This window comes from Plectrocnemia conspersa, unplaced genomic scaffold (genome assembly GCF_051122295.1).
Source record: "Plectrocnemia conspersa isolate PC_06_02 unplaced genomic scaffold, ASM5112229v1 ptg000001l, whole genome shotgun sequence".
Classification (NCBI taxonomy): domain Eukaryota; kingdom Metazoa; phylum Arthropoda; class Insecta; order Trichoptera; family Polycentropodidae; genus Plectrocnemia; species Plectrocnemia conspersa.
The window spans coordinates 2,095,648-2,147,041 of NW_028277165.1; the positions used below are offsets into that span (position 1 = coordinate 2,095,648).

The following is a 51,394-nucleotide window of genomic DNA, read 5'->3' on the forward strand; positions in this document are numbered from 1 at the left end:
CTCCCAGGCGGGGTGAATGTGAGTGTCTGCCGGAGTCTGCCAGGTGACTCTCATTGGAGTCCAGGCTTATGTATTCATGGCTGCAAAGCTTGCTGACCAATCACAATCATGCAGCGGTCATCCAGCCAATCGTTGCACTCGCTTCTTAGAACAATAAAATAAGTATACGTCTTTAGAAAGTGACATTTGCGTAACGGGAATATTGTGGCCTTATTGTACTATTTGATTTCTGGTGATATAAGGAACAAATAATTGCATTTTGGAATTCTAAAAAAAATATTATTTATGTTTATATCACTATTTCATATTTTAACGATAAATATTATATTTGTCTCACAAACTAATTACAAGTAAAATTATTGCTTTGTAATATCAGTCAATATCTTTATATTTATAAATAAATTATTATTTTAAAAATTAAAAAATGTAACAATTTCATGACACCAACGCTCACTGTACAATAGTTTATGCTGATTTAGCTAACAGAGTTTCAGTTGATATCTATATACTTTAAAATTTTAAAAATATAATTAAAAATGCAAATCGTGAAAATTTCATTGCACTAGATCTCACTGTTTTTGTTGCTTTAGATAAAAAAAATTCGAATTTCTAGTTCAATTTTAATTGTTTTTGAATATAAATTAATAAACACTAAAAAGGTTAAAAAAAATATTTTATATTTGCAAAAGTATACATAATCAATTGTGCGAATTTCATGACGCCAGAGCTTACTGTGCATGAGTTTTTGCTGCTTTAGAAAACATTTTTTCTTTTTATTGTATATATTACAACGGGGTTTTAAATCTTTACTTGTAGTTTAATGCACTGATGTAAATTTGTACTTTCGTTTGAACTTCTTTGCTATTTTTAGTTGTATGCAAATATTTCAACATTTATTTTTAAGAAGTGTTTTCTTGAACTAATCACAGTTTTATTACCTAATTATAAAAAAACTGCTGTTTTTTAACTTAAGTGTATTGATTATTATTGTGAATAAACGTATCCTGTTAAGTCTAGCTAGTCTCATATTATCGATATAACAATTTTTTATTCTTTTATATTTCCTGGTATTCTAAACTACTAAAATTGATGTAGATAATAAAGATGCTAATTTTGCATAACATTTTATCAATTATCTTTTTTCCTTAAAAGCGAGTGAGTCACGTATTAAGGTAGGTCGCTTATTTAAATATAATGACCACAAATAGTTGTTGACTATGTTACATAAAAAAAATATTTTAACAGTTAAACTAAGTTATTAAATATTATGCTAAATTGTATTAAAAAATATCTAAGACTTACTGTTAACACGCAATCTTATCTAGAGTAACATGAATTAGTGTTGTAATGATCGAGTTATTCATTGCATATTGATTTCTTTTCAATAATTTTAATATGTACGTTGAAAATTTAATCATTTTGTTAAAACATTATGCCAGTAAATTCATCTTATGTAGTGATAATATAAAATAGAATAGGAAATCTTTTTATTTAAATTATATGCCTTTAGTTAAAAATATTTTATTATTTTTGCAGTACGTTACGAAAAGTATTTATCAAATGATGTTTCTTGTTTTAGAATCAGAAGCAGAAGTTTTGTTTGTTAGATTTATTTTTAACAATAAAAAATCGGTTCATCAAAACAGGAAAATTTCCATGCAAGGCTCAGATTATGACGCAGATCTCTCAGATAATTAAAGCTGTTATATTTATTATACAGTGCTAAAACATTGCTTTAAAATATGTAGTTTTATTATTGTACAAAATAAATAAATAATATACTAAAGTAATTTAATACATTAATAATACCTTTTTAATACACGTTTTTATTTTATTAAACCTCGGTATATTTATTAAACTTTAAAACCATTCTATTCTTGCAGTCTTTTGCAGTCTGCCAAAATGTGACTTTCGCTTTAAAAATATTTTTTTTTGCACAATAAAGTATGTGAATATATTTCACATAATCATTTTAGTCACTCTACTTAACACGTTTTTAATTCAAACTAGCTTTAAAATATTTGCTATGCTTCTTTAATTTCACAATGACCATATTAAAATAAAATTTAATGATATTTTTATATGCTATGTGATTTTAAAATATTTTATTTAAGACGTAACTAAACGTTTTTCAATAAAAATAGAACCAGTGGTTATATGTAACTTGCAACCTGTTGATAATTGCCTAAATATTTATTCTGATATTAAACCAGAACGTGAATTTTTCCTTGTATGAAAATAATGTATATGGTTTTTACCATTTGATCATACAATATTGATTATGCTAATTTCTGAATGTATATTTTTGCGTATTTTTTACATATTTTTTGCTCTTTATATGGTTTTTATGTAAAATTTTATTAATTTTATTTTTTACATATTGTTATTGAATTAGAAATAATGAGATGTTTATATATTTTTTATTAAATGGTCAATATAAATAATAAATATCTTATTTTGATAAATTATTTTATTACATTTTTGTGACACTCTTATTCATACGAGTGTCACAAAAATCCCGTACTAAAAAGCACGCCAAGTTCGATTGAATCTCAAGGTTTTTGTTATATCAGAATAGTATAATACGCATTTTTATCATTAGTTTTTTTATGGTCAATAATATTTGCTTTCGATTGAGCTCATATTTTTTTCACGTTGCTTCTACTGTCTGTGATGTGCATGTCTATTATCTGTCATATTAGATGTGGTAGATTGTGCTTGATAGTATAATTGCAAACAACGCTTTTTGTCACGCCATGCGATTACTTTATTATAAGTATGACAGAACAAGGAATTTGCATTCAATTTGGCGTTAAAAATATAATCAAGTGTAGTGAAGTGTAAATGTCAAAAAATACTTTTGCCGATAATATGATGTCATAAATAATGGTACAAACATTTACAAGTAGACCGTAAATACATCGAATATGACAAGAGAAATAGAAGATTAATAACAGATGAAAAATTAAGATGTTGTGCTTATAAATTTCCGAATCATTGCCGAAACAAGAAGTTGATATCTTGTAAGGGTTATAACATTACAAAAAAAAATCAATCGTTTTAATGGAAATATTCATTAGAGCGAACACCAAAAAAAAGCACGTCAAGTTCGATTGAATATCAAGGTTCATAGTTTTCTTTAATTTTATTTATAAATTATTAACTATTTGTTTTTACGAAAGATTTTTTTAAATATGTCATCTCAGGTAAATCATATCGCAATACATTTGCACCAGTAGATATATATTTTTACCAGTGAAAATTTAAATTATAGTAAAATTATATGATTTCAACTTTTCTATATGTAGTAATATATATATATATATTTACATACTTATCATTATTTATCTACATCCTATGTATAAATGTTACAGTGAATGTGTATATCTTGTAAAGTTATATGTTCACTAGTTTAGAGCAAATACATTTTCACCGCTAGATAAATATATTTACTAGCGAAAATATAATTTAACCGATAAGCGCTAATATGCTTATGAAGCTACATTTGACAGTTGCGAAACGTCCATTTGCTGTTCAAACCCAAACCTAATGCAAGTTCTAAAACTGATTATTATGTTAAGTCCAAAATATAATACAAACTAAGCCAACTCATCTCTCAGGGAAAAATAAGCGGTAGAATAAGTACAATTAGCAATCGCATCTCACATATTGCTCCATAGTTTATCTGCATTTCGATATTACACTATGTTTTAAAAATATGATGGCTATCCTTACTGATATTATTATGTACTTATATTATAAGAGGACTGATCAAAGTATGTTCAAATCGAATTTTGGTCAATAGGAGGGCGCAAAAACAATTATCACTTCTCAGAAGTCAAAAATTCACGTCAAAAGTAATAAAATCGTGTCGGCGTCGGCGCAGTGGGAACGCTCGGTAACGAGCGTTCCCACTGCGACGGCGACGGCATGATTTTATTGCTTTTGACGTGGATTTTTGACTTCTGAGAAGTGATAATTGTTTTTTGCGCTCTCTTATTGAGCAAAATTTGGTTTAAGTGTGCATTATTCGATTCTCCCTCGTAATGTTGTTATAAAAAGTCTTAATATAAACGCTTGATGGCGCAATTTTATTGCTTTTGACTTGAATTGGATATTCACTACATGGCAACACTGAGCAGCAGCAAGGAAAACACGACTAATTATCAGGTAAATATTATGAGTAGATATTTTGTAATGCCTAATTAAAATATTTTGCATAAAATATGATTTCAGAAAATACGTCGCAACGGTGGCTATTTTTTATATTTATTTTTAGCATAGAAAGGGTTAACTCGTACCTATTATTATTTTATCAATTTTTGCCATGAGGCCCGGAATCATTGTTTTCCGGGCTTGCTCTCGGGACCCTGCTGACTTATGTGTATTATATCCAAAAATAACTAATTTGATGCTATTTCTTAATCACATCTCATTTACGCATGTATTTATTTATATCATATGTAATAGTTTTAACCTAATACCTGTTCATTCAATTGTTGTGATTCAGACATAGCTGTTTCAAAACGACCTTGAATGCTTTCCAAATATGCACATTCGATTGAATATAATCCATTTTTGGTGAATTAAACATACGATTCAGTTTCGCCATCACAAGTGCACCGCGGAACGATTGCGTTTTTATCAAATTGGGCGTAATACATCGCGAAAAATAAGAACATTTTCGCAAGAGCTGTCGTAAGTGTATCGAAAATTTTCGGCTATGATATGTATTTGTACACGTACGGTGGCTATTAACCGTGATTTTAATTAGCGTTTGAATGGAGGGGCTCGCGGTCGTTTGACGACACCTGGCGGACTAAACAAGTACAGGTATACAACAGACGTTACTCGTCGGACCACATTGCACATTGCCTACCTGCGCTCGTGTGTCCGCAGGCACTCAGTCAATCCTGTGCAGGGTATCGAATCGGTTGTGCCCTGACGTTTCCAAAATCGGTGTATCAGACCTCTAATTCGAACAGGTGAGTGACGGCTCTAATTGAGATAAATTTTCTATAAGTAGGTCGATCAAATTATGTTTACCTACATGTTTAAGAAATGTTGTTGTTGAAAATTCAGTGAATTGTAAAATATGCACAAGAGTACATACATTAATATGAGAGCCTTCTATGTCTAATATGTAAATTAATTATCAAACAATTATAATATATTTATTATTTTTTTATTCACAAAGATTTACTTCAATACATTTAAAGGTATTATTAAAAAAATATTTGATTGATTTATAGCTTAAAATTTTGCGTACCTTAAAAAAGCATCCAATATGAATTGTTGCACGAACAATAAAGATTGCTTTATAAACTAATGTTTAAAAATAGTTTGAAAAGTACTGCTTTAACAGTACTTTAAATATATTAAGATTATTTGCAATTTAATACAACTGCAAAGTTTTGTTGTAATTGATTGAATTGTTTAGGCATAATAATGGACATAATTTTTTATATACATACATTTAAAAAATCAGAAACTCATCTGTGCATGATTTATGATACGTGTTATCTAAGTTTGCCAATCAATCTATTAAAAAAAAACAACTTATACAATATAAAGTTAAAAATTGGATTCCTTACATTTATATCATTCACTGATGATGTTACGATAAACGATTTTATATATGACGTATATCATATTTTGTACAATTTTGTATTAACTTTTATTGTCGTTAAGTAAGTCTAAATATTTGTATACGCATTAAAATGACATTGAAGTTTTTTAAAGTTATGTGTAAGCTGTTTAAATTTTTAAAGATAACTTTATTTACATTTCAAGTTACATATTTCAACTGTATTATTATTTTATTTAAAAAACTATTAACTCTGATAATTTATTAAAAATCATATAAAATTTTATTATTATATATGATTATAATATATTTGTATTAATTTTAACTTCAGTCTAGGGCTCTTAATAAATTATAGTAATGACTTTTTTAAGTCGCTTCAAAAAATAAAATAGCGCAAATAATATGTTTTTTGTCCTAATCGATTTTATATTTTTTTACGATTAGGTACTGAAATTTATGTTAAAAATATTTTTTGCTAGAAAATAAATTAAAATATATTTTTTTTAGCTTGTATAGTTTTTTTTGTTATAGTCGATTTTATCATTTTCACATTTCAACTCACAGGTATATTATTTTTAATTATTTTGTTTTAAAATTTATATTGATTATAATTTTGCCAAAATGATTTATTAATTAAAATTATAAACTATTTTTTTTTATGGCCTAAGTCACACAACAATTAAGTGAAATAAATTTATGCATTATTTTGTTAAAAATAATAATATTTTTTTGCCACAAAACTTCAATAACTAAAATTATAGGTAAACTATATTATTTTTGTTATACATCTATATGCATAAATCATTTATTTTCAAATTAGTATTAATTATATTTTTTGCCACAATGATTAATTAATTAAAATTACAAATTAACTAATTTTAATTGTAACTATATAAAGTTTTTGTAATATTGGTTTTGAATATTTTTTAGGGCCACGTAAAATAAGTTTATGCATTATTTTGCTCAAAGTAATAATACTTTTTGGCACACATAGGTTCAATAACTAAATTTATATGTAATGTAAAAATATAAGCTTAATTCAAAAATTTTATCTATATTATCTTTTGTTATAGTCGATTTTATTATTTATTTATTTTTAGTCAAGCATACATCTTTAAGTATAAATTATTTTCGTTTTAAATCAGTATTGATTATTTTTTTTATCACAGTGAATCATTAATTAAAATTACAAGTTAACTTATTTTTAATTGTATATATATACAATAGTTTTTCTAATAGTTGTTCTGAATAGTTTTATGCATTATTTTGATAAAAATTATGTTAATTTTTTACCACAAAGAATAAATAACTGTATAAAAATATACTCTTAATTGAAAATAATCACTATCTATATTTGTTTTTGTTACACCCCATTTATAAGTCATAATTTGAAATTTAATCTTAACGTTAATTTTTATTATTTTCATTGTTATGGTCGATTTTATCATGTTTATGTGTTAATCACACATTGTCACAAAATTCAATATTTTAATTTAATTAGTTTTTATTGCCGATTTAGTAATTTATACAGCTTAATTATACGATAATATGTGCCTTATTATAGTCAAATTATTATAATTATATTTTTGGCCAAAGTTTTTTAATACAATTATATATAAATTTACACAATAATATCAAGATTTTAATTTTACTTACTCTTGAAACATATATTTTTTTTATTAAAGCCGATTTTATTTTTTATATAAATAAATCACACATTTATATGCATTATTTCGTTTTTAAATTCATTATAATTTTTGCCACAATAAAGAAAATACTCTATTAACCCTATAAGCTATTAAAAAAAATATTTTTCTTAGTGTGTTATTTTTGTTACTTCAGATTTAATTCATTTTTCTTTAGATTGATTTTTATTATATTTTTTGCCATAAAGATGCAATAAATTATTTCAAAGTATTAATAATTTTTTACTATCACGTATTACATATTTAAAATTGCTGACGTGCTATTTGGGTGCGTGTAGTTAGGGGACTAGAAAATACTCATACAATTTTTTGCAATACGTTCGTCCGAATCAGGCGCGTATGGTGAGATATCCTTTCTTTGGCTCGCTCACAATTTACCGTGTTATTGGGGGGTCTACTGTATATAGAATTTTGATTATAGCTGTTTTTTTATTTTTTCACAGCTTAAATACTAGTAACTCTAATTATTATCTGATGCAAATAAACAAAAGCTAAATATAACTTAACGTTTTTTTTAATTTTTCATATTTTTTTTAAAGATGCAATAATTTTTTTTTAATTTATTATTATTTTCCCTTAACACGTATAGTTTTTGTTGTTGTTATAGTAGTTTTTATTATTTATTTATCTAAAAAAACAGCCATAAATTGATTATTTTTCTGTAATTTGCATTAATGTGTAATTTATATTCCCCTATTTTTTTATTATTATTTTTGTTATCTGTATTTTTTTATGATATAGTCGATTTTATTTTTTTTACAAGTAATTCTCACATTGCAATTACTATTTTTTTACAAAGTTTTAATACCCAAATTAGTTTTTAACCTAAATTATTTATTATTATTACCAAACAAATTTAGTGCAATATTACAAATTTTAAATATACTTTAATAGTCGTTAGCAAATAAAAAAAAATGCACTTAAAAAAAACTATTGATAGTAAAGACTTAATAGTGATACATAAATATATCACTTAAATTATAAAAAATATCAAGCATTTATTATTTTTTTAATATAGAGCTAATAAATAAATAAAATATTTAATATGTATTATAATATATTATAGTTATAGAAATAATTTACCTGATATTTATAAAAAATAAAAAAGCAAGAAATCAGATGATCATTATTCAATAATATAATAATTCAATCAGTGTTTATTAAACTTTTCATTGGCATAATTGAATGCATTAAAAAAATACGATACAGTTGTATGTGTGATTTTTTAGGAATTTTATTTAAGCTGACAAGCAAACGTACTTTGCCTTATTTACTCTATCTATAAGCCATTAAAGCGGATGTGTCCAACACATACATATACTACACGTTCTAAGATTTTGTAACGTCTTGTCATATTTTTCTTTTCAGAAACATGGATCCGTCTATGGAAATGATACCGGACAGGGTCGCTGCAACTTTCAAGGGCAAGGATATCTTCATCACTGGAGGGACCGGATTCTTAGGGAAGGTCCTCATCGAGAAGTTGCTTAGGTACTTGAACTAACAAACTATTTTTAAATTTTGTATGACAACCATGCCAAGGTCGCATAAAATTGGACAAACCACAGGTCATGACTCTTTGTGTTAGACTGCCGAATTGAAAGTCATCAATGGTTGCAAAAAATCATGATCATTAGATAAGTTTCGATTGGATATGGTTCGTTACATCTTTATACACATATAAGTACAGAAAGATAATATATTAGATAAATTTTAATTAGTTATAAATCATAAGGACGTTGCAACATTGAAACCATGAATTAAAAATGTTTTTGCTTACTAATAGATTATTAAATATATAATATGTTTTAATTAGCAGTCAGATTTTAACGTTCTTAAGGTTATATTTTGTAGATGTTTTCAATTTAAATAAAAAAATATCGACTAACGATAGTTAATGTGTAGAAGGTAATATTTCCCAATTAATTTGTGATATTGAATTTTTTAGTTGCCCAATTAGCAATTATCATGATTCACCTTACACTTTTGCTTTTATTAAATATGTACAGTAAATTTTAACTATTTTTAAGAACGACTCTCGTAGATATATATTGTTAGTCATATATTTCAAATTGTGTTCTTTGCCAATGGTTTAAACCGATTTTTTCCTGTTACTTTCAAGAGTGACTAATTGGAAGTTTATATGATATCTTACAATTAAGCAATTTAAATTTAAAATAAAAGTGCAACAACGCATTTATTATTTTTGCAATGCACGTGTACAGAATTTTTACAACTTACCGTAACATATGACTTGTTTCTTATGTAACTGTAATATATGTGTATTCATATATAAAATAATATGTCTTACCTTAACTACGTTAATCTATGCTTTAAACTTGAGGCTTATAAAACAAAAAAATAGTATTTTAGTTTGGTGGTCAATTAAATTGATTTTTTAACTATTGTCTAAATATATTTGATTAGTTAATGTTAAATTTGAGCTTTTATTTATAAAAATGCATATTTCATTTTTATAAATTTCTGAAATAAAATGCTTGATATTTTTTTAAATATTTTTTTGTGGCAAAAAAGTGCAAAATAGTTTTATTTACATAGTAAATTCGTGATATATGGATACAAAGTAACATAAATTGTAAACATTACACATCTTACGCTTTCATAAGACTAAATTTATTCTTATCATATCGCTAATTTTATTTCAAGACGTGTGTGTAATATATAGTAAAAACGCTTGCTTATTGTTGTCGTTAAAAGCTTTCATTCAAGTGATCGGGTTTGCGACATAGCGCGTTTAAATCTCTCGCAGATAAACATTCATATTGCGTACAGTGCTCATACATATACAAAAGGTTGTATAAAAACTATCACCATGTCGAAAATTAGTAATTATCTGATATATACGAAATAACATACTTATTCACCTACGTATTTTCCCGAGTTTATTGAAGTGTGATAAATCGCATGTTTCGAAATCGCACACTTCTTCCTATCGATCGATTGACTTTTCCGACTTCCTAGATATTTTATTTTTTTGCAATGGTTTTCTATTTTGCGGATAAGTATTTTATTACGCAATCGCATAAGCGGATCCGTTGCTTAAGAATCTTCGAGTGGGATTAAGTGTTTTTTTTTTCATGTGCAAAGATACGATTTTTCTGGTAGTGAGATAAGCGGCCGTTATGTTTATGGTCACCTTGACTCGGTGCGGGCGAAATGATCACATCGAGATTTTCGTAACGAAATATATGAACAAAGTCGGTCACACAGCGAGCAATAACGAAAACGAAAGTGGTGCGAAACGTTGCAAAACGTTGAAAGTTTTCCTATCTAGACGCCGGTTGTAGGAAAATTGCATGTGCATTCCGCGACCGATGCGTTTCTTACTGTCCCCGATTCGCGAATTTAGCAGCAGATGAGGAAGAAACTGTCGATTTGCAAAGATAGATCTTATGTATTGCTTAAGGCAAACCCACTCGAATAAGTCTTAATCTAATAATTGATAAATACAAGTAGATTGCACATTGGAATGCGCACGTGTTAACAAAAAAGTATGTAATTTAAAATGTAGGTTAATACAATTTTGGATATAAAAACAACCAATGTAAATTTAGGTATAGATACTTAGTTTTTATCATTGTAAAGGCACTAATATTATTTTTGTAAATTTTACTAAAAATTAGAATTTAATACCGTAGTAAAAAATATCGATTACCCTTTGTATTAAATAAAATAAAAATAGTAATACAACTGAATTATTTTATTTCTACACAACGTCAAGCTGATTATTTACCATGACTATTAACTTGTGTTAATCCTTTGATTGCCAATTTTTTAGGATTATTATCTAAATATCAATGTATTACATTTTATGAAAAATATTATTAAGTCTGTTATTAAATGATTCTGATTTTTTCTTTATTGACCCAATAATCACTATTATTCTTTTTTTTTGTATTAAATGTTTGAAAAACTTTTATTAGTTATTTTTTAGTGTACTTATTTTTTTTAGTATATTGAATCTTATTTAGCTCTTTTGAGTAGTGAGTTCATTTTATATTGAATTTATAGTAAATTATTGCTTTAATTAATTTTTTGTACTAGTATTTTTTAATAATTTATTTTAACACTTTTTTATTACAAAATTTCGTTAATTTATTAAAAATATTTTTAATATTATATTCAGCATTTGTGATTTTTTTTATATCAATTCAGAAGCTCTCAATATTTTTTATAAAATTACCATAAAATAATTTTGTTGTGTTTAATGATTTTGTACTCTTTAATTTGTTTTTATTATTTTAATTAAATCAAATTTAAAAAAATATAGTTTAAATTTGATGTTTTTATGAATTAAATCTCCTTTATATTACTATTTAGAGTATCTAAAACAGTGAAAGATCGACCGCCGTATATGTACGGCGATACCGCTCAAAGACTAAAATGTCTATATTATCTCCACCTTTGTATTGCTAAATATGATATTTACCGAAGTAATTATTTTTATTTTAAAGTTCATAATAGTAAAACAATATTGTGAGAAAAATTGAAAATTGCATCAACATTTTTGCAGACCTTTAATTCGTGTGTAATCTCAACTTTTATATTGGTAAATTGCATACTTTCAAAGTTCATTTACAAAGTTTTTACTTTATTTAGATGTTCATAAACTAATAATATAACTTCTGCAATCAAAATGTTGAATTGTAACTTTAATTATTCATATTCTGTATTGCCTATAAAAAACCTTTTATTGCTTATTTTTTGTGCAATTGATTTTGACTGGTTGAATCTACTTTACTATTGATTTTTTTTATTTATATATTATCTCGAAAATACGGATTTGTGCAGTTTTTATTTGTGATTGCGAAATCTTCTTTACACTATTTTTTAATTTGGGTTACATCTCGGATATTTTATAGCTAAACATATTATTTATGGCAATAATGTGCTACATTTGGAAGTTCATAAAAGTTATTCTTGTACCTTGTTTTAAAGTTTATAAAAGTAAAAATGTGTTTGTGAATTTTTTATCTCTGATTTCTTATTAGTATATTATCTCAAATTATATATTGCAAATTTATAATATTTAAAGCAATTATATGCTTTGTTTTACGAGTTTTGAAAGTTATCCATGTACTTAATTTTAAAGAACATTTAAGTTGAAAAATATTGATAAAGGTACAATTTTTGCAGCCCTAAAATAATTATATTTTTTAAAAGGAATATAAACTCTACTCTGCCAATCTTATTTTGTATTATATGTTTTTTAATATATTAAAATTTTTTTAAAAAGTACTTTTTTTGTGCAATTTTATTAATGCTGGTTAAATATTTTTTTCTTTGACTCTTTAATTGGTATCTTATCTTAAATTTTTATTTGCTTAATATATTATTTACTGCAATAATATGCTTTATCTTAAAAGTTTTTAAAGTAATTTATGTACTTCATTTCAAGGTTCATAAAAATTGAAAAATCTGGTTTGAAGGATAGCAAATAGAATCAGAATTTCTGCAGATATAACATTGATAGATTTTTTGACAGAAGTTTTTGATATTTTTTGTAAAATTTGGTATAAGTTTTTTAAATTTTTTTAAATCTGGTTTCATCTCATTCAATATAAAATGGTGTAATTTTATTTTTATCCATAACTGAGGCAATTCAGTCTTTGGGCTTATTCGTTTTTTTTATAAAAAACATCATTAGCAAAAATGGTGTGTAGCATTTCTTTTTCATCACTTTTACTGAAGCTAAATATTTTATTTATAGCAAGAATATGCTTAATTAAAAAGTTAAATTGACAAAAAAAGAATGATAGGTGTTAAGTAATTAAGATACTGGTATAAAAATAAAAACGTTGAATACATATTTTATAATCGGCAGTAGACCGTATACTTAGCAATAGGAAAAGTATCAAAAACAGCAGGCTATAAAATATATTTAATTCAAGGTTTGTCATTGAAATGAAACAAAACCATTTATTCCAACAGTTTGTTCATATAAATATGAAGAACAAATGCGATTTAGTGACGTATATATAAAAAATATTGTAATTGCAATACAGATTAAATGCCACAGAAATAAAGTTGGTTTATAACATTTAAAGCAATGGATTTGTTAAGCAGAAAAAACAATAAATTACATATTTATTATACTGATATATTAGGATGAAAATATTAAACTTAATAAAAATATATTTTACGCGACTTGAGGTTTAAGATAGAAATATGTTAATGCTTTGACAACGAATCTTTGTAAATAAAATAGTGTAGTTTAAAGCTACAATAAGATTCATACATCTAAATATTTATTCATATTTGAAGAAAATGATTTTATTTTATAGATTAAATCTAAATTACAAATATTATCCTATTATATTTCTATCGTAAGTCTTCTTTTGCGTACTCCTCTCTACAGAGTGATTTAGATTATTTATAGAAATGGGCTATCATGTGCCATTTAGTGTTGAAAAATACCACACTGTAGCATTTGTAGCCATCAGTTTATTTCTGCGATTTAAGTGGGAATATTTTAGCTAGAGTATCTTCCACTAAAAAATTCGGAATCATTTTTGAGAGCAAGCGGCGATCCTTTCTACACATAAACGACGTCTGCGATAAATCTTCCAAAATGCTCGGTTTTGTCCTACGACCCTTATATCGCAGAAAGTCCTCATCCCCTTAGTATTTTTTAAGCTATTATTTTACTACCATCCCATAGGGATAGTCGTTGATGCTGTTTACAGTCAAACTATTCTCGAAAGATTTCAGTTTTGAGTTCGAGAATCACGATCGCGTCCTCTTTTGATGCCCGTTGGACCCATGACATCAACACTCGACTCCTTAATACGCTACTTCTAATTTAAACTCAATATTCAAGACTTATATTAATGTAATCTATGATTGATTTTTATTTAAATGGATATATTCTTCCAAATATATAAAAATTCTAAACGTGTTTTTTAATTAAAAAAAAAACATTAAATAAACGGTTTTTATATATACATATGATAATAATTATAGGTTTTTTTAATTAAAATAATATATAAAAATGGAGTAACCACTTTTTACTAATTTTTTTATTTCGGTCAGTACATTTGCACGTACATTTAAATTTACAAGGTAAATTATTATGTAAATATTAAGTTCAACATATACTTCATTGTCCTTTTAAAAGGTCCTTAATGTATATAATTAGCAGAAAATATAATGGTGTTTAAGTAATGTTGGTTTTGAGAGAAATTCTTATTTACAAAGTCTTTTTTAAAGTTTGTTATAAATATATAAAAAAAACACGTCAAAAATGAGTCGTTAACTTGCAACAATTTCTTTATTTTATTTATACTATGACAGCTGACTATTCCAAGTATGGCGTTAATTATTTATTTTCTCTGCAAAATTGCAACATTAAATAGACATAAACTAAATAAATTCAAGCCATACTTTACTGTAAAACTCTCGATCAGAATTTCGTAAATCTATCTTACAAAATTACAATGAAACTGCAGATCGATCGCAATGTGAATTTAGATAGTATCTATTGTCACTTCTAATTGCATTTGCGCCACATTTTTAAATAATTTTATATCAATTTTCAGATCATGCTACGACTTTCGCACCATATACCTTTTGATCAGACCCAAGAAGGGAAAGGACCCGAAACAACGATTAGAAGAAATGTTTTCCGGCGTGGTGAGTCTTTTACTTATTGTTTTGAAGGCATATTTTAAAGATTTCGTAAAGAGGATGCGAGAAGCAGTGCGATGGTTTCATCTAAACCACGTGTAAATTTCACAAGAACTGGTTATTTCGATTACCAAACATTTTGTCGATTGGTAAACCGAGTCTTGCGCCAACCGGGACCACCTCTTGGCTCTAAATTAGAGGTCGTTTGATGGTCAATGGCAGGAAGGCTGGATTCTTAGCCTTAACAACCGACCGCTGTTTTTATATACCTGCATAAATACATTTGAATCTAAAAGAGTTTGTAGTAGAAATCGCCTCAAAGGTCGCGCCACCGATAATTTCGAACTCTATGCAAATCAGTATGAAACATAGAATTTTTAGGCACATGTTTAATTTTATGTTCGCAAAAGAACCAAGGAAAAACGTGTCAAGAACTTAACTTTCCAAACGTTGCCCTCGATGAATAAAAGCCCTGCTGCAGTTGGGCAAGAGTGGCAGTTTCAAAAATTCCTAAATTAATTGCTAAATTGTCGATTTATTTGCACTCTGTCTTCGGTTTAGAAAGTTTAGGTTTCGGCTTAAAAGAGTTTTCCTTTTTACCATGTAATGCATTACCTTTCCATTGTTGCATAATTGTGAGAATGCAGGTGATGATCGACCGGCGTAACGTAATACGCGGCGAAGCAATGCACTTAAAATTGCATATGGTTTACGTCGTGTTTTATAATTTTTTTAAATATTTATTTTAATTAACATAGGTAAACATTCCGAACAACCCCTTTCATTCTAAGCATGTATTGTTTGTGGGACATTGTTGACCTACTTGTGCTTAAAGTTCATCTTGAGACGTAATGTCTGCACTTTATCTGCGCAATTATGAACATACAATGAATGACTTAATGCTTGTTATAATCCATCCTTATTTTATGATACAAAGACATGCTTTGCTCTTTATTTACGAATAAATTCTAGAAACTAATATTACTCGTCTGTAAATAAAGAGTTTTTAGATCACAAAAACATTGCTTCGTATTATTGGACATTTTTTATTGTAACAACATTTAATCATTGCTGTAAATCAAAGAATATTTTTTCTATAACAAAAAGTAGTTATTAATATATTTTCAGAAAAGATATTGTAAACTTGTGTCATGATACATACTCTTTGAACGCAATTATCATTTTAAATGAATTGGACTCTGTCTCTATTATAAGATACACACAATTTTCACATGTGCCACCAAACGATGCTAATTATATCACTGCACAATTAGCAGTAGTAAATGTATTGCAGTTAGCCCAAGGTTTTGACATCACCATCAACTTTTCCAAAGGTTAATTGCGATAATTATTTTGTGAAAAAAATCAGTGACCTTTCTAAATAGGAAGTTGGTCTTCAACATCCAAGCGATAAAAATAAGTGACTCATGCCTGAAATACCTGAATGGAATTTGAAATTATTATTTTATTATAGTTCCGATAGATCATTTAAAATAAGAGTTTTATAGATTATCACAATCTTACGGATGAATATAGTAATAAATAATTAAAATATTTTTATTAATTGTTAGCTGTAAAAAAAGTTAATATTTAATAAAATCAATGTCGCTGATTTACAGACTGATAGCTATTTGTTAGCTATTTTTTTGATCCATTGTAACGTATTAGGCTCACGTTTATAATGATAGAACGAAGAATTTATAACAAATAAATAAATAAAGGTGCCTAAATACGATATATTGTTAACAAAAATCACATTACTGATTTTTCACAAAATAATAAAAAAGTTCTAAATAAACTATTTTTTATGGTAAAATTGTCGCTTACTAATAACTAAGAAATTTGGGTTCAAATCCCATATAAACATTTCAATTTCTATCGCGTCTAAGTAAACGAAATTAGTGATTAATATAAAATTTTAATTTTAATTGAGCATTACAAATTTAGTTTTCATAGATTTTTTAAGCTCGCGGATGAATATCGTAATAAGCATTAAAAAAATATTTATTGATTGTTTGTAATTAATAAAATAAGCAACGCTTATGACAGATTTTGATTTCAGTTTGGTGTCTCATTATTTACTTAGTGGTTTTATCCTGCTGTCTTATGTTACAATGTGCGATAAATGAATAAATTATTTATAAGCAGAAATAGGATATATTATTTTATGCTACTATCGAAAATTGCGAGATTTGACTTCATTGTTGTATTACATAAATTTACGTGGAAAACAGATAGGTATAGTAGTTTCCCGTTGCCTTCTACACCAGACTGTATGTATGTGATATGTCAATAATATATTTCTTAAATAAAGACAATTGTAGTTAATGCAAATGTTTTTTGATTAGTAAATTAAGGACCTAGTGCTTAATAACAAGGTTATTTAATAAATGTGCTATTTTAAATCTTTGCAATTATCTGATCTCCTTATGATTAAATCATGATTGCTATTAAGTAGGCAGCGAAATCGACTGTGACTTGTCTTTAATATATTATTCACTGGTGCACACTACTTCTCAAACTGCACACAATGTTTATTGTGTAAAACGTCTTTCTGTTAGCCATCTTTAATTTTTAATAAATGCTACTCTTTAAAATGAAAGGTTTTCTTACTGTTTAGTTTAATAAACTACAACATTTTATTAAAATTAAATAATAAACTTCACAGAAATTGTAAAATGTATCGTTGTTTTAAATCTTTTTCTTCACATAAAAATAAACTTGTGGAATGAAAATCCTTAAATTTCTTACTGCGCGATTCGCGACAGTATGTATCTATTTTCTTGTGTTATTTTTATTATTTATTTAGCTTAATATAGCTAATTTTTACATTGTTGCTCAAGCTTTTTTTAAAGTATGCCGCAGATGCCTTATTTAAAAAATAAACAGCGTACTACTGAAGTATTATGTGGAATTACTGAAATACCTTTGCTGTTAAACACAAAACATGGCTTAAACAGCACGTTAACATCAAGGCAGTAATCTTCTTAATATGAATAATTTAAAAATACTTTGCTCTCCAAATTAATATAATTATTATTACTAATGTTAGCGATTATGTAGTGTAAATATTTTTTTTTTGGTAACCAGTCGGTGAATATATCTAAAGAGAAGATACATTATTAATATAAATATTATAAATATTATTTATTAAGCCCACTTTTAGTGTATATAAGAAAAAGTTAACGACGATATATTATACTTTATTATTAACATAAATAGGTGCGATTCTTAACTTTTAAAAGTAAGTTATGGTAGCAGGTAGATGTTTCATCATTTAATTTATTTTCTGAATGTAGCTTTTATTTTTAATTAGTTTAGTGACCACTTAATTATTTTATTGTGAATCTCTATCGTTATCCCAATGCGTTACAACGGGGTAAAAACAACCAACAATTACTATTTAGAAACATAATATTGCAATCAGAGTCTGTAAATTAGTGACATTAAATTTATTTATTATAAGCTGCATAATCTTGCTCAAATTTATTTTTATCAATAATTATGATATTTATCCGCAAGATTATTAAAATCTAGAAAACCATAATCTATGACGAACGATCTGAATTAAAAGTATACTTCGACATGATAGAAATTAATAATACTTTTAGAACTATGACAAGTATTTGTAAAATATAAATATTCTATATTTTTTGACATGTCAAAAATTTTTGTTTCGTAATTTAGTTTATACTATTTACTTTGACTCTCTGTTGGGATAAGATTTCAGAAAGTTTAAAAACAGTAGCTCCCTGTCTTTTTCGTATCAATTTGCTTGTTGCGAAAAACGATACGCCTAGTCATCGAGACGTTTCTCAATTCCAGCATAACTTGTTTGAGTTTCTTTAAAAAAATGATGGTTTAGCTAAACTTAATAAAAAATATAATTCTATTGATCATAAATATACATCATAATTACATTTGTTCGGTGGTGGTAAAATACAATAAGTTTGACGATTTAACCCAACCACAAAACATCTATTTTAGCCATTAACGTACTACGTTATTGTGTAACGCTCGTTCATGCGTACGAAATATAAAAATCTATTTTTTTATCGAGTGATGAAAAAACAATTTGATGTGTATGGCCTATTTTGGATTAGAAACATAACGCAACGATGTTCATACACCAAGTAATACCGTCAATAATTCAATGCCTCCGAATGTAAATAAAGCTTAATTGACCCAAATTGTGATAATTATGTTATAAAAAATCGGTTGCGCATCGTAATGCGTTATGTCACGGCTTATGGTTAAGTGTGACTTTCACTCAAGGTCAATCCGGTCTTATATCTGGGTTGCCGGACGAAATCGAAATAACGATTTACAAATTGAGTGTCGATTGAAATTTAATCGCAAAAAATGGAAACAAAGCATCGTTTGTTGTTTGATCCATTTACCTGGTTTCGATAAAAAAAAATAAAAAAACGGATTCAATTGTGACTTTTGACAATGAGTTCACTAACGTTTTTTTAAGCTCTTGCAAAGTTGGTTAATTATTATGATTTAACATTCGCGCACGTCATTCAAGGTCGCATATTCACGCGGAAAACGAGATCATTCTGCAACGCATTCCCTGTTCTTCTCGGACACTTTCACTTTTTGCGCAAGTCGTCGCGTATTTTCTCGCTTGCGAAATTATTTTTATGTTTTTGGTAATAAAGTACTATCTTTGGATGGTTGCTTCTTCTTCTACATAAGCCTCACGAGTCTATCCTAATTAAATACAATAAATAATATTATCAACATTTTAAAAAATAATGATTTAATGCCTTGAACTCCGATGTGGATGTTCAAGTGTAGATTCCAGTATTGTCAGAAAAAAATCTAAGCGTCTGAAAGGAAGTGATTCTTGGTTGCTCAAATTTCAGTATTTATATCCATGATAGATTTTTCGTCCGCCCCTTTTTCTATGAAACGACCAATTACATAAGGGTAAGTTTATTGAATCAAAATTATGTTGGCCGCTAAGGCAGGTCAGAAACGGTCTTTTTAATGATAAACCTAAATGCATAAAATATATTTTCTTAAAGCGGCAAATATTTAATCTTTTCAGATTACCACTGTGGTCCACTGTTTTTTATTTTAATGAATAATTCTATGTGTATTTTATTTATTACTTATACTGCTGTTATTTCCTTTATTAATATATCGACAATGGTCTTTATATTTTTATAAAATACAATGTAAAATATAATAAACTAGTGCAAACATTTCGTCTCTCTGTTTTGATGTCAAGATTTAAAAACTCAATTATCACGAAATTTGTACTTATTTAAGTGAGTGTTTTTAATGAATAGATATTTTTTTTGGAAAGCTTATCTAATAATAATATGGCTATTTTAATTACAATTTTTTGTATAAAATATTGACTTGTGTATTGGAATATTTTATTTATATTAAAGAAAATAATATATTAAACTGATATTTAAATTATTGAAAAGACAAATCTTTTATGATGAGAAAATAGCAATTTAATGCAAATATTTTGGATTTTATAAATAATACTGATATACTAATGGTATATTATTAAACTTTTCTTTAAAATAAATGGCGTATTAATTGTTAGCGAAGTTTTTCATGAATTACTATGTTTAATAAAGTGCAAAAATATTTTTTTTATATCAGCACAATTTCTTTTGACAATTCTGAAATTAAATACCATATTTATTTTAGTTTAAAGTATGGTATTTTAAACAGTGATTTATTATAAAATGTAGTATTAGAATATTTTTTCTACTGCTATTCATATTTTTTAACGTAAACAAATATTGATTTTTATCAGTTGTATTTTTTTTATAATATGCTAATAATTAAAAAAAATTTTAAAAACTACATTTGAAACTAATAAAAATGCGATATTTTACTGTTAAATAAGAAGTTTATTATTTGCAAGGATTTTTAATAGATCTAAGTAAAAAAAAATAGTTAGCTATTTGTTTTAGTATTGCAGCAAAAAAATTAACTAACTATTAAAATTAAATGAGATTTTTATTTCAAACTGAAAGAAATATTTTCTTCAAATAAAATTTTATATTTTCGATTCGAATCTCATACGAAATCTAGTGTTTTTGCAATTTATATCATGTTTGGAAGATCGGTAGTGGTGATTAATATATAATTAAAATTCTAATTAATTAAGTATCACATAATAGGTTTTCCTAGATTTTCCTAATCTCACGGATAATCTACGTCGTACATTGCGACAGCTACGTGTATTGATTTTAAGCTGTAAAATAGTTTACAATTGTTGTAACAGAAGACTTACTCACTCAAGTGTGATTTATTAATTCTTTTTTATCTTTTTAATATGCATATTACCTAATGTACCATTACGATTGCAATTAATAAATAACAATCCAACCAGCAAAACTTGACCTTTGTCAAGACTCGACCGCAGAGATCCCACCACTCTCGCAATTACAGCATAAAAAATATTTTTTTTCGATTAAATTATTATAAAATTGTGCAATACTCGCGCTCCAAATAATTCCATCGATATTATTATATTGCGCCATACACACGCGCACAACACAATTGTTGAGAAAAATCCGCTATTAAATAGCTTAATTGCTTAAATTACTCATGCGATTGATTGCTTGATGACCTTGTTATATTGCTTATTCTAGGATATTCTTAATTTTTTCTTAATATAAAAAATGTGTTTATGTTTTTCAGCTTTTCGATAAGGTGCGAGCGCTGAGGGGCGGTACAGCGGGTTTGACTAGCAAAATAAAATTTATAGCCGGAGATGTGACGTCACCGGGTCTTGGAATTGGAGAACAAGACAGGGCTATGCTTCGAGATAACATCAATTTTATCTATCACTCAGCAGCTACCATCAGGTACTTATAATTCCTAGTAAGTCTGAAAAAATAGTTTAATTATATTATACCTACAAATATTTCGTTCTTATGATACTGAATTGCTGCTAATTTAGGAACTTTTAAATAAAAATCATCTGCTGCTCATATATATAGTATATAGTAGCAGATGATTATATAGTTATGATAAAGCTGATAGCATAATTTATAATTTTATATAAGAACGGAATAGCGTAGTCCGTAACGTCTCAGATTAGTTACTCTGAAGTTGCGGGTTCGAGCTCCAGCAGCGGCACTCGAATTTTTATTTATAAAAAATGCGCTATTATTAAAATAAAAATTCAGTCTGGTGGTTAATTCTTACTTGTAGGTATTCTGATTGACTTACTCAGTTTGTACAGATTTGCCCGTTGTAACGCATTGGGCTTACGTCTGTCAGGTTACAATGCAAGATTTAATAATATAAAATAAGCAATGAATATTGAGCCTAAACTATTTTATTATTATATAATAACATTTTTTTATTTAATTAAGAGTAAAATTGTTGACGAGTAAATAAATAATATTTGTAGATAAATAGAGAAAATTGAATCACTCACATATTTTTATATTTTTTTTTTGTTTGCCTTGTATGTATATTAAATTTTAATTTTATTATTAAACAAAAAAAATCTTTCGTCTGCCGACGACGAGCAACGGTACAAAAAACATTTACTGGTATAATTATTTATCAAATAAATCTTATCTAGTTTATGAACTTGTCCTGGCGTTCAATGTCATCTATACCATTATTGCACCACGTAGTTTGATAATGCTTCTCAAGTAGATAGAGACAGATTTTATGTTCATATGGGGCGAATCTATTTAGCATACTTAAGTCCATAAGTGTTTTGTTAGCTATTATGCTGGTATGTCAAACTTTTCTTAGCTAATGAGCCACTATTTCTATTGTAAGCATATTGTATAAGAATAGATAATTAAGAAGTGGGTTATTGCTACTTCAAAATTAGTTTAAAAATAGTTTTTACAAAAAAAAATTAAGTCAAAAGTTAAATATAATAGTTATTTTTTAACAAAAATTATTTAAAAAATATTTCAGTTTTTTAAAAAATATATTCTATAGTTATATAATAATATTCTTTATTGTAGAGAAATAATGATAACGACGATAGACGGCACACACATTTTTTTATCTTAATACCATTTATTTTAACTTTCAAAATGAGATGTTTTTTTTTATAAATGATTTTATCCGTTTAATTTTTTTTAAAGTAAGGTCCTTTTTAATCTCATAGTAAATTATACGGTTGTTTTTACATCTTTAAATAGCATCTCATTTTTGTATCATATTTTATCTAAAAATTAATTATCTCGATATAAGTAACAACAGATATTTAAAAATCAATAAAGAAGATCTTTTAATATTATTTTAATAATTTATTAAATCTTACGTCATAACCTGACAGGCGTAAGCCCAATGCGTTACAACGGGGTAAATTTGTACCAACTGAGTAAGTCAATTAGATATACTGAAGTATTAACCACCAGACTGAAAGTCTGAAAATCGGTGACATCTATATTAATAATTATAAATTTGTGTAATATAATTTATAATCTGTAGCTGGAGCCGGATTTTTTTAATAATAGCGCATTTTTTATAAATAAAAATTTGAGTGCCCTGCCGGGGCTCGAACCCGTAATCTCAGAGTTACTAGTCTGAGACGTTACTGACTATGCTATTCCGACCTTAAATCTATATTAAATATCTAATCTTATAGTAAATTATACGGTTGTTTAAAAATCTTATATCTTTAAAATAGCATTTCAATTATTTTTAAATTTTATTATTACTGAAAACATCGCATTGTATCTAAAATAAATATTTTTTACCAAAGTAACAGAGATATTTTAAAATAATTAAAGAAGATCTAACCATACAATTTTCAAATCTTCAAAATAGCAAATAATTTTTAAGAATCTTAAGAAAAAAAATATTTCATTGAAACAAAGCTTAAAAAAATATAAAAACTAAAGCATTTTATTTGTAAAAAATAACAGGTCATACTATTAAATAAATATAAAAAATCATTTTTATGGTAACCATACATTTATTTAAGAATATTATAGTATCTCTCAAATTGAAAGTAATCATTAAAACAATTTCATTGAAACTAAAAAAACGCTAAAATATCTTAAGATAAATACCATTTTATTTGTAATTATTAAAACATATTTTATCTTTTGTATAAAAAATACAATTTTATTATCACTGAAAACAACGGTGTAAAAAATCTCAAAATAAATAACATATCTATAAAATTTACAAAAGATATTATCAAATTATTCAATCCTTCAGTAAGCAATATAGTTAAATAATAATCTTTAAAGTGGTAAATAAAACAGTAGATATTACTAATACATATAGAAGGTTTATTATTTGATTAAATGATATAGTAATTTGAGAATCTTATATTTCTAAAATATCCAAATCTCCATTGTCACTGAAAACAAATACTTAAATTTCTAAAAACATATTTAATCTTTGAAATAACCAGAATATAACACTATATATACAATGATATATAAAATCTTACAAAGCAAATAGTTTCTTTCGTGTAAAGTTGGCATTTATAGTGAGGCAATTTATACCTGAGGCTATCTAAAATAATATATTATGTATAGATATATCATTTCTGGGTGATTGAACTAAGTGGAGTGTAGTTTATAATATAAACCCACTATTTTCTTTCAATTGTGTCATTCTTTGTTTAGTGGTAGTATTTATAAACATTTTATATTTTTCATTGGCTTGACATCGTTTTGCAAGTCTGTCTTGCAATAATAATCACAGTTCTTAAAAACCAGTATTTTATTCATTTCTCTTTTTAGTAATGATCGTTAAAAATTGTATTCTATGAAATCATATTATTAAGAATAATAAATCAACATTGTTTGTTATATTCTTCCGTATTATGATCTCGTATTAAATAGCGTGAATAATATACAACATCTACCCAATTGACTGCATAAAAAGTAATTATAATGTTTTTCCTTGAGCAAACTTATCGCAAGATCACATACTTCTGACATACACACGAGTAAATGTATTAAAAATATGGAAAACTACTTTTATATAAGTGCATAATAGATTTACATGCCTCACAAATCAAACCGGTCGTTACGTCTCAAATTATAACCAAGGTGAAGGTTGATAATAATAGTTATACATAGTTACAGCCACAGATCCGTCATGAATCGATTTGTTCGAAGCGTAAAGTTCGATGACTTTTTCTGACACAGATCTTTCATATTTATGAGAATATGCTAATTTTATCAACACAATAAAAAAAAATGGATGTTAAATTTTACCTGCTCGGACGATCAACGGCTATAAATTTATAAACTGCGTCCTTGTTTATTTTTTTATCGGTTTTCATCTTGGGTACCTTGACTTGTAGTAAACTACGTGGTTATTTTTTCATTGTTTACTTAAAAATGCTTTAATTTAAATTATTAAATTCAGGTTCGATGAGGAACTGAAGAAGGCCGTTCTATTAAACACTAGAGGCACTAAGTTTGTTTTGGAGCTGGCCAGAGAATGCAAAGATCTTATGGTATGATATTTATTTTGATTTATAATACTTATTTTTGATAACACATGCTTTTTATAATTTTCAGCTCTTTTGTCACATATCTACTGCTTATTGCCATCTTCATGAGAAGCTCTTGGAAGAGAAGCCTTATCCTCCACCAGTGAATCCTCACAATCTGATCAAATGCGTAGAATGGTTGGACGACGATGTCGTCAATTCAATGACCGAGAAGTAATCATTCAATAATGAGACTTTAATAATATGAATCAAGGATAATAAGACATGCGTTGTTTTTTTTTTTAGGATTTTGGATACGCTGCCAAACACTTATGCCTTTACAAAATGCTTGTCAGAGGCTCTAGTAGTTGAAGCCATGCAAGATATTCCTGCCATGATTGTCAGACCTTCGATTGGTAAGTTATTGATGTAAATATTTTAAAGAGTGGCACTTAATTTGTATATTTTAGTTATACCAATTTGGAAAGAGCCTGTTCCTGGATGGACCGATAACATAAATGGACCAGTTGGATTATTGATTGGTAAATATGTTCAAGTACGATCATTACATTACATTATTTTTGAGCACAAAAGGTTAAGTGTTACTTATGCTATGTTTTAGGCGCTGGAAAGGGAGTCATAAGAAGCATGTACTGCAATTCCAACGAATATGCCGATTATTTACCAGTAGATATTACAGTGAACTGTCTATTGGTATGTGCTTGGAACTATGTCTCTAATAAGTAAGTATTGTATCTATTTTTTGCACCTAAGTCTGAGATTGATGCTTATGTATTTTTACAGACAAACTTCAAAATCTATATACAATATCACAAGCTCAGCAGAAATCAAAGTGACATGGCAAGAGATGATCGACGTCGGCAGAAGTATAATTGTCAATAAAGTACCTTTGAATGGCGTTGCTTGGTGAGCTTTAATTAAAATTAGTTGTATATGTTTTAAATCGAATTTTTTGGTCAAATTGCTTTTTTTAGGTATCCTGGTGGTTCTATGAAGTCAATCAGATGGATACACAACTTGTGCGTCTTCTTCTTTCATTTGCTCCCAGCACTTTTAGTAGATTCGCTATTATTCATGACAGGACATAAGCCAGTGTAAGTATATTGCCATAATAATACTGTTGTAGTTTATTTAGATTTTATTTGCTCTAAATGATTATAGATTGATGAGAGTTCAACGTCGTATAAACAAAGGTTTTGAAGTGTTCGAGTACTACGCCAATAATCAATGGGATTTTAAATCGGATAACATACAACACGTGAGGACCCTCATGAATAAAAAAGAAGCTCAAGTTTATAAAATTGACGGTAATGAATTGGATATATCGAAATATTTTGAAGACTGCATCAAAGCTACTAGATTGTATATTCTGAAAGAACCTGAAGATACTCTTCCAGCCGCTAGAAGACATATGAAAGTGTTAGTATATATTATTTTGGTTATATTATATTATTATGGAATAGATAATTACTTTTTGTGTTTTAGGATGTATTGCGTCGATAAATTGACTAAATTCGCGTTCTTCGTATTGATCATTTGGCTGATGAGCGATTATATAGAAATGTTCTACAGATATATGTTTAATACTGAAACTACCACTACCACGACTTTTGCACAAGCGAAAACTCCAATGTCAACCATAGAGATCTGATTTATATATCGTATTTTTATTATTATATGTTACGTGTCGTTATATGAACCAAATTTATATAAGCAAATATATACAGCCGTAAAAAATTAATATGTTTTGATATATCAAATGACAATTTAGAATACATTTGTGAAATGCTCAATTATTTTATATGTCGCAATTTTAAAGTACCAATGATATAAAATGACTTTAGATTTAAATTATTATATCAACATTTATTTTATAATTTTTATATATAAATTTACATATTTTTTCTATAAATATTATGGATTTTAGATGCATGGTTATTTTGTGTCATCAATGTGTTAATTTAATGTTTTTTTATGAAATAAAATTATTTTATCTTAGTATTTTTTTATTTTAGATTATTTTTAATACAATTCAGGTACCTTATTAATATTAAATAAATAAAATATTTACAAATGTACAGTGCTTTTTAACGCATTTTTGAATATCTGCGTTATTTTTTGTATATGTCATATAAAAATATTAAATAATAAATATAAAAAAACATATAGGAACATTTGATCTAGTAAAAATCAATTTGATTTATTGATTGTCACCCATTTGTTGGATGCTGTTTTGTATCCAGTCCACGTAAGACAAGACTTTAGTATAAACTCCAGGTCTATTTTTCTTACCACATCCATCTCCCCATGACACCAGCCCAGTCAATTCGAATTTTCCGTTTCTCTCGCAAGCCAAAGGACCTCCTGAATCTCCACCGCAAGCATCAACTCCACCTTGTAGTACTCCTAAAAATTAAATGATTCGATTATCAGAATCGAATCAAAAGTTTATATATATATATATATATAGATCGTACATACCAGCACATAGCATAGTGTCTAAAATGGGTTGCTGTCTACCGCCATATATCCCTAATTTTCTGCAGGTATCCAAGTCTACTAATGGAACAGCTGCTGCTCTCAAAACCGGCGATAATGTGTCAGTGTCTTCTGTTTTAGTAACAAGTGAAAGTATCGATTATTTGTTCAGGGTTAAGGACGTTAAAAAATAATCAAAACTAACCGTTAAGTGATCCCCAACCGGTGACCGAGCACGATCCGGAGGGAGGAGGACCTTTTGGAAAGCAGATTGGGCGCACGTGGGAAGAGAATGGAATTCCACCGGGTCCTACTCCGACACTGACCACAGCTATGTCATTGCTGTGAGGTCCAGCTGTCAATTAACCCAATTAATAAAAAACATAAGTTTTAATTAGTGCATGATACTAAAAATACATATAATATTACATACATTGTCTGAATTCAGGATGGATCATTATCTTCCTAACTCTGAAACTGTGTTCATGTGGATCTCTAACGCTCAATCTGTGCTCACCAGTAACAACTCTAAAGTCCTCTAGCCTCAAAGGATTCTTTAAATATAAAGTGTACAATGCGTTAGTATTCATTATGCAGTAATTAAGTATTATAATTTGTTATGAAATCATACTAAATCGAAGCAGTGAGCCGCTGTAACAACTGTCTTTGGTCCGACAACTGCTCCTCCGCAATGGTGTTCAAATCTTCTGTTTTCATGATCCATTTGTTTTATTTCAACCTAGCGGAAGTATATTGCTTATTTAATCACACTGTATGATGCAAGAGTATTTTTTTTTAAATAATACCTGCCAAGGAAAAGCGCCGTAAGGGCTTTCAGCACCGCCGACGATCTTCCCAGTTCTTCTAGGCTCGAATGCGATGGTTCTCGTGCCACATTCCACAAAACCCACCCCTGCATCGTCGTAAACCGGATGCAGAGGAAACTCTTGCTTGCCTCTGAACAAATGATCGAATTGCCGATAGGCATCGTTGTAGTAATTTGACACAGATTTGGCACTGATCCTGTCTATCGACAGGACTATGAATGAAAACATTAACAGGGACATGTTTGAAGTGTGTTTTGGCGAACGTTGAGGTAGAACTTGGCGACCGGGGGTTGGAGGTGGAGCGAGATGGAAAGAAACCCTTCCGGTCCGAGGGTCTCGACCTAACAGTCCATATCGGTGGTTGGGATGGAACTGGTTGAGATGGTTGAGAGGACACGCTTAAATCACTCTGCAGTGTCCTACAGCCCGCTTTGTTCAACAAATTCGAGGTTATGCACTCGCGGGCGGACAAATTGCACAATCGAATTTTTTCAACGCTTCTGAAAGTGCATGTGTGTTTATTTTTTTTATTTCAATAAAAAAATACAACTGACAGTTTATAGTATTGAACATATAATAGTTATTTTGAGGCGTACTGGCTCTAAAAAATAATTTACATCAACCTATTACTCTAAGAAGCGAAAGTGAGAATATTTCCATTTCGTTACAATTTACAGTACATAAAAAAATATTGCATCCTAAATAATTACCGCAGCCGACTCTGTTTCTTCAAGATAAAAGTAATTACTTTGTCAAAAAATCAGAGTATTCAAAATGCTATTTTTTTAATAAATTAAAGAAATGAATCTCGATTTAAGAAATTGCTTTTGAATAAAAATATAACTATTGTTAAAATCTAATAAACATATTTAAATCATTTTTTATTTAAAAAAAATTGAAGTAATCTATTTATATTTTATATCACTAACACAAAAAAGTCTCCAAAGTAAGGCAATGCACAGTATACTCACAAAAATGAAAGAAAGATGTCGTGAAAAATTATTAATATTTTACGCAACATCCGTTCCGAAACGTTTATCGCTTAAAAGTACAGATATAATCTTTGTTTGGAAAGGACGCTAGCTAAAAAATATATTCTATCCTGCGTATAATTATAATATTCTTCTACTCTTTTATAATTGCCCGCTGGAGTGGACATCTGGTCCGTTTCTCATTTAGGGCGTTAACACATTTCGTGGATATATCCATAAATCGATGCAAACATCCTCATCTGCGATTCGCCAAAGTTATCTCAAACGAGTTGCTTATAAAAAATGTAAAACTTAGTCACAAAATGAAAGACAGCGGCAGAGACAGCCAGAACAATACGTTGACACGAGACACACATCATGGTAACACGTAAGAACAGATCCTAGCTGCTTCGTGAAATCACAGCCAACAATAATACGATTCGGGCCGCCAGCTCCGCCAAACAACTCTCTCGCACAATAGTAGTAGTTATTTATACATGTTTATAAAATTAATTAACTGTTTAAATAAATTGCCTCAAAACCAAAATATTAAATATTTTTTCAGTATTTCTGAGTAAATTACTTAATTAAGTTCTGTCGAGATTTTAATCTTCTGATAGATTTAAAGCTATATTTAATATAAAAACAGTAATAAAACGTATCATTACGTGCCATTTATATATTATTTTGTGGTAAATAATAATTTTTATGGTTGGCATTATTCTATTGTAATCTTATAAACAAAAAATTATAAATATTTTATATATACATATATGTACATATAATGCCCAATTTATTTCGTTAATATACATAAAATTTCAAACGCATAATACACACAAAATATAGATGAGAGACAAATAGTAATGGATTCTTATTCAAATTTAACGGTTTATTAATTTATTTTCGGTATATACACATATAAAATATTATTGAAAATATCTACAAAAATGCCTTTTTATGAAAAAAAATTTCAAGCCTTTAATTTTATTTTATTTATTGCTTCGAATGTTATCGCTACTAAAATATTTTTTAATATATAATTTTATTATGATCAAAAATTTAAAAACACTTAATTTATTTAAAGAAAACTAGTTAAAATAATATGTTTTGGGGCCTTAAAATGTAAAATGCCGAATATGATTTAATTTTAGCTTTTTAAATGTATAAATATAATTAAACGTACTCATTGAAGTGCTATGGGTATCTTAATGCGCTCTGGATGGCGTAGTTGGCGTGCGCATGCTCTCTGTGTATATGCAGGCTCTCTGGGGCTTAGTTTTTGAGTCATAGTTGAAGCGATTGGAGTGTGTCTTCTGTGAAGGCTTGCCAAATAAAAGGCATAAAAGCCCCGGTGACGGGCCTAATAATTTGCGAGTCATACTTCTGACTCGGATGGATCGAAATTTGCATCTATAAGTCATCCCTTATATCTTAGATTTCCATTTTTATACAAGATTATAATTACACCTAAAAATAATAATATAGTAATGAATTTCTTTATTTATAGAAGAAGTCAAAAGGTAATTTAAATAGTCATATAAATAATATAAGGATTATTTTTAATTAAATATATTTTATTAATGTAATAAAAATTATAACTGCCTTCTTATGAAAACAATATTTACTATTCATAAAACCGTACAATGTTTTTTATTTAAGTTGCCATATTAAATCGTTTTAATTATTTAGAGGATGTTCTTACTTTCTAAACTCCTAATAAATAAACGAAAGTCAACTTTTTCGGTCAATTGTGAATTTTAATTGTATAACTAATACGTTGGTTTAAGATAATAATTCATCATGAAAATAAGCTGTCCTGTAAGTACCTTAACAATGTAAAAAAAATTGGGAAGCTTGGAATGTTCTTAATAATATTATGCAATTAAGAAGATTGCTTAATATATGTGATGGTTTTAATAAAACTTGTCTAAAGAGTTAAGATAGCTGCAATTTTATGAATGATGTTGGTGTAGTTGTTGCGAGAGGTGCGCGTCCCACAGTCGCAAAATCCCTGGCCCGTATCACTCAGGTGCCGTTCGGTTATCTTGGGCAATGTGCATCATCAGAAGGTCAAATCCCGCATCTTGTCAACACCAGTAGTCGGTGGCAAGGCAACTCTTTCAGGGTCCTGAAACGGCTTATGTAACGAAAGTAACAGTTAACCGGAAAGTGACAAAAGTGTAACCAGGGTCGATAGGATGTTGGCCCTACTATTATAAAATAAGGTATTGCCCTTTCATGCAAATGGATTGAGAAAACAATCGAAGCTGTTGACATCCCGAGGTCTTACAGAGACAATGCACTTACAACGAACTACATTGTATTGTGTAAGAATAACGTAATACATTATTGATGAAAATTGTTCTTTAAACTTTTTGCGATCACACGAACGTTTTATTGATGCAATTTGATTTATTCTTTATAAGCACAGACGTAAAAGTCTAAACTTTCACTGTACGTCGCCGTTGCGGCCCAAATACCAGACGAAGGGATTGTTATTTTTTTATTAACATTCGTGTCAGATTAATCTTTTAAATCATCTTCAAAATGGCGCCACATTCCAACGAAAGCGACGCTTGACATATGTCTTGATAGCAACCATGTCCAATTATGTTAAGCTCATATTTTGATTCATCCGCCTAATAAATTTATTTTTATGTTTTTTTATGCAATTGAACCGTTGGCTTTTAAATCCTTAAAGCGCTGGAAAGAGTGTCGAAACTTTTTTTATTGCGAAATATCATGAGCTGCTGGAACATCATATGATAAGGTCAAAAAATGCATTGTTCCTTGCTCGTTGGCACTTTCATCTCGTTAAGTGCATGCTTGAGTAATGTATGGGCATGTGCATACTAAAAAAGAGTTGTGTGTGAATTCGAATTTCGTTAATTATACAGGGCGTCGCGAAAACGATGCGCGTAACGTTAACCGGAATCGTAGTGCATAGGGTGGGCAGCGGTAACCAACATTTAAAATTTTTAATAATATCATACAGTATTGAACGGTGACAAGATGTAACAAGCAGAGGAATACTAAATGTTTTTAACAACTAAAGAAGAACTTAATGGTCGAAAAAACGCAGATAGGGAATAAAATCTTTTTAAAATTAAATGTCACACATACAATATGTATTTGATTTCCTTAATACTTGTTAAAGAACGCATTACAAGTAAGTAGAAAACCATATTAAAAGCATTATTATTAGTGTTCGCTTACCTGCGGATGTCTTGTAAATAAAATCAGGTAACAGTTGAATAAAAAACACTGATATGGTCCAATAGGATTACATGTAATAATACAAATCAAACAAACATCAATCGATACTCATCACTTAACAAACGATATATGCTTCTATGACTAGATTGTTAAGCGAATAGCCTTATTTTTTATTTATTCTGACTTAATATAAAAAAAGTTTAATTATATAGCTCTTTAGAAATCGCGACATATAAATATTATCTTTTTATATTTTAAGATTCAAATATTTAATATTTTTTTTTGTTTTTTTATATTATCTTCGTTACCATAGTTATTGCTTATTTTGTTACTATTTACTGCAAAGACTGTTTTATATTAATATTGTGTGACATTGGATTGCAATAATAACGGCATATTCAAGAGAAAAGACAGGCAATACAGGTATTACCATTATTGTTCTCATTTTATTTAATTAGTAATAAGAAAGACCGAAAAAAATAATTCTAGTACCGCTCGAAAATAAAATATGTATATATACTACATATTATTTTCGATAGAATTCAGGATAATTATATGTTTTATTAAATAAGGTATCATCCACACCTTTCAGGTGACTTATTATAGAAGGTAAAGTTTAGTTGATATTTTTCGATATCATTCCAGAACCCGCATTTTTTTGTTACACAGCTAAACGTTTCTTTTTAAAAAGTTTATGTTGTGTATAGTTCTTAAATGCATATAAAATCTAGTTGTTTTAATAATTTTGCCACAAATATTGATTTGACATATTTCAACGTCTTTATTACGTTTAAAATATATCCACAGCGTCTCCTTTTTTTTAATATTTTCATTAGTAAAGCTAAAAAAATATATTTTTATGTTGTAACTGTCGTAAAGAAATGTTTTTAATACGTGTTTGAATTTAATACAAGTATTTGGTCATTTATTTTTGTCTTCAAAAACCACTGGGATTATGTCGGCTAATCTGTTGATGTCCATTTATTCAAAGACGAAAAAATTTTCTTTGACGATATTTAATGAAGATGTAGTAAATATTATCGTATTTTGGGAAATATATTAAACAAGTAGAGCAATATTCAAAATAAAATCTATTATGTATTTCAAACATTATGAAGCGTTTAAGCAATCTTCCTTACATTCAGGTACTTTTAAAAATACTTTATACGCTGATCCTTTATTGTGTCCAAAACATTTTTGTTCTAGTTATTTACATGCTATTGTTAAAAAAAAGTCTTTAAAAATTCAGGCAGCAAATATTTTTTCTTTTCTAACCATTAGTCTATTAGTCAATTCATCGACCGTTTCTGGATGCCTCCTAAAATGTTATACCAGTGGCCAGATTTACTCCAATTAAATATATTTCTATATTACACGTTTTTTTGTGCCAATTACGATTATCCAAAAAATTGTAATAAATCTGTTTGTTCAAAATGCATTATATTTTTTTCTAGAAACAGATTTATATGATTGAAATGTGAATTATTTATGTAATTTTACTATAAATATTGCACATTTTATATTTATTTTATATTATCTCAACTATATTTATTTTCGAAAGATTCATCTCTCGTATATTTATTATTTCTACTTATTTTAAAAGTAACGTTATAAATATTTATATGAATATTAAAAAATAAAAAAATGTAAATACTACATAATTTTATTTGATTAACACTACTTAAGTTAATCCTCTATATTGAGCATTATTTTATTATCAAGCAATATAAGCATTGTAGTTCTAAGCCATGAAAATATCGTTTTCAGCAAACACAATGTATTGATTTTTAAAAAACAAGTTTATTCGGTTCCAAAGATCGATTTTTGCCACAATACCGGTATTACAATCCCTAGTCTACATCGCTACCTTATCTATGTTGTTATAAATAAATATTATATTTAGATTTATAGACCTGTCAGGGGGCTATTTTTTCAATTAAGCGCTTATAGTTTCGACACCCTCTATAAATCGTGTTCCTAATACAATAGTTTGCAAATTTTTCGCATTTTTTTGGTCAATAATAATATGCTAATATTATAGTAGACATCGTCGTTTTTCGTATAATGGGAAATATTATTATTAAAAAAATAAATATACTAAAAAATAATAACATTAGTACGACTAATATTTTTAAAGGGGAATAATAAAATATCTTTGGGCTAGTAATTAATTCGACTAATATACGCATATATGTAAATTTATCATTTTAATAATTATATTGTATATTAAAGTACTTATTATATAATATATGTTTTAATCTAAATAGGTTTCGTCAACTTTTGTCGCAAATTAAAAAATCTGATGTATACACAGTCCTTACAAAACTGTTGTTTCATTGATGTCTTCCGCGAGCAATTTTTTCACGGGTAAACGACTTTCGGCGCCTCCTGTATTGCGTAGTAATTACGGATATGCAAATAAGCTGTTCCAAAATATTGTAACCTCGCGATTCTGTATTAATATCGGCAATTATCGACAGATGGTCGTCGATTTCTTATTGTAGAATTTCACATAATGCAAACCGATAATTTTGATGCAATTCCAACTCAAATATGTATACAATTATTTCGGTTGCTTACTTCCGAGTTTCGCTTTTTTCTGATTTTTTTACCATACACAAGTTTTTCTCCGATACTCGATTATTACTTAAGACAATATTAACCTTTGTGAAATTCATTAGTAGTCAATATTATATGATGTGTAGCTTCAATATCAATTTCTAAAACTTTCAACTAGGCTAAGGTGTTGCATCAGATCGTCTAAGTTTGGAAAGTGAAGGTTGCCATTTAAAATTTGGAACAATACCGATTAACCCTGGAGTGATTACTGATTAGAAATTGTTTCATCATTTATTATGTTTTTAATATTTTATATTAAGATCCTCGAGGTTAAATCTTTATCATTGAATCAATGAAAAATATACTATAAATGAAAAACATTATATATAATCTAATCAAATCTAGTTGAATAAAAATAAAAATTAATAAATTTTGATCGCAAATAAACTATTATAGATAAATATTTTTTTTTAAATAAATAAATAACTTAATACATGGTTAGATTAGGGTTAAATTTATAAATAAAATACTGACACTAAATTGTAATGAAAGTCTATGTATCGTTATCGTGTTCACAATACTGCAATCGATCACATTGATTCGTATGATTAATGTCTTCTTCTACGCATCCTGACATTCACATATGTGACTGTACATTTCGCAGTATCTAATATTGACATTGATTTGTCAACAAGAGTGTGAGGATTTTGGCAGACGAACAACGGCTAACCTTGACACAACGGCACAGTTTCTGGTCGTGGGTGTCATGCCTTCTCTCAGGGTCTGGCCGGTAAAGAGTCGGAGTCGTTGTGCTCTCGCTTCCTAACACAAAAGACGACACTGGAGTTGTCCTGTCACGGTGAAAAGCTGAAAAAGATTTCAAAATAGCCACTCGGTGGTGTTGAACTCTCGCTTCCGCACAAAAGAAGACGTTAAGGTGTCCTGTCACGGTGCGGAACTGTAACGAAGCATACGGCTTCTTCAGCATAATCAACTGGAAATGTTTTGTGACAACATTGGAGTCATTGTGCTTGGATAAAAGAAAACATTGGAGCTCTCTGGTAACAGTGGAAAACTGTCACAAAACTATTTCAATGCAAAATAAAGTGTTACGGTATAAAAAATCGTTTTATTCATTGGAAAAAACCGTCCGGAAAAATGTGTATCTAACTCTAACTCAGTTTGATATTTTTAATACCATCTCCTATCATTTAGTTGGCTCAAATATGGCTTCATTGTCTGGAATCCAAGAGAAGCAAATTTATTGCTCAATGCTTTCTCTGCGTAGCTTCTAGAGAGTCGCGATCGCTTCCCTTATTATTTCCCGTCGTGGCCAGGACGTCATCATGCGCTATTGAAGGCTCAGGTCACAATTTGATAGTAGAGGATTCATTCTGAAAAATTCAGTTCTTGAAATGTCTATTCAAGCTTTAATTCTTGAGATAAGTCTAATTTATCATTCACTAATATACTGTATGTCTCTTTTAATAAGTTCATGATTGGTGGTTTTATTGCCATCATTAATTTAAGAGAACATTTTTTAAATTAAGAAATATATACAATAATTGTGCATTACTGTTGAACAGATTAGGTGTGGGCGAGCATTGGTCAGAATAGTGAACACCCCATGAATAAATTTCTGCAACGAATCTTTTTCCTGAAAAAATTGTTTTATTACCAGTTAAATCGCATCCTTAATTTAGTATTTTGAATGTTCATCGTCAAACCGTGCTTGCTACTTTCCTCATTTACCTTTTTAACAGAGTTTTAAGGTCACTGGCATTATTTGTAATTATTAGTGTATCATCTTCAAATCTAATTTTTAAGCGTTGAATCACGTCGATGTTCACCATTTCGAGTTTTGAGGCCGAAAAGGTGTGACTTTGCAAGCAAAATTTGTGGCAAAAATTTCGTTGTATAAATTTATAAATTACAATTAGTTAAAACGGTAGGTTTTGTTTGTCAATGAGGTTTCACTGGCATTTAAAGTTGTATTGTTATCTGCTGTGATTTCGATAGAGGGGCTAAAATTGTTTTAATATGCTCTCGCGATATTCATTGCACTGCCCTCATTGCCTATCTTCTGCGTCTTCCATTGCATCTCTGCCTATTTTATAATTCTGGATGAAAACAGCTTTGGCGAACCGCAGATGAGAATAATTGCGAGGCATTTTCATCGCTTCTTGCACAAACCAACGAAATATGTTTATGTATTATAAAAGAAGCGTTCCGTAACCAAAGGGTGGAAAAATAATAGTATTATGTGCAGAGTAGAATGTATTGTCTAGGGCGCGTCCTTTCCTAACAAAGAGAAGCATTTTGCCGGTATGTGTGATTAACGTTCCTGGATGGATGTGCTATTAAATGCTTCGTGAAATATTTCTAACCGTTGTTTGTTAGTCACAAAATATTTATTGTGTGGAGTCTCGCTTTGATTTATTTATTTGCGTGTTCAAAATGGTTGCTAGAATGACTTCTAATTTATTGTACAAATTGTGCAGGTGGTTGAACCCCTCACATAGGTTACTATTCATCAGTACCCCCAGATTTATCTCATCTAAAGATTCTTGAAATATTGGTTTGAAGTACAGTAGACTCCCCAATAACACGAACGTGCTATTTGGGTGCCCGTTACTTTATGTGTGAGCGAGCTAAAGGGAGGATATCTCACCACACGCACCTGATTCATACGCACGTATTGCAAAAAATTGTATGAGTATTTTCTAGACCCCTAACTAGACGCACCTAAATTACTGTGTTATTAGAGGGGGTCCACTGTACATGTTAAATACCAAAGGTGATCCTTGTCGTATCTTTAAATAAAATATATGTTTAAATACTTAAAAAATCTATTGAAAACATATAAATATATTAAATTAAACATATATTTGCGTTTAATTATTACATTTTATAAAATGTGATATATTGTAAATATTGCAAAAACTCTTTATAATAGAAAAAATAAAACAAGTAGTTTTAACCGCTAGTCACCGATTCTTAGAATAAAATATATTTAATTACTAATTAATTTTTATGTGTAATATAATTTAAAAATAATATATATCCCTTTGCAGAAATAGCATATTTTTATGAATATAGATTCGAGTCTGCTACCGTGGCTCGAACTCGTGTACACTTAATTATTAGAATGAGATCCTATATAATGAGATATATATTTCAACCTGATTTTCTGTACTATTTAAATATTGAGAAACATAATTTCAAATAAGAGTAATAAAAAAGATAATATAAATATATTCATAATAATAAAAATAACCGCACTTTTTGGATTATTAAAAATATAATAAAAAAACTAGATAGCATTTAATATGAAAATCATATAAAAATGATAAATAGTATTGTATTATAAATAATTATATTTTTTTATAGAAAGCGCCTGGTTTCCAGAGGGGTGCTGTTGTTAGCGGAAGCCAGGAAACGGTGAGGTGCAAATTAGATTTTCGTGTCCAAATCACGTCGGTGGGTCATCAATTTAGCGCCCGCCTTCTAGAAAGGCGCTGTACGAGTGAAAGCCAGGAAACGAGGTGGTCGATGCTCCAGCAATAATACGACAGTAAGCAATTACTTAATATTTATACGGAATTTTTAATTTGATACACGTGTAAATAACGATAATGACATATTAATGCGCATCACGTGTAAATAATTAATTATATACAATTGGGTTAATTTGTAACATGTGTCTATTATAGTTTATCTATACGAATTTATTTTTAATAAGATAATATGTAGTTAATTTGTTGGTTCCAATAACTATTTTACTAATATAAAATATTTTTTCACAAAAATTAAAGAGTAGTATATAATAATTTAATATAATTCGATTCCCAGGCTAATTTATACATTTAAGCCAAAGAGCTGAAAAATTATCTTAGACATATATATAATTTTTGTTAAATAATTAGCGCAATTTTTACTTAGCTATAATATAATTTAATTGAGAATTAAAATTAATAATGCGCTATTATTAAAAAAAACGACCCCAGATGCAGTAACATCTATTAATTATAAATTTTATAGTACATAATAATTTATAATCAATAATATAGATGTCATCGATTCCAAAACTTTCAGTCTGGTGGTTTATACTTACTTAGGTATTCATTATATCTGATTGACTTACTCAGTTGATACAGATATGCCCGTTGTAACTTATTGGGCTTACGCCTGTCAGGTTACAACGGAAGTTTTTAAAAATAATAAGTAAATATAAATTTATGATTGATTATAATTTGCCATCTAAAAATTGACCTTAAAATTTTGCTAAAATATATATTTTATTAACGATTAGTAATGAGATCATATATGCAATTTAAAGTTTTTTCACTACAATACTATTTTCTAGCGTAAAAATTACTATTTAAAGTATTTTTGGATTCCTAATTTATGAAGTTATTAGTATCATAAAAAAAACACTACTACTGTCAGTGTCAAAAGAGTACAAAATATAGACAAGAAGTAATTGTGGGTCAAGATTCTCATCAATGAGGAAACGATAAAAACGATGGAGCCTCTATGGTAATTTATGATATGTAAAACAAAGACAAGGACAAGGTTTTGCAAAAAATTGTCACCCCTTTTGTTTTACTGATTAGCATATTACCGAGGTTTTACCGAAAATTTAATGTCCTTGTCATTGAATCAAAAATAAATACGTTAGTTTTATCTTTATTTAACAATAGATTGTTCAAGTGCAGTCTTAGTTACTGGGTTTTTTTAGATACTGTTAAAATGTAAAACTCTTTATCATTTTCCATACTAAATTTAAGAAAACGAAATCATAAATAGTATAACCTAAGTGATTTTTAACCTTCTTTGTCGCGAAAAAATAAAATAGGTTTTAATTGAAAAGGGATTAGTTTTTCTAATAGACTTTAATTAAACTACTGTATTTAAAATAAATATGTATTAGCAGATAGTTACAAAACAAATATCGAATTTTATATTAGTATTTTTTTTTTCAATAAAATATAAAATCAATTTTTTATTATTATTAATTCTAATACTTTTTATGTATAAAACCATGAAAACTAAATGAAAATGTTTATTACATATAAAAAATGCAATTTATTCATTACAAATAAGTTACTTTATAAACTGCCTAAATATTATATTATTATATAATAAATTCTTAATTAGATTAAAATGCGGGAAAATAATGTTGTTTGTCTCCATACGAGCGAATAGTTTTTCGACATCACCTCGGTGAAGATGACATCATTTTTGAGTTACATATTTTTTTCAGTGGCATGTCAAACTATATTGACGCGAAAATATGCATAAGTATTGCATGGTTATCTATGCTAAACCCTCACTAGTTGTGTGAAGCTCTGGCGATAAATTACTAGAACATTAGGTCACCTAAATATTATAGTATTAATAATTTATCTCATAGTCACGTATGCGTCTGTGATTTATATGATTTGCTATCTATTATTATTAAATATTGTAATATTATAGTAGATACGTATGGATGTTTCAAAGCGTTTATTTATCTTGTAATACTAAGTGTTACGTTAGTTCGCGCAATTGAGATGAAAAAAATATCTTATAACAAATCATGTTCGGTATTGAGGTCGAACGCAGTGTTTTTACTTTCTTTTTAAAAATAAATATAAACAAACTAGATGTTTATAAATAGAAGTTGGAGTTGATATGTAGCTATTATTTATAACACGTGTCATTTAGGACTAGCTATCATTCTAATTGAGTATCCATCATTTTAACTATATTTCAGCTAATGGTAAATGTTGAGAGAAATGTATGTGTTTTTGTTACTAACAGCATCTGATTTACAAGACATTTCTAACAGAGAGTAATAACATTTTTATCTAAGCACATTTCCTAAACTGAAATTTTAAAAATATTTTGATTATTATTTTATTCTTACTGACTTAATATTTTACATCAAAAATATGAATCTATTAAAAATGATTTACACTAAATATTTATGTTTTTACTTTAGTTATATATTTATTAGCAAACAGTATGTAGCTTTAACCCTATGGTTGCCAAAATTTTCCACTTTAGCAAAATTTTCCGGATTTTAAGTAAAACATATTTTTTATGAACTAATATTTTTTACACCTGATTTTTCAAGATATTTTGATTAATTTATTTTCTTATTAGGCTTATATTTTACGTTTAAATTAAATATATTATTCACCCGGCATACTTGTTATGTTTTTATTTAATTTTATATGCAATTAATTTTAGATTTAACCGTTTAGTTTTTCAACGGCTTTTTCTATTTTATCAAAAAATGCCAAATCCGACGGTATTAATAAATAATAAAATGAGATACATTTTTAGTGGGTTGAAGAGTATTTCTTTTCAGGAGTAATAAACCTTTTTTTAAAACTGTAAAGTTTACATTTTTCATAATCAATTTATCGTTATAAAAAATAATAAATTAAATAAAACAGTCGATTATAAAGGCAGTGTTTTGTAAATATCAGTTTTAGTTGTAAAATAATTTGTTTAATTAATTGATTACAAGAAACATATTTTTATATGAAAAAAATTTTTTTTTTGTTTATGTGAAAATGTGTAACGGTATTAAAAGGGTTAACTGAATCGATTTTCTTTAATACGCGTAGATTTTTTATCGCTAGATGAAGCTATAATTTTGTTTGTTTTATTAATAAAATAATAATTATCATTATTTAAAAATTTTGTATTTATTATAAAAAAAATACAAATAGATTAACATATATTTATATATTTTATTTAAGTCAGTATATTATAGCGTTGATTTTTAGCTAAGTAATAAACCATTAAAATATAAAGCTTAGCTTATAGATCAACAGGTGTCACTAATATTTAAATATTACAATTCAATAATTCAGATTTGGTTTATAAAAAAATATAGCAATAATAAGGTTAATCCGATTATACGATTCAGTGCAATAAAACGCAATTGTTACTCGTTTGTAAATTAATGTAGCACTATACATTTACTATAAAATGCTTCATGTACTCGTGCCACTGCTGATCGCGTTAATTAATTACGAATAATTTGCATGGAATAGCTAATAATATGTCAATACACACATTATATAAATTTTTACATAACTCGCAGACACGTGGAAGTTAATTAAGACATATTTTACAATATAACGCACTGTTACTGTTTTAAACTGTGTAGAAATAAAGTCAAATTTTTAACTATTTTCCATGGTTGATGGATTTCTCGATCGAGTTTCAGGCATTTCTCGGGTCAGAGAATTTCATCCCGACTCGGGATTGCCTAAGAACTCGGCCTGAAGTAGGTTACGACAGTGCTGATACGAAATAGCAGACGAAATACCCGTTTTACCATGCGGAGAGAGAGAGAGAGGGAGAAACATTTATTTTGTGCAATTTCGACCGAATCAGGTTTTCAGCCGAAGGAGAAATGCCTGGCAATGCAATACAATAAAATTATATTATGGCAGTGGTGCTCGTGAAAATTTCGAGTTCTATTGCGAATATTTTTTATGTTAGATTCGAAAGTTAGGGAGTGGTAAACATCTGTAAACATATATGACTTGTCACCACTGTCTTTGTGAGCTATAAAAGTTTATTCATAGTAAAAATTGATATATGTATTATATTTTCTACAGTTTCTTTGTACATTTTTTTGAGAATAATCATATCTAGAATCTTTTTTTATATACTAAATGTTATATCGATATATGTATATTATTTGTTTGGCTATAAGCCTATGATGCTATAATCCTTACACTGTAAGTACTTACCATAGGACTTGCTTTAACAAGCACTACTTTAAAATACTCACCAATTTCTCCTCAAACAAATTTTGGTGATGGCATTCGAAGAAAAATTTTCTTAATTACCTTTTTTATGTCCTGTTGCAATTTGTCCTTCTTTCTGCGCCTCGAACAAAAATTTCTGAGATGACCTTTTTATATGTGGTGTCCTCCTTTGATATTTTATAAATTTGATCACCTCGCCTTAGCACATCTTAATAGACGTACAGCCCGTAAAGTGTAATAATTCCACCTAGGTACTTACTTCTGTAATAACTGAAAGAACCTAAGTGGTATAATTTGATTTAATACATCAACGTTTGTATATTCATAAACGTGTTTGATCTCGCCGTAGTTTCAAAGTCGTATCGAAGATCGGGTTGAACTCTTAAAAATTATTGAGTTTTAGCTTAACTTTTTGTAGTGAAAAGTCTTTTATTTTTTTAAGACGATCTGGACCCTCTTAATAAACGATTTAAAACTATGTAAAATATTGCTTTAACTTAAACTTCAATAACCTTGAAAAGACCAAGAAACTTTAAAAAATCACTAAAATTACGGTTTAACATTTAATATTTAATTAAGAATTTGATCTATGTTTAACATTGATTATCAAACTTTTTTCTGGTTAAAAATAATTTAATATGTCAACAAAAGGCAAAGTAACTCATTTTTTAGACATTCAAAAGCAAAGCAAAGCTAATGTAAATAGTGATTTATAATAAAAACTAACATGAAAATTACAGGACATTAGTGTTGGTAATCGAGACAATATCATTCCAGTCGCTTTATAAATGTTTTTTTAAGAGTCTGATTTATTTACTTTTTGTGTCTGTATATATCAATACAATTTTAAGAATTTTATATAAAACAATTATCTTATTAAATATTTGTATTATTGTAATTGGAATCGTATTAAAGATAAAGATTTGGTATTTTTTAAATATTTTATGATTAGCAACAACACAACTAGCTATAATTTAGTTTCTATTAGCAATAATAAATTTGCATAAGCTCTTAACATATAGACACAAAATATGACTTTCACTAATTGTATATTAAAAGTTTATACATTTTTTTTTATAAATTAAAAGCATTCATTATGATATGACTTTCAATTTATTAAATTCAACGGCGCTGTTTTATTTTTGTGATACAACTAAAAAAAATCTAAAAATATATGTATTCAATGAAAAAAACTATATCATAAATTATTGTACTCATTGTATTTAGAAGTAACTTAAAATATATAATAAAAAACCTTCAAATACTGCTAGATTATATTTTAGATTTATATAGTGCAAACTTACTATAGGTTGTATTTCTATATACATGGCAATCGAATCATTTATTTTGGGAATTAAGCATAACAGAACTTTATAAACATATTGCATCGCCAAATGATAATCTGCATTGCAAAATTCGATTGAGACGCAAAAAACGTGTATTTATTACAATAAAGAGTCTCGTCTTAAATTCTTTGAAAGTGTGTCAAAATGTGAAAGAACTTTTATAAATAAATAACACATACAGCAGCCATATAAGGAAAATTTATAATTTTACAACCCTCGCGACCCAGTTAAATGTAATGGATAGAATTTCACTTAGATAGTTTTCTTTTTTAACCATAGCATTCTAAATTTTAGACGCTTTTTCAGCAATTATGTCAGAAATTTCTAATTGTTTTTATTAATTATATGTGGCTTTAATTTATTCTTTTAAGTAATTTTGACTGAAAGTTTTAAATGAGATTTGCACATTGCACACATTTACCAATGCAATCTGGTGACCATAAAGCCCATAAACACAATACACGCATTAGTTTTCACAAATTCGGCACGCGAATCGACTTCGGAACTGGTCTTTGATGCAAAAATTGAAAAATGTATATTACTTGACTTCACAACAATCAGGTTTCATTATTGCGTGTACAAAAATATAATCAACCAGTCTAAATAAGTGCTTAAGTTGAATGTACTAGTTTTTCTAAGCCGAAAAGTACACATGGTTGATGCAAAAAAAACATATTATGTACCATCTGCATGCTTTTATGATATATGTCTGCTCTTGCTTAATAATATTGTCCTCAATATGAACGAAAAATTCACACCTGTAAACCAAGATGAGAGTCAACGACTTTCGCGTGACTTATCTGCCTTAGTTAGGTGTTTGTGCAATATAATTTGGAATAAAAATACATATAAGACAATGTGGTAATTTAAATTAAAATATATTGATATACTATAATATTAATAATAATAACTGGTCTTAGATCCTCCTTAAATAATGTTGTTACCTTATTTTTTTTTAATATATCTCAAAGGAGATTAAAAATGTATTATTTAATTATATTTTTAAGTTAAAAATGCACTAAGATTTTAACAACAGCTAAAATTATAAAAAAATTGTGGCAACTTTTGACCTAAAAGATTTTTTAAATTTATATATTTCTTATAAATTTAGTATGTGGGTGCTGGCGAAAACGAAATTTAAGCCATTTTTATGATTAAATATAAACTTAATTATTTACCATTTTAGAATTAAATTATAATACACACAGCAGAAAAAATAAGCTTTAGTTAAATTCCGCTAAAAATACGATTTACGGAGCATATTATCTAAGGGCGCATACCCTCTATTGTTCAGCGGGGCGCGCATATCTCGTGACCACAACTCATACATTTCCACATATAATATATAACAAAATAATATATTAATTTTATACAATCATATTTAAAAAGCAACTCTTGAAAATGATTTTTTTATAATTATATATTATTTAAAAATACATATTTTGTATTGTGGATGGGTGCTTTTGAAAATTAAATTCAACTATTTAACATTTTAAAAATACATTATAATATACATAGCACGCAAAAATAAAGCATTGGTTAAACGCCACTAAAGACACATTACGGAGCACGTTATCCGGGGGCACAGGTCCGTTGCAACGCATTGTCTATGCATACTGTTGTTCAGCGGAGCCCGCGTGTCCCGTCACTGTGACTCACCCTAATCCTCACTAGTCATTTCTTCCATCTCCAAATTATGCTGGGAGATGCAGATTTATATTGAACTGCCTCTAGGCGAGATTGTATGTACAACAATTCGCCAGTGCCAAGCTAACTACGTAAAGACTAAAGAGTGTCGATGACACGAGTCACAAATTAGTTTAATGCTTGACCTTAAGACGCAGTGGTATCTCTAGTCCAAGTAAGATACACGATCAACTGTACGGCGTGACTTAAAATTGTTGTTACCTTTCACGCTTGGATAAGGGATAGGGTTTCTCAGAAGCACTTGATAATATATCATTAATTCAATTCTGTTCAGATAACAATGCTTTATATATTTCTTAAAAAATCTTAATCAAGCTTTCTAATATTTATTGAAAAACAGTTTTATAGTAGTACTAAGAAACGTCGTTATCTTGCTTGGCGAATGGTCGCCATAGATAATTTATTGTATCATATCTAATTTGTTTTTTACAAAATATAATATATTGTGAAACTTTAGTATTTTTTACTAAAAGATTTTATTTAAATGTCATTGATGTTTAGCACTTTGACCTAGAAAATCTATTGAAAATATTTTTTATCAAAAAATAAAGATATAGCAATAAATTTTCTATATAAATTAAATAAAATTGTAAATAAATAATAACATATCATACTCAATAAGTTGTAGTAAAAAAGTGTAATCTTAGATATATTGTAAACATTATAAACTCAAATAACTAACAAGTTATGCCATCTTATTTTTGTGACAGTAAATTGAATTGCAACATAAAGAAAAGTTTATTACTATTGATTAACATCCCAAATTAGGCATTATTCATAATTAATGATATTCAAAAATTAGATAAAAAGTTGAATAAAAATAAAAGACAGATAGAGATTTATAAAAACAAAGTTATGTATTTTAGTATATGATAGTTTAATTTAATTACACTAAAAAATGAGAGCAATGTAGTTATATTTAATGACGTAATATAAAAGTCGTTTTTACTACCAAAATTACGTTATTTCCAACAATAGCAAAAAATGCAGTTTTGATTCACCATATCAAAGTGGAGTCATAGAGAATAGTTTTATATATACATACTTCTTTTTATATCGTATACATGATATAATTGAACTATTAATAATATTATCATGCATAAATATAGTATTAAATCATGTGTTAATCACTTTTATTGAATACTACTTTTATATGTCAATTCATATTTATTATTCAACCTTATTTTTACCATATTCATGTACTTGCTTGTTGAATTTAATAGTTATTATACTACATATTCATAAATTTGGCCTTGATAGTTTTATGTTTTTATTATTGTATAACTAAATCTGACTATAATTGAGCTCCAATAAATTCATTATATCCTGCATATTTATGTAAAGATTCCTTGAAAATATAGGAAAACAACTTCTCTCGCATTTGAAAAGTAATACGTAAGTACTTTACGTTTTAGATGTAAAGAATCTACGTTACAGCGTCATTAATTGTTATTACTTGGTGTTATATAAAAGTGCGGTATTAACCTTTGTCTGATGCTTATTTTATTACTTTTTCGTATAATATTGCTTGGAATGCAGCTTCGTATTATTTTGCATTTTTCCCAGGAGTTCAGTACTCTGGACTTCTTTGTTATGTCAATCACGTGGATGGTTCCATGCTATTCTTCGAATTGTTTATTTTGACTTTGACATATTAATGTATTTGTGCTGTAAATACTTTCGGACATTCTTTGATAATCCCGATTTGCATTTTTAAGCTTTTAAGCTTATTTGCATAAAGATGCTTTGTAAATACACAAAAGAAATTTGCAATAATTGATTTAGAAAACATAATAATTACGTTTTTTTATATTTGCATCGTGACATATTATTAATTAATTAATATTTATTTGTAGGGTGAAAAATATATATTGTGAGGACAAAGCAAAATATATTCCCATATTAAATTGATCCTTAGTCTACACGCATGACTTCTAAATTATGTGTGATTAAAAGTTGCAATTTTGCGATAACAGTGTAATTAAGAATAAACCTATTCCTAAACTTATATGAACTGAAATTCTCACGCGAAAATGAAAATAAAATTCCATCACCACCATGTCACGAATTATTTTAATATGAAATTCTAAACTAAAAATAATTTTATTACAATTTTTTTTTAATGTAATTACAATATTCCTTAAAATTTAATTTTGTATCTAAAATTACTCCTAAATATTTTACTATCAATTATTTATATAATATAGTTATCCATGCATTTTTTTACATTATTATCTAAAATATATTTATAATTAATAAACATACATACATTTAGTTTAAGTACATTATTTTTAACCATATTTCTATTATACTTTATTTCTTCTTAAAGTTATCTTTAACCTATCTAAAATTATTATCTATGCTAAAATACAATGTATTTTCCGAAAACAGAAGTATTATTGTATGAAAAAGTTGAAATCATATATTTTTACTAGCACCTGCTAGATAAATTATATTTTCACTGAAATGATATGTATTTTAACAAATATTTTCGAAATATATTCGAGACTATATTTTTTAGATTTTCTTTGAGGCATACGTATTTAAGGTTTAGAATCAAAGATGGCAATTGAACTTTTTATAGAGGGGGTAGGAGGAGGGCAAAAATGACCTTGTCAGTGGACGTTTTTTATTATTTAGATTTGATGAAAATTCATAGTATTTCATGCATTTTTAAGGCCAAATTTAAGGTGGGGGGTAAATACCTGCCCCCCTCCTTCAAGTGACGTCCCTGTCCCTGACATTTACAAAAAAATCAAATTGAGTTAAAATCAAATTCACTACGTCTCATTATTTTATGTAAACTATTAAACACACATTAAAAATACAATAATTTTTCTTGAAAAAATTGAATCATAGAAAAAATCTAATGATCAATTGAAATATATTTAGTTTTATAGAACCTAAGCAATAATGAAGCATGGATGATTTTTAAGGGGAGGGGGAGGGGTAGTAATTTTATATATAAATTTACAAAGTTTTGCTCCACCTCAAAAAAGCTGAAGTGGCGTCCCTGATCAAAAAATATCAAAAAGAATAAATTAAACATTTTTCATTTAATGAATATAGAATTAATTGCTGATTAATTAAAATATATATTATTTACCAATATTTTTTTAATAAAATAATATTTAATATGAAATTATTTGATTTTTTGCACTAATTGTTAATTAAATTAATATCGGTAAAACCCATAAAAATATTATGAATATATTTGAATATTTGAATACTTCGTTCATTTATTAATCAATATTTAAATAGTTGAAAATTATGAATGATTGAGAACCCTAGTTTGGATCCCAGCAGCAAACTCGAGTTTTTATTAGTTATATGAGTTACTAATTATCAGTATTTTACTCTGGTGGTTAATACTCACTTGTAGGCATCGTTTATATCTAATTGATTTACCCCGTTGTAATGCATTAGGCGTACGCCTGTTAGGTTACAACAAAATATTTTAAAAACAGGTGTGTTAATAATTAAATAAACATCGTTGGCAATATTAGTTATTTTCTAATAATGTACGTCTAACGAATTTGTTAGAAGACACTAAACGAGTAGTCTGTTTCCGCCCTGAATTGTCGCATTAGTTAGATTATCGAGGACTAGAAGAGACGATGTTGTTGAGTTTCCCCAAATTATCAGAAGCATATCTTTCACTAGGAATACTATCAAAAATATATTTTCGTGCTATCAAGAATATACTTTCAGAATGGTTAAATCAATAAACGTCAAATTATAAAATATGTTTAGCATCAGCAAATTTACATATTTTAAAAATAAAAACGATACAGATTATGATAAAATGATGATGAAATACTTTAACTTATTTTTAAGACAACAAATATCAAACTTTGTAACCTCCACAATAATTGATTTATTTTTAACACTTTACGATCGGTTTACGCGGCGATATTCGCATGACTGATCTTGATGCTGTTGACAGCGAAAAAATGTCGATTCACCATCATATGTTTTGATCACAGTTTCTGCTCCATAATATCAAAAACAATGACCTACTTCAGTGATTCATAACCGGTGGTATGCGTAGGTCAAAGTATTAGCGGAAAATCTCATATTTGGGAGTAATATATACGTTTAAAGGCCATAAGTAATAAAAAAAAGCAAGGAAGGCCGTAAGTCATAAAAAAATGGAGGAATTCACCCCCCCCCCTCCTTGAGTTTGGCCAGAAAAATGCATATCATTCAATTTAATACTATGAATCTTAATTAAATAGAAATTAAAAATAAACTGAAATTCTTGGGTTAATCCTCAAAGAAAATCTAAAAAACAGATAAAATATGTCATTTCGTGAAATCATATCAGAATACATTATCACCAGTAGATGTATATTTTTACTAGTAAAAATATAATTTATTTAGCAGGTGTAGTAAAAATGATATGATTTCAACTTTTACATATGTAGTAATATATAGTATATTTACATACCTATTATTATTTATTTAAATGCGATGTATAAATGTTACAGTGAATGTGTATATTTTAGTAAAGTTATATTTTTACTAGTGAAATCAAAATCCAGTAAATATATATTACTACTAGCGAAAATATCATTTAACTAATAGGCGCTAGTGAAATTATGTGCTGCTTTATATTGTCTATAAAATTTAATTTGACAGTTGCGAAACGTCAATTTTCTGTTCAGACCCAAATCCTAGCCTAAATGAATTAGTCAAACCCAATTTGACCCTATAAGAGTTGCAAAGCTAATTATAGTTTTGCAACTTAATAGGTAAAGTCTATAATACGAACTAAGCTGACTTATCATTCAGAGAAAAATAAGCGGAAAAAGAATCAAAGGCAGATGTTGCATCTCGCACATTGCTCCATAGTATGTCTGCACTTGCATATAACACTATGTTTTAAAAATATGATAGCTATCCTTACCGATATTGCTACTGATAAGTATTGGTCAAAATTTAGTTTAGATATGTTCTATTCGGCTCTTACTTATAGTCATAATATTGTTATAAAAAGTCTTAATAACCGTTTCTACTGTGACGACACGATTTTCTTGCTTTTGACGTGGATTCTGAACGAGCTTTTTAAAGAAAATGTGGGCGTACGGAACGTATGTATCGCACGCCCTTATCTCTCACTCACTCTCGTCACTTA

At 27.8% G+C, this 51,394-nt stretch overlaps 2 protein-coding genes across 2 annotated transcripts; one reads left to right on the forward strand and one right to left on the reverse strand.

Annotated features, from left to right (window-relative positions):
* Positions 1 to 4,831: 4,831 nt before the first annotated feature.
* On the forward strand, positions 4,832 to 27,159 carry LOC148238394 (putative fatty acyl-CoA reductase CG5065). Its single transcript, XM_088184778.1, has 13 exons — positions 4,832 to 4,985; positions 8,662 to 8,784; positions 14,853 to 14,946; positions 21,619 to 21,785; positions 25,288 to 25,378; positions 25,443 to 25,588; positions 25,661 to 25,770; positions 25,825 to 25,896; positions 25,977 to 26,097; positions 26,159 to 26,281; positions 26,350 to 26,469; positions 26,537 to 26,794; positions 26,861 to 27,159. The coding sequence occupies exons 2-13, from the start codon at positions 8,666 to 8,668 to the stop codon at positions 27,024 to 27,026; spliced, it is 1,587 nt and encodes a 528-aa protein (XP_088040904.1). The 5' UTR covers positions 4,832 to 4,985; positions 8,662 to 8,665; the 3' UTR covers positions 27,027 to 27,159.
* A 217-nt stretch (positions 27,160 to 27,376) lies between these two features.
* LOC148238395 (serine protease 33-like) lies at positions 27,377 to 29,132 on the reverse strand. The gene is made up of 6 exons (XM_088187760.1): positions 28,660 to 29,132; positions 28,485 to 28,592; positions 28,287 to 28,407; positions 28,059 to 28,208; positions 27,857 to 27,985; positions 27,377 to 27,781 (listed from the first exon to the last, which is right to left on the reverse strand). The coding sequence occupies exons 1-6, from the start codon at positions 28,918 to 28,920 to the stop codon at positions 27,576 to 27,578; spliced, it is 975 nt and encodes a 324-aa protein (XP_088043886.1). The 5' UTR covers positions 28,921 to 29,132; the 3' UTR covers positions 27,377 to 27,575.
* Positions 29,133 to 51,394: the final 22,262 nt, after the last annotated feature.

Bases quoted from the DNA above. Each gene is read 5' to 3' on its own strand.
- LOC148238394 (XM_088184778.1), top strand. From the start codon at position 8,666: ATGGATCCGTCTATGGAAATGATACCGGACAGGGTCGCTGCAACTTTC. The intron at 25,589-25,660 runs GTAATCATTCAA...TTTTTTTTTTAG, and splicing joins GTCAATTCAATGACCGAGAA to GATTTTGGATACGCTGCCAA. The intron at 25,771-25,824 runs GTAAGTTATTGA...TGTATATTTTAG, and splicing joins GATTGTCAGACCTTCGATTG to TTATACCAATTTGGAAAGAG.
- LOC148238395 (XM_088187760.1), bottom strand. From the start codon at position 28,920: ATGTCCCTGTTAATGTTTTCATTCATAGTCCTGTCGATAGACAGGATC. The intron at 28,209-28,286 runs GTATGTAATATT...GTTAATTGACAG, and splicing joins CCATCCTGAATTCAGACAAT to CTGGACCTCACAGCAATGAC. The intron at 27,986-28,058 runs GTTAGTTTTGAT...TTACTAAAACAG, and splicing joins CGGTTGGGGATCACTTAACG to AAGACACTGACACATTATCG.